The 67,432-nt window shown below is 46.4% G+C and overlaps 3 long non-coding RNA genes across 3 annotated transcripts; 1 reads left to right on the top strand and 2 right to left on the bottom strand.

The window, feature by feature from the left end:
* Window positions 1-7,197: 7,197 nt before the first annotated feature.
* Window positions 7,198-35,773, bottom strand: LOC143930253 (uncharacterized). Its single transcript, XR_013262740.1, has 3 exons — window positions 35,651-35,773; window positions 32,173-32,913; window positions 7,198-7,500 (listed from the first exon to the last, which is right to left on the bottom strand). It is a non-coding gene; the product is annotated as an uncharacterized LOC143930253 (long non-coding RNA).
* Window positions 8,332-15,606, bottom strand: LOC143930243 (uncharacterized). Its single transcript, XR_013262735.1, has 2 exons — window positions 15,057-15,606; window positions 8,332-8,587 (listed from the first exon to the last, which is right to left on the bottom strand). It is a non-coding gene; the product is annotated as an uncharacterized LOC143930243 (long non-coding RNA).
* Window positions 27,382-30,779, top strand: LOC143930249 (uncharacterized). The gene is made up of 3 exons (XR_013262739.1): window positions 27,382-27,405; window positions 28,950-29,102; window positions 30,442-30,779. It is a non-coding gene; the product is annotated as an uncharacterized LOC143930249 (long non-coding RNA).
* Window positions 35,774-67,432: the final 31,659 nt, after the last annotated feature.

Here is a 67,432-nt window from a genome sequence, read left to right as displayed (position 1 = left end):
CTTTTTTGAGGCTGAAAGTGCCCCCCTCGGCTTATACTCGAGTCATCGCTGTCTGCCCGCTCGATCAGCGTGTCGAGCAGACAGACAGCGGCCATTCTATAATTCAAAAGCCGCGCCTCCGGCTCCGCCTTCGCCTGTGATAGGCGGAACACTGAATTTCCCAGCAGCCTGTGTTCCGCCTATCACGGACATCGTATCATCCTCGTACTACGGACGAGGATGATACGATGTCCGTGATAGGCGGAACACAGGCTGCTGGGAAATTCAGTGTTCCGCCTATCACAGGCGAAGGCGGCGGCGCAGCTTTTGAATTTTACAATGGCCGCCGAGGCGCCGACGAAGAGGGCACGGGACGGAGGCAAGGCAAGGCACGGCACGGGACGGGACGGGACGGGACGGGACGGAGGCAAGGCACGGCGGCAAGGCACGGCACGGGACGGAGGCAAGGAGGCAAGGCACGGGACGGAGGCTCGGGACAAAGGCTCGGGACACAGGTAGGCTGGACACACACACACACACACACACACACACACACACACACACACACACACACGGATGGAGACACACACACACAGGGATGGATGGATGGATGGAGACACACACACACAGGGATGGATGGATGGAGACACACACACACAGGGATGGATGGATGGATGGATGGAGACACACACACACAGGGATGGATGGATGGATGGAGACACACACACACAGGGATGGATGGATGGATGGAGACACACACACACAGGGATGGATGGATGGATGGATGGAGACACACACACACAGGGATGGATGGATGGATGGACACACACACACACAGGGATGGATGGACGGACACACAGGGATGGACGGACACACAGGGATGGACGGACACACAGGGATGGACGGACACACACACAGGGATGGACAGGCATGTCTCACCCTCGGCTTATACACGAGTCAATAAGTTTGCCAGTTTTTTTGGGGTAAATTGGGGGCCTCGGCTTATATTCGGGTCGGCCTATACTCGAGTATATACGGTATTTTTCACACTATTGAAATTATTTATTTATTGTGGATGTTTTTTTCCACAGGTTTTGCATACAAATTCTAATATGATTATTGGGGTTGGAATGCTTTAGTTGTTTGAAGTTTTAGCAAGATAGGTTGTGTTTGGTGACACCGGTGCAGGAGTCAGGGGTCTGCTTAACAGGCACAAACTGTAGTGGTGCCACCACAGACATATCTATATATATTGTTTTTTCTTTTTTGATTTTGTCACCTACAAAAGTGGTGGTTTAGCTGGTAGTCATATCAGTGTATTTTATTTGCCCTTGGAAATAAGACACCATTGTAGCAAACAAAAGTTAGCGCAACCTTCATTATACGCATATAAGGACAGATGATGTGACCATCCCATATCCGCTGTACCTGGGGTTGAACTTTGTGCCTTTACAGGTGTAAATGACCGAATTCCAGATGTACCCGGTGGATGACTCGCAGAGCATGTAGGATTTGATGCCAAAACGTGCTCTTTTGGATGCAATAAACTTTATCCATCTTAGGCGTCCCTTGTAGGCCATCAAACTTTCATCCAAGCTGACGTCCCTTTCTGGCATGTAGGTCCGTTGGAAATTGGTCACGATAATTTGGCATACCTCCCGGATTTTTTTTTAGTTTGGGTGCAGGATACGTGGCCTCATCAAATCCTTCATTGTTCATGAAGTGGAAATACTTCATGATGAGGGAAAACCGGTATTCTGACATCACGGTGCCAAAAAACGGAGTGGCCAGTAATTTATTGGTGGTCCAGTACCATTTCTGGAGCGGTTTCCCCACCACCCCCTGAAGAATGAGGAGTTCCAGAAACTGCCAGATGCCCTCCTTGGTGACCGGTTCCCACTTTCTGCTTCTGGTAAACCTGACATGCAATGTAGCGAATTGCTGCTCTTGGTAGCCATTTGTCTCTGACAATTTTTTCAATGACCTCCTCAGTGAGGAATAATTGCAGGTATGTCAGATGGTTGTCACGCTCAACATCTACCTTCATCCCAGGTGATCCAGCGAAGGGGAATCTTGGGGATATCGCAGTCAATAGGGCACCAAGTGCGCACATCGCTGAGGTCAGGTGCAGGATCATCACCGTTTTCACTTGCCACATCAGTGTCAGTGTCAGATGACAAATCTCCCCACGACTCACTATCGCTCAGCTCTGCGAGCAACTCTGTGTCGCTGTCGCTGTCACTCAACTGGTCCAAAAGTGCTTTTGTAGTAAAGTGGCGCTTTTTTCAAGCCATGTTATGAATATTTTATGGGCAAAAATGACAGTAAAATGGCAGGCAAGGGGCACTGTACATTGATCAAGTGTCAGATCTGAGATGATACAGTGTAATCCTCTCAGATTACAATGTATCACCTCTTTTTATGTATGTGTCACTTTTGAATTTCCCGCCCAGTTCCGCTCCCATGAACTGCTGCTGCTGGCAGGGAACGGAACCAGGAGGTCAAATGACGGTCGGCGCTCTTGCCGCTGGCAGCTCTGCAATGTTACCCCGAGCGTGACTCGGGGTTACTGCTCCTGGCAGAGAAAATTAACCCTCACTCACGCTCAGGAATACAGCCAGGGGGGTTAAAATATTCCTTGGCGATCCTGCCATGAAGGTTCTTGCTCAGACCTGTCATAGGGTGATAACACAACCCAGTTGTGCTTCTGCGTTGGCACCCTGTCCTTTGGGCTTTCCATTTATTTTAGGTCTCACATTAACCTACACCCCCAAACTGTCTTGGCTCAATAGGCAAAGTCCATTCCCAGTTTGAACCTACCAGACCATGGCCAGCGCAAAGGCCAGAACGTTCAGTAACGTGTTTGAGACTCCTTGAAGCTGCAGAGAGTGCATGTTTGCCTCCTGACTTATTTCTACCTCAAACATCACATTCTACTCCATAAAGAAGATACATATCTACAGCACAAGAAAATATTCCCAGCTTGCTCCACTTCTTCCTTTACACAAGATACACCACAATGTTCAAAGTTCTCCGTACAACATTGTGGTATATGTCAGAGCTATATAAATGAATAGTAATAATAATAAGGTTCATTTACTAAGGCGAATATACTGTGCACTGCAAGTGCACTTGCTTTAGATCTGTGGGGAAGATCTGAAATTAGGGGAAGCTCTGCTGATTTCTATCATCCAATCATGTGCCAGCTAAAATGCTGTTTTTTATTCTCCCCCGCAGATCTGCAGCGACTGCACTTCCAGGTGCACTTGTAGTGCAAAGTGGATTTGCCTTTAGTAAATAAACCCCAATGTGTGACTGTGGGGGGACATTCAAATGTAAGCTCCTCTGGTGCAAAGACTGATGTGACTGGTTCAGTGTTCTCTGTACAGCACAATGGTATATGTCAGAGATATATACAGTATCACACAAACTCAAATTTTTGCTAATATTTTATTCTATCTTTTCATGTGATAACACTGAAGAAATTACACTACACTAAAATCCGACACAGAATCCGATGCATGCGCAGAACGATCGGGATTTTCGGGGACTCTACTGCGCATGCGCCGGGCCGGAATCCGACGCATGCGCAGAACAATCGGGATTTTCGGGGGCACTACTGTGCATGTGTCGGTCCGGAATCCGAAGCATGCACAGAAAGATTGGGATTTTCGGGGACTCTACTGCGCATGCGTCTTCCCGGAATCCGACGCATGCGCAGAACAATCGGGATTTTCGGGTACTCTACTGCGCATGCGTCGGCCTGGAATTCGACGCGTGCGCAGTTCGATCGAGATTTTCGTGGCTCCTACTGCGCATGCGTCGGCCCGGAATCTGATGCATGCGCAGAACAATCGGGATTTTTGGGGACACTACTGCGCATGCGTCGGCCCGGAATCCGACGCATGCACAGAACGATCGTGATTTTCGTGGCTCCTACTGCGCATGTGTCGGCCCGGAATCTGATGCATGCGCAGAACAATCGGGATGTTTGGGGACACTACTGCGCATTGTGTCGGCCCGGAATCTGACGCATGCGCAGAACGATCGGGATTTTCGTGGCTCCTACTGCGCATGTGTCGGCCCGGAAGCCGACACATGCGCAGTTCGAACGGGATTTTCGGGGACTCTACTACGCATGCGTAGGCCCGGAATCCGACGCATGCTTGAGAAGAACTTTAAAGGGGACAGGACTAAAGATAGCTGCCCTGGGGAAAAGTACTGGCAACCGCCACTGCTGAATATAGAAGAAGTTGTTTGCATTGTTGTTTACTAGTAAAGCCTTGAAAAGCCAAATGGATTTGCCTCGGATTTGTTGGCGGCCTTTCCTGAGACTGAAAACAGGGAAACGTGTTGTGTTAGGGTGCAGTATGTGTGACTTTTATACTCCCTCAGAGAGTGGGGACCCACACGAATGTAGGAACTGGGCAGAGGCCTGTTAGTGGTACCTAGGCATCCACCAACATTTTCTTGGCCATGCTTCCACACACATTACAAAATAGTGCATATTGATACTTTTGAATTGCTTAAAAAACATGCTGAAAGATAATGTTCTCCTATAAAAGACTTAATCCTAAAGAGCACTCTGCTTTCTGCCCTAGAGATGTGGTAAAGTCAGCGTTTATTTGTACAAAGTGGCATGGACCGATTCTTCTGCCAGTCTGTGACGTCACCCTTGGGAGTCGGGCAAGGCTCTCTCCCTTCCCGCTGTCTCGGCCGCCGTGCCCCGGTGTCCCCAGCCTGCTTCCATCACAGGAAAAAGAAAAGCTGTCTCTCCAGGTGACATAATGTAATAGTAATGACAGCACACGTGACATGTACGAAATGTCAGACCCAGTATTCTGATGCCAGTCATTTTTGGGATGTCCAAATCAAGAGGATTTTGATGTACAGTGGTGTGCGGCCATTTCTTTTCATTTCATTGCTTCCATCACAGACCCAGGAATTCTATCTGGATCTCTCGACCCACCAGGCTTCACTGTCCCTCCCCGGGACCTATTCCTTCACATCATGCCCTATAGTAGGTCATCCATGCGGCTCCAGCCTCCATGTAATTACATCACATTGTTGTGGTCCACAATGTCCACTGGACATGACTGCTGTATGCCTTCATTTCTAATTTTTATCTCCCATGGAATAAACACTTTTGCTTTTATTTACCCAAGGCTGGATTTGTATTAATTTACTGTGGCACAGCGCTTTTTTTCTCACTTTTTGTTAACGTCATGGATTGATTCTATTGCCTGCACAGATCCTGCCACCCTGAAACCTGTTACCACCCACAAGAAAGCCTGGACCTGGGAAATGGCAATTATACCAGAATTTATATCATTTTTAGGGAGCTGGGAACCTATGGGACAGGTTCATTTATCCTAAAGTGGTTATTATTTATTTATATATATAAAAAAAAAACAACAGGTTTATACTTCCCTGCTCTTTGCCATGGAATTGCACAAAGCAGCCCCAAACCTCCTTCTCTCCTGGCTCCTCCTGTAGGGTATGAAGGCTAATTCAAGAGGTGGTGAGGGGGAAGAATAGGATGTCTTAGTTTAGGTTCACATTAACCACTTAAGCCCCGGACCAATTTGCAGCTAAAGGACCAGGCCCCTTTTTGCGATTTGGCACTGCGTCGCTTTAACTGACAATTGCACGGTCGTGCGATGTTGCTCCCAAACAAAATTGGTGTCTTTTTTTCCCACAAATAGAGCTTTCTTTTGGTGGTATTTGATCACCTCTGCGTTTTTTATTTTTTATGCTATGAACAAAAATAGAGCAACAATTTTGAAAAAAATGTAATACTTTTTACTATAATAAATGTCCCCAAAAAAAATATATATAAAAAATGTTTTTCTTCAGTTTAGGCCAATAAGTATTCTACATATTTTTGGTAAAGAAAAATCGCAATTAGCAATTATTGATTGGTTTGCGCAAAAGTTATAACGCTTACAAAATAGGGGATAGTTTTATAGCATTTTTATTAATATATATATATATATATATATATATATATATATTTATTTATTTTTTTTTCTACTAGTAATGGCGGCGATCAGAGATTTTTATTGTGACTGCTACATTATGGCGGAAACATCAGACATTTTTGATACACTTTTGGGACCATTGTCATTTATACAGCAATCAGTGCTATTTAAATGCACTGATTCCTGTGTAAATGACACTGGCAGTGAAGGAGTTAACCACTAGGGGACAAGGAGGGGTTATGTGTGATGTTATGTGTTTTTTTTTATTGTAGGGGGGTGTGGCCTGACATGTGACGTCACTGATCGTCTTTCCCTAAAACAGGGAATCGGCGATCGGTGACAGCCACACTAGGAAGCACAGGGAGAGGTTTGTTTACACAGACCTCTCCTCGTTCTTCAGCTCTGTGACCCAATCGCGGGACACCAGCAGCGATCGGGACCACTGGTCCCGTGGCCACAGTCACGGAGCTCAGGACCGGTTCGGGAGCGCGCCGCCGGAGGCCCACACCTTGACACTTAAAGAGCAATGTACCGGTACGTGCTTGTGCCCAGCCATGCCATTCTGCCGACGTATATGTGCAGGAGGCGGTCCTTACGCAGTTAATGAGATGCAGGAAACGCAAGCGAATCCTGTGCAATTAACGCTACGCATTGCAATCGCACTGCGTCCGTGCGATTTGCTACGGATGTCAATGTTAGATTAGCACCACCTTGAAATAGTTCGCAAAATGCAATGCAATTGCCAGAATCGGATCACTTGGGTGTGATCACTCATGTGATGCAATTCAGGTGCGGGGGAAAAAGAAGGGTCCTGCACTATTTTGGTGTGAATGCGCTGCGATTTATATGGTTCAAATCGTACCGCACAGACAATTCATTTGATGTGCACAGGAATACAGTGCGATTCCTGTTAGAATCACACGCCGTGTCTCCGGCACCGCACAAGTGTAACCAGGGCTGAGTCTAAATAAGCAGTTTTCCCTTTAAATACCTACTCCACTCGCTTCCGTATGCCTATACAGGCTTCCAGGCCTTTTGAAATAACTGGCATCAAGGAGAAGTGAAAATGCGTTTTACAAATTTGTAAATCATGTGTCAATGACAAGATTGCATAGATAACTGAAAATACTTTTAGACAGCTGTGTCTACAGTTTACCTACCTCAACAAACAGTTAAACATTTCTGTTACAATATACTGAATACTCTAAAAGAAATGAAAAAAAAAAGCAGTAGATACTGTTTTGAATATTCATAGTTTTATTTAATCTGCCTTACAAGACCCAAATGGTCTATCAAAACAGACATAATTACAATTCTGAATGTATGAGAGTATAGCACAAATGTACCCCTTATGGATGATGGCATAAAAGATGGGATCATAGGGATTGTCATGTGGCGTGGCCTTGCAGGACGTCACAAATAACTGGACATTGGGCACAGATGAGGAAACTTGTATCTTCATATAAACCCCATCTTTCCTTGCACTGACAACATCACAGGAAGCAATCTCATTTTTGCGTGCAATGCTTTCCTCCGTTTCCTACAAAAGAACAAACACAAGATGAGGTTATGCTAAAGTACAAAAAGAAGTCACTTCCAAACTCTGACACAAACAGATACATAAATAAATAAACATTTTAACCAGTTAGTATTGCACCAAAATACTTTATTTGCCATTGATAACTTTGGAGGTATCTACAGTTACAACAAATGGTTTACCATGACCAGTTGGTTATGAGTAGATTATCCAACGATCTTAAAAGGAGAAACAGTCGCACATTGGCTCAGAGACAGAACTGAGAGATCTCATCAGGGGTCGACTGACAACTCATGGGGCTCCCAGGCAATAGGAGATTTTGGGGCCACACAGTATACAATCGCACAGTATACACAGACATGCTTCTATTGGCTGAGAAGGTAGTGGAGAGGTGGGGCAGCCATAATCTCAGGATTTTTAGACCAAAAGGATGTTGGTAAGGGACATTTCAGAGGCAGATGTAAAAAAAAAAACACAGATTTTTACATACTGTCCCTGGTTTTACTGAGGCTGGCAACCCTGATGGGGCCCCCTAGTGGCCCGGGGCCCTCGGGCAGTGCCCGAGTGGCCAAATGGTCAGTCCGCCCCTGGATCCCATGACCCTTGCTCAGTCACCACTCTTTGCTCCTCCAGTGCTTACCGCACTGTTAATCTGGCAGCCGGGTGAATCCCGACAATACTGTCAGCATCTTTCCAGAACCTGGAGCTGTTCTGCCCCATCAGCTGATAGGAAATGTTAGGTGTGACCTCAACAAGTCACCTATTTGTCAGGTTATGTTACCGTTTCCCAATTGTTAGTTAGAGTTCTTATCCAAGCAAAGAGACACAGAGATATTATTCAGTATTTCTGCTCAGAAGTCCGTCGTTAACTCTGACTGTCTCTGACTGACTGTGGCTCTGAGCTCTTTATTACTTCTCTTTTATAGACAGAAAAGAGCAAACATCAGCAAATGTAAAAAAAACAACATTTTCAAAGTAAAGACAATTCTCCGGGTGTTATCAGCTGATAAGACAATCTTCTGGGCGTAGACTGCTTTTTAGGGCTGATGCGGCCTCTTCTTGATGAGTACGTGACAATAGATGACGAATCCTTATTTTACAGAGAAGGATAGAAAAATACATGTATTTAGTATGACATACGGTCAGCCATTTTGTTTCAACATACCTCAATCCTTACATTTCCCCCTTTGACATCACCCCTCCCTCTTGCCCTGGGTCCACCTGAACAAGTTCTAGTCAGCCTATATCCAGAGTACTCTCCCTGACCGCGAGTTGTCAGAGGGGTATACACCCATCCCCCTGGACAGTACCAACATCTAAAATTCAGGAAGAGTGGCTTTTCTGACAGATGGGTGATGTCAAGAAACTAAATCCACCTATCTTCACAAAAGTTCCATCTTTTCCGCATCATTTACCTTGGCTTTCTTGCAAAAGCACATAAACAACTTAAAGCATGCATAAAAGAAAAATACGAATAAGAGCACCACTATAATCGTCATTGCTGCCTTCTTAACCCAAGAGAATAACCCTGAGAAACTAAAAGTTCCACCAAACGGATCCCAGTCGCGACCAATATTTCGGGCCTTCTCTTGTAAATTCTTTACTTCCGTACGGTGTTGTGCAATGATGTCATAATAGTCAGGTACCTCAATGCTGGTGTTATGTATCCAAGTACAGCACTCATAGTCCTCAGTAGTTTCACAGAGTCCTGTCAGTGCTGCACTCATACTTTCAATTGCTAATTCATGTAATTCTAATTGTTGTCTGATGGCTCTGGTCTCCAGATTTAACTTAGTAATGTCATCAGAGTTTTTCTCCAAAACATCATTAATAATTCCTGTATAGTTATTTAGTCTTTTCATTAAGTCTATACCCCATCCTGTCCAGGACGGGAACCAAGCCCATGCCATGTCCTTCTTCAGGAATATTTCTCTTTTACTACGATACCTGAGGGGATATCTAGGATGCATGCTAGCTTCTAATAGGTGATCACCTCGTTCATCACCTACTACTCCCATTACTGGTACTAAACTTGCGAGGTAGCACCATCCCTGAGCTCTTCTAGGTATCCAAGTATAACATTTATCCTCACAACAGATATATATATTATTTCCCAGTGCTACTGATCTTGAACTGATATCATTTCTATAACGAGAGGTGTATCCATAGAGGGATAAGTTGGATACTAACCACCTAACATTATTATCCACAATGTTAGTGAGGAAGTCAGATAATGTCTGGTGTGTGCTGGAATTACTGGGATAGAAGCTTCCATTTAATACGACAATGGACAAATTAAACTTGCTGTCTTGGCATTCTCCATTTCCTCCCGTTGTGTTCCCTAAGTTGAAACACCAATCAGGGGAAAAGGCGAGGCCATTTGACTTAAACATTACTGTCTCATTGGTATTTGTTTTAATTATGTTAATGCTACTGTTAGCAAGATCAGTATAGTTTATAGGAACTGCCATCAGTGGTATACTTGCTGTGCTGGGGTGTAATTTGCTACAAATCCAACATTTCTCATATCCTGACTTCTGGGCATAAGCATATTTAAACTTCAGTAATAACATTTTTTTTTAGAAAATCCTTCATCCTTGTGTATTTTATTCTGTGAGGTAACCAAACTATTAGCCAGAATTACTGAAACAATAAAAAGATACATGTTGTCATTTGCCAACTGGCTCCTTTTTACAATGAGAAGCGTGGATCCAGGTAGGTTTCCCTTCCAATTTCACTGAGGTTGCTGTAATCAATAGCACCTGGAAAGGACCTTCAAACCTTGGTTCCAGTGTCTTTCTGGTATGTTTCTTTACATACACATAGTCTCCTGGTTGTAGATCGTGTGTACCTGTGACAGAATTAGGGTCTGGAAGAGAAGAATACACACTCTTGTGGATTTTAGTCAGACGTTGTTGCAACTGTATTACATACGTAGTTAAACTATCACATTGTAATTGCATACTTTGAGGAAAATATAAACCTAATCTAGGTGCACTTCCAAACAGTATTTCATATGGGGATAACCCTGTTTTTCCTGTTGGGGTGTACCTAATAGAGAACAAAGCTAAGGGTAGGCACTCAGGCCATGGTTTATTTAACTCTTGCATAGCTTTTTGTATTTTCAGCTTGATTGTACCATTTACTCTTTCTACTGATCCTGAACTCTGTGGGTGGTAAGGAGTATGAAAACTTTGTTGAACCCCTAACATTGCCATCACATTTTGCATTATTTCTCCCGTGAAATGTGTCCCCCTATCTGATTCTATTGTTTCTGGGAGACCAAACCTAGGTATCAGCTCAGTAATCAGTTTCTTGGCGGTGGCTTTTGCCGTAGCTGATTTCACAGGATAACTTTCTGGCCAGCCTGAAAATAAGCAGATGCACATGAGAACAAATTCAAAGGGGCCGCTCTTAGGCATTTGTATGTAGTCAATCTGCAGTCTCTGAAAGGGATATTGGGCCCGGACCTGATGTTTACGTGGGGTTTTCACTCTCTGTCCTGGGTTATTAATCAGACAGATTTGGCATGCAGCACAGTAGTTCCTTGCAGTACTACTGAATCCAGGGGCTAGCCATCCTTGGCTTACAATCCTATACATAGAATTGGAGCTGACATGAGTGGGTAAGTGAACAGCCGCTGCCATTGCTGGGTATAGAGAACCGGGTATTTTGTCTCCTTCTCTCCATACATTGTCAAGGCCTGGTGCAGCTCCCTCCTTAACCCAACGGTCCTTCTCAATAGCCCCTGCTTGTTCCTGTAGTTCCATTAGCTGCTGCCATGTGGTTTCGGGCATACTCACCTGTACCGTGGCTAAGGTCTCAGGGCTTACTTCCCCTAGAGCTGCCTTCTTTGCAGTTAAATCTGCAAATGTGTTTCCTTTTGCCTCAGTTGTTTTTGCGCTCGTGTGTGCCGCTATCTTCATGATGGCTACTCTTATAACCTTTTGAAGATTGTTCAGGACTCTTTTGATTCCTTCACCATGTTTAACAGGTGTGCCTGCTGCTGTAAGGTAACCTCTAGCTTTCCATATGTGGCCATAATCATGTGCAACACCGTAGGCGTATGCGGAATCAGTGTAAATGTTCCCTTCTTGTCCCTCTAAGTGTTCTAGGGCTTTCTCTAGAGCGGTTAGTTCCGCTTCTTGTGCCGACATGTGTGCTGGTAGTGACTTTGCCTCAATTACCTGTGTGTCCGTTACCACAGCATAACCTGTGTGATATTTACTTTTGTCATCGGCAAATCTACTACCATCTATGTACAGTGTGTGTTTGCATTTGCAATGGGTATGTCTGTGACATGTGGGAACCCCGTGATCTCTTGTTCCATAAGTTGGAAACAATCGTGTTCATCAGATGTTATGTCATGAAATGAAAGTGTGTCAGAATCCTGAGTATCTTGTGCTGTGTCTACACCATTATCATCATTACTCCCCCCTGTCAAATCTGTCTGTAATGGTAAAAGCTGTGCTAAGTTAAAAGAAGTGCATCGCTGAAAGGTAACATTGGGGGGTAGGAGCAAAGTGCATTGTAGACGCAGCTGCCTTGCCATTGATATGTGTTTTGGTTGGACCTGTGATAAGATGGCGTGTATGTCATGTGTGGTATGTACCACTACAGGATTGTCTAAGACAATTTCTGAGGATTTGTCAATGATAAGTGACACTGCTGCAACTGCTCGTACACAGGACGGTGATCCTCTAGAGACAGGATCGAGAGCCGCCGAGAAGTATGCTACCGGCCTTTGTTTGATGTGTTGTTGTGTCAACACCCCTGTTGCGTGTCCCGTGATTTCAGCAATGTACAAATGAAATGTTTTGGTATAATCAGGGATCCCGATCGCAGGTGCCGAAATTAGTAACCTTTTTAAGGTGCTAAAAGATTCATGACCTGCTTCTGTGAGTACATAGGGTACTATTTTCAAGCAATCATATAATGGCTGCATCAGAGAACTGGCATGTGGTATCCATTGTCTACAATATGATACCATTCCCAGAAACATACGAAGTTGCTTAAAGTTGCGTGGGATATTCATTTGTCTTATGGGCTGGACTCGGTTTTCAGTGAGATGTCGAGTACCCTGGGATATACAGTGGCCCAAAAAGACAACCTTTTTCTGGCATACCTGTAACTTAGTTCTATTCACCTTGCACCCTTTTTCAGCCAGGAATTGTAACAATGAGAGAGTGGCTTTTAAACAAGTATCGTTATCCGGACAACATAACAATAGGTCATCTACATATTGCAACAATACACAAGTGTCAGGCGGTAGCCATTCCCCCTATTTTTACTTTTTAAGGTTTAGTCAGCGGGGCATCAGTCAGGAGTCCGTCATAACCACTTATGGGTATGGTGTCACGGGACGTCATGTGTGGAGGGACTACTGAATCAGACAACAGACTGCGTGACGCTCCTGTGTCAACCAAACAAGGAATATGTTTACCTTCCACCTTCATCAACATGTGGAGCATTTTTGTTCTCTGATTCAGCTAGGACTGGGGCAAGTCATGCGGTCGGATCGTCCCTATCATTGGTACGCCTCTGTCTGTAGTCCCTCGTGTCTCTGTCCGTGTTTCCTTCCTGTTCGTCTTTTATCCTTTTCCTACAGTCTCTTTTTATATGTCCCACCTTCTTGCAGTAATAACAGGTAAGAGGTTTACGGGAGGAATTCCCTCCTTCATTGACCCGGGCAACAGTGTTAACTCCCGGTGCCCTTCTGGGTTTAGTTTCTGCTAAATCAGCCTCTATGCCTTGTGCTTTCTGCAACAATGTTCCTCTGTCCCGTATGGCTCTCCATTCGGGAGTACATGCCTTCAGTTTGTCACCTATTTGGGGTACTAGTCCTTCCATAAACTGTCGATTGAAAGCCCTAATGGTGACGGGTAAGGCTAAATCTAGACCTTCGTCAGCCATCATGCTTTCCATGTTGAGGTAAAATTCTGTAACAGTCTGACCTGGGGCCTGTTTTATGGGCGCTGTCGAACCCCTTTCCTGCTGTTTCCCTTGGCAAAATTCTCGTAACTGAGCAATAAACAGGGGTCTAGAGTCTATATGACGAGGATGTATTCCTGGTGGATCTGCCGCTGGATCCCCTTGTGGTCTATGTGGAGCAATTTCATTCATAAATTGATTAAACATCGTTAGTGTCATTTTATGTCTACATATATCTTCCCCATCTTGCCAAGTTGCTTCATGTGTGTCTAGTAATTGTGTCACGAATCTACAGAATGCGGCAGGTTTTGCTACGGGATCAGGAGCATTCTGTATTAATGCCATAAGAGTGTCAGCCGACCAAGGTGTCCATGTCCTCAGAACGACTTGTCGGGTCACTGTAGGTGGCTGTCCTGCTTGACCCGCATTTGGATTATTTACTTGTATTACCCTAGTCCGACTATGGACTGGAGCTACGGGCTCTGGTCTTTGAGCGCCGCAATGCACACATTCCTGTGCCCAGTCTGTATTCTGGGTACCGCATACTCGGCATACCCATCCTCTTCCTCTTAAGGAAGGATAAAGTTTTGGTCTTTCATTACCTGGTGTGGTGATGTTATAAGGAGGTGGAGTATCTCCCGTATTTACCCTATCGCCGGGAGCAGAAGGAAGACTTTTGTGTCGGACCTTCATATCCCATCCACCCTTTTCCTGACAATACTCCCATCCCTCCTCTTTAGCCCTGTTGGAAACCTTAATTAAACATTGTATTTGTGATACCCATCTGTTCTGCAATATCTCTCCCTGTCTGTCTTTCTTTATTTCTTCCCAACCTTCTACACTTAATCCATTTTCTCCATCCATCCCCAATTTCTTGAGAATCCTATTTGTGCCCTGTGCCTTATCCTTCCCATACAACATTGTAATTATGTCTTTAACAGCATAACATTTCTGAGATTCCTCCTGGGGTTTACCATGTGTCTGGCCCATTTTGACAGTCCTGCCTAGGTGGCGTTTGGATCACTTACTAAGTGTCTCGTTGCCTTCTCCTCCTAGGGTGCCAAAATACTAAAAAACCTCTCCTGGATGAGATCGAATTACTTTATATGCTAGCCAACTGACAAATATTATGACCAGACTGACGGCTACAACATATACAAGCATTCCCTTTTGGTGGCCAAACACATATGACTAGATCTCCGGGCTTTGTGGAGACCTTATTTCCCTTCCCATTACCATGGAATCTCTCAGCATTCGTTTCTTATTCCTGCTTTATCGAGGCAGTCAGGACTTATACTTTCAACCCGTTTTTAGGCTCATGAATCAAAAAGCGTATATCAAACTTAAGTGTCGGACCCCCAAAGTACTCTTACGAGTTAAGGGCGCATTCCGTTACCCATTGGGATGATATATGTTTCAATTCACACCATACAAACAGGGCTTATCTCATTCACAACAGACAGATGACAAGTAGACAGACAAGAAACAACGGTAACATAAGCCAAAATATTAAGTTCAAGACCCACTTACTACAGAGGTTGGTGTTTACCTGAAGAACAATTCAGACAGATCAGGTGGGCACAAATCTAAGAAGCACAGAGTTTATAAGAAAATAAAGCTTTTCTTACCTGCGCAGGATTTGTCTGTGGTTCTTTGATGTGCCCGACCATTTCGTTCCGTCCTTATGTTCGTTCGCCTCTTGTAGTTTCTTCAGCGAGTCCCTATTCGCGGCGCCAGAAATGTTAGGTGTGACCTCAACAAGTCACCTATTTGTCAGGTTATGTTACCGTTTCCCAATTGTTAGTTAGAGTTCTTATCCAAGCAAAGAGACACAGAGATATTATTCAGTATTTCTGCTCAGAAGTCCGTCGTTAACTCTGACTGTCTCTGACTGACTGTGGCTCTGAGCTCTTTATTACTTCTCTTTTATAGACAGAAAAGAGCAAACATCAGCAAATGTAAAAAAAACAACATTTTCAAAGTAAAGACAATTCTCCGGGTGTTATCAGCTGATAAGACAATCTTCTGGGCGTAGACTGCTTTTTAGGGCTGATGCGGCCTCTTCTTGATGAGTACGTGACAATAGATGACGAATCCTTATTTTACAGAGAAGGATAGAAAAATACATGTATTTAGTATGACATACGGTCAGCCATTTTGTTTCAACATACCTCAATCCTTACAATAATAACCCGCTATTTGCCGACTCTGGGTCACAGGGGAACATAAGTGCACTCTTGTGACCTTAGATACCTTTGGCTATACTTTTTTTTTTTTTAAGAGATCCTGACATCAACATAAAAAGTTAAAAGAACAGAAACATCATACATATTAAATGATAACTTGCAGCATTTTTTTCTGTTCCATAATGATTTTGTATTCATCTGCAATCTGTGTCTTTGAAACTGCAAGACGACCTGACTATTATTGGAGCATCAATTTTCTAGAACATCTCCTCCCTCCTTGCATGGCATAGCTTACATCTCTTCTGGGAGTGCCAAATTACAGTTTGTGCTGCCCTAGCTCCTCTGCGCCTCCCCCCACCCCAACCCTTTATGAAGTAGATAGAAGAAGAGTAAAAGGGAATGTTATAGAATGTCACTTGAGTATGCTGGGGCTGCTGATATAAAATCCAAGATTCCATCAGAAGTCACAGGGCTTTTGGCAGGCTTTTACAGGTAAATAAAGTGCAAAAGATGCCGTACAAGATGTGGGCAGACGGTTGCACTGACCATCTACAGGAGTCCCGCATTGCACCCATGATCAGATTGCATGTACAAGCTCTAATGCTTTACAAGCTCCTAATAATAAAAAAAATGACTTTTTTTAAAACTCGTATAAGATGTGTATATATGTATGTATGTGTGTGTGTGTGTATGTATATGTGTATATATATATATGTATATGTATATATATATATATATATGTGTATATATATATATACCGTATATATATATATATATATATATATATAATTATTATTATTTTTCCCTCCCAAGGTGAGCTTGGTCTTTACATTTTGTATATGCATTTTTAATCTTCACCCTTCTCCTCCTTTTTTTTTTTTTGCATGGGTTTTATTTGTTTTACCAAAATGCACCTATTACACAGGTAGGAGGAGCATTCCCTGGGGTCTTTGCCTGGCTTCAGGAGGAGCACCATGTAAGTTTCCATCACTGAGGCCGGCAAGGCTCCCTGTTCCTGACAATGCATATATAGCAGGTTTAATCTACGAGCTAATTGCGACATATATACTTTGTAAAAATCTGCAGGAAAACCATCTGGGGCCTGGGGTTTCTGATGGGGAAATACAAGTATGGCTGCTTCAATTTCTAAAACTGAGATATTTTCATCTAATGAAACCCTATCTGTATTGGTCAGTTGTGGTATTGAATGTAGGGGTGCACCGAATGGGTTTTATGGTGCCAAAACCGATACCGAAAATGAAAAATACACTAGGCCCGAAAACCGATACCGAAACAGCACCGATACCGAAACATATTAAAAAATATATATTTTTATACATGGTATATGGTCAGAGACTGGGGACATGGTACAGGAGACAGTCAAAGACTGGGGACATGGTACAGGAGACTGTCAAAGACTGAGGACATGGTACAAGAGACGGTCAGAGAGTGGGAACATGGTACAGGAGACTGTCAGAGACTGCACATATGATGCAAGAGATCAAAGCAGTCTCACCAGTGCCCGTTAGATGCAGCCAGCCAGTGTCCCCCATTGCAGCCAGAGTGTCCCCCATTGCAGCCAGAGTGTCCCCACATTGCAGCCAGAGTGTCCCCCATTGCAGCCAGAGTGTCCCCCACTGCAGCCAGAGTGCCCCCCACTGCAGCCAGTGTGTCCCCAACTGAAGCTAGTGTGTCCCCTATTGCAGCCTGTGAAGGGAAGAGAGAGGAGAGCCACCTCCGCCGCCTGTTTGATTACAGTGTCGGGAACCCGGCCACATGCCGTCACATAGAGCCCCTCCCCCTTGTCCGGGCACTTTGATAGACATATAGCGGCGGCTCCTGAAGAGCATGCGCTATGCGTTTGCAAAGTTAAAAGGTTTGCCTAAACTGCAGTTTGGTTTGGGTACACTTGTTTAAATTAGACTTCAGCGTCAGTCTGACTGGACCGTGAGATGTTCAGCCTGGCCACAGGGGGCACTGTCTCTTCTGGCAGGCATGGAGCTATGGTCTGGTTAGGTGCTTAAGTTACTCTCTCTCGGAGCCTGCCCAGTGGGAGTGACGCTCTCGCTGTGCTTCCTGGGAGAGGGTATTTAAGATGCGGAAGTCACATGGTTCGGGGGTTCCGGTCCAGAATGATGTACTGACTTCATGGTCCTGGTCCTCCTGACCAGCCCCCAGGAAGGTTATGGCCTGGGGTGCAGATCCACCCGACTTTAATGTCTCGGGGCTGGCTAGCCTGAGGCAAGGAAACTAGTGGAAGGATTCTGAGGTGGTTGGGTACCGTCTCCGGTTCGGGAGAGACCCAGTGACTTCAAGCATTCCAGGGGAGGGCTCTTCAGAAGAACACAACGTACAGGTTGGTTTTCTTAGCAAGAGCCTGGAAGGGCTGAAGTAACCAAGAGAATCCGGTCTTGTGGATATCGCCAAGCAGGCTGAAAGATCCAGGTATCCTACAAGTGGTTTCAAGCTTAGTTTCCCTATGAGTTCTACAACAGCGTCTGTGGCAAAGACTTGTTCCTGAGTAAGCACCTTGTTGGCTGCTAGGCCTTGTGAGAGAGGGACTGTCCAACCTGAGTGATCATCCAGTTGCAAATGGCTATTCTCTGGATGCAGTCAAAGTAAGCGAGTTCTTCAACATTTTGACTTTGACACTTAGCCCTTGTACACGCGGTCGGAGAATCCGTCGGAATGTGTCCTATCGGACCGTGTCGTCGGAAAATCCGACTGTGTGTGGTATGCATCAGACTGATTCCGTCCGAATATCCGTCGGACCCAATTTTCCAACATGGAAATATTTCCGGACCAACTGGGCCGGTCGGACATACTCCGATCATGTGTAGCGAATTTTGATCAGACCAAGTGCCACGCATGCTCAGATCAAATTCCTACATCAAAGCTATTGGTTACTAGCCTGAAAGTAGTCCCATCGTAACGAAATTACGTCATCACATTCTGAAAGATCGGATTTTTCGACAACTTAGTCCGACCGTGTGTATGCAACAGTTTCGGACAAGATCCGACAGACAAAATCCGACGGAGAAAATCCGACGGATTTGGTTGTCAAAATCTCCGACCGTGTGTACAAGGGCTAAGAGTACCTGAACTGCCTTTCCAACCCTCTGATCCCAATTTAAGAGATTGTTCATTGTCTAAGTTTTGCAAATAAAATCCATTCAAGTTGATCTATTGTCAGTTTCAAGTTACTGGGCCATCTACCACAGGACATCCCCTAGACAGGCAACGAGAAAAACAGAAGGTAACGGTAAGCCCAAATCTAACCAGCAGCTCCTTCAGGGGTTAGTGCTACAGACAGATCACCCGTCCAATCCTGGGACGGTTGATCTGTCTATCAAAGTTCCCCAGACAAGGGGGAGGGGCTGTATGTGATTTTCATTGAAATGAAAGCTGTGATGTTCCCGGTGCTGTAATCAAACAGGCGCTATAGGACACCCCCATGATGGGCAGCGCCAGGGGCGGGGGGGGAGCCTCGTCCAGGTCACGCCCCATTTTCGGCTCCATTATCGGCCGTTTTTCAGCCGATATGTTTCGGTCGCCGAAATTACGGTGCATCCCTAATTGAAAGGCTTTGTAGCAGCTCCTCCAAATCTGTTTGATTGTAGGGTGCAATCGGTGAATACAATGATACCTTCCGGATCCGTGACTAATATGCCATTCCTACTTCTGATTGCTGGCACAGTTGCAAAAAAAAAGTATGTGAACCCTTTTGGAATGATATGGATTTATGCACAAATTGGTGATAAAATGTGATCTGATCTTCATCTAAGTCACAACAATAGACAATCACACTCTGCTTAAACTAATAACACGCAAAAATTTATTGAACACACCATGTAAACATTCACAGTGCAGGTGGAAAAGTATGTGAACCCTTGGATTTAATAACTGGTTGAACCTCCTTTGGCAGCAATAACTTCAACCAAATGTTTCCTGTAGTTGCCGATCAGACGTGCACAATGGTCGGGAGTAATTCTTGACCATTCCTCTTTACAGAACTGTTTCAGTTCAGCAATATTCTTGGAATGTCTGGTGTGAATCGCTTGAGGTCATGCCACAGCATCTCAATTAGGGTTGAAGTCAGGACTCTGACTGGGCCACTCCAGAAGGCATATTTTCTTCTGTTTAAGCCATTCTGTTGTTGATTTACTTCTATGCTTTGGGTCGTTGTCCTGTTGCAACACCCATCATATGTTGAGCTTCAGCTGGTGGACAGATGGCCTTAAGTTCTCCTGCAAAATGTCTTGATAAACAACGGACTTTTGATTCGCAAAAGTCTGACGGACTTTAGAAAATGGAACATGCTTCAAATTTTTCCGACGGAACTCCGCCGGACCCAGTTCCGATGTAGAATTCCGCTCGTCTGTATGCTGTTCCGACAGACCAAAAACGACGCATGCTCTGAAGCAAGTACGAGACGGAAGTGCTCGGTCTTGTAAAACTCCAGTTCGTATTGGAAGTAGCACATTCGTCATGCTGCAAATTCTGTGCTCGTTTAAAGCGGGAGTCCACCGGGACTCCGCGTTTTTTTTTTTTTTTTAAAAGCCAGCAGCTACAAATACTGCAGCTGCTGACTTTTAAATAGTGACACTTACCTGTCCAGCGCGCCCGCGATGTCGGCACCCGAAGCCGATCGCTCGCTCGTCTGACGGGTCCTGCCGCCATCTTGGGTATGGGAATCAGGAAATGGAGCCTTTCGGCTTCATTTCCCGGTTCCCTACTGCGCATGCGTGAGCCGCGCGGCGCAATCCGGACGGTCCCCGCTGCCTCTGGGAGCTGTGTGTTTCCCAGCAGGCAGCGGGGCACTTGCTGAAGGGGGCGGGCGCTTGCGGAAAGGGGCGTAACGTACGCCCCTTTCCGCAGAGAGCTAGCCCGGAAGTGGGTGCAGTTACCTGGATTATCCAGGTAACTGCACCCCCCTCCCCCCTGAAAGGTGCCGATCGTGGCACCGGAGGGGGGGGATTCCGATGAGCGGAGGTCCATTTTAGGGTGGACCTCCGCTTTAAATGCAGTGCATCTTCTTTATAATGCTAGAAGAACGAAGTTGCTTTGCTGCTCATATTCACTCACAGAGTTCTCACAAAACACATTTCTGGCTTATTTCTCCTCATCTCATGAATGATCTTGTTTTTAGTTTAAAGCCCCATCTCAGTAATAATGTTTTTTATTTTTTTTTGGTAGTCGTCTTTTTTTTATTTTTTCATCCATATTTTTCGTATAATTCTTTATCAATTATTTTCTTGTGATCTCCATATTTAATTATTCTGTCAAGTTAACACCAAAAACTTTTTTTTTTTTTCATGACCACAATAACCTTTTTATTTTGTGTGTGTCATTACCACAATAACCTTTTTATTTTGTGTGTGTCATTACCACAATAACCTTTTTATTTTGTGTGTGTCATTACCACAATAACCTTTTTATTTTTATTCTGGTGACAAGTTACCACAATAACATTTTTTTATTTTTTTTGGAACCTCAAGGAGGTTGGTGTCCCTTGTTAATTTCACATTGTCTTTTAGAAATGTCTTTGACCAAAAAACACATAGGCAATTATATTTTCCCAAAAAAATATCCATTTATTCTGGTTCAACAAAAAAAAAATGAAGGCAACACTGGAGAAACTTGTGACATTTGTGTAGCCTTTTGGCCCCAGGGCAAACATTAAACTCTGTGGAAAAGAAAATTCACATATTGAGAAGTATAATATGGTCCCTGAATCCCAGACATCAAGAGCAGCAGCAGATGGTATATATGTCCCCAGGCTGTGGTACAACAGGCTGCGTCTTTGGTCAGACCAGACTGAAGCCAGGTCAGCACCTTCTTCTCTTCGCTCCACCCTTCACTGCACCCTTCCCTGCAGACTTCTCAGCAGCCTTCCTGGGAGGCTGTGTCTCCGGTGGTGTACTTGTGGCAGGAGGAGGAGGAGGAGGAGGAACAGCAGGAACTTGATCCACAATTTCGCTGGTGGCAGTTAATTCGCCACTCAGCCCCTTCTGCAAGGCCGAGAAAATTATTCTCTCACAATGGAGGCGTTGGCCCATCTCCAATTGCTGCAACCGGCTGGCTATATAGCAGCCATAGGCCTCTTCAGCTTCAGGGGGGCTCCTTAACACATTTGTAGCCTCTCGATTGAGGCGCAGGGATTCCTCCTGTGTGACCGTCATCTTCTTTTGCCTTTTTGCCGGAAGACGGAGGGGAGGCACCTGCGATTGTGTGAGTCTTCTACTGGGCCCGGCCACCTCCTGGCTGACAGTGGGCCCGGCCACCTCCTGGCTGACAGTGGGCCCGGCCACCTCCTGGCTGACAGTGGGCCCGGCCACCTCCTGGCTGACAGTGGGCCCGGCCACCTCCTGCCTGCCACTTTCCACACCTTCCTCCTGGCTGAGCTAATCCTGTGCATAAAAAAGGGACATCGTTTTAGTTTTTTGTTCATCAATCATAAACATTTTTCAGCTCCTGACTTCAAAATTCTGTTAATACATATAAAAGAGTATCATTTTGACACCAGTATTTCTTGTTTCTGCTGGTGACAAACATTTGTGTTTACATTATTATTATATACATTAGATATGATGCTTGGAACTAGTATAGGTCTGATATACTTACAGCAGTTTATTTGATCCCTTTGACAAATAATGTCACTTTAAGGGAAAAAAAACATGCAATATCCAAGGGTCAAACTGTATTCTGATCACGTAGAAAATTTTATAAAAGTATTGGGGTAGGGGCAGTACGTCCTGTTTTGGGGAATGGCTGCATGCAAGAATGTAGTGCAAACAGAAAAATCAGTGCTACTATCAATACAACACATAGATAGCAAACCTCCCGGGTGCTCGATCCAGTCGCTGGCTAAGTAATGTAGGAAAGACGATCCGCACTCCGGTTGTAAACGCAGATAAAATCAGTTGCATTTCAGCCTATATGGCCTTAGTAATAACCAACCAATATGACTAAGCTAAGGCCTTATAGGACCATCTTTCCTACATGCAAGGATGTAGTTCTCAACAGGAATGCGCAAGTAGAGGAGACTCTTCTGGGGACTCCACCGATCCAAGCAGACACAGGGAACACCTATGTACCTTGGGCCGCGACTTTGAGGAGGATGCTGAGAGGATAAAAATGATAAAAACAACATGAGCATGTAAGTTATGCTATTAGCATAGAATAAAAATTGAAAAAAAATCTTCCCGCTGACTGTACAAATGTGCAGCCTCACGGACATAGATCCTCTTCCTCTTCAGGGAACACATGTGTTCCTGTGTTTGTGCTAGAAGTGTGCTACACAGAGATCAGGCTCTCATCAAGAGCCCTGAATTCTGTACAGTATGTGCAATAGTCTACAGTGCCATCTTGTGGTTATATTGAGGATTACATCGTCTGACAACATAAAAAGTCAAAAAAAAGAAAAAAAAAGAAGAGGGCGTGGGACTTTAAATGAAGCACCTCAAGGTGCTTCCATCCCGGAAATGTATACAAACTGGAAGGAAATTTGGGACTTTAGATGAAGCCATTGGATAGTGGAGGTGAGTTATAAATGCATAATATTCAATTGATGACATAAATCATAAAAAATATTTATTGATTTGGTATGTAGTACATGTAGAAAGCATAAACATGATGAACAGATTAGTACAAACATGGTACCATAAGATCAGGGTAATAGACAATATTTATATGGGTAGATACCCTGGCAGATGAATACCATGGCAACCCGCCCAAAACTGGCACATGTGCCCACATGGTGTATATATATATCTTTTAAAAAATGTTAAAAGAAGTCTTTCCCAAATGTTGTACAATGTGGAAACAAGTTGCTAAATAGAGATCAATATCAATCCATATGGAGTTTTTAACTGTAGCATCAAATGTAGCTCGACGCGTTTCGTGGATTTTTCCACTTGTCAGGAGCAGATGCATCGATAATTCCTATGGAAAATATATAATAATAAAGGTATAATATGTCATTATTTAAAAAACATATAAAGTATCTATAGACGGCTCACCAAACGCACTCACCAACCCAAACAGCAACCGCAATGCCAGGTAGATGGCCAAGGGCAAGCCGCGGATATATATCCCACCGCGGGAGCTGAGGCAGCATAATATAAAATTGAAACATCCGGTAGTCACAAAGTAGGTGGAATGTGACCAGGAAAACTTCCTATAATGAAAACTGATGGTGTCTAATGAATAAAACCGAGATGTCTGAAAACAACACGTATTGAATTAAGTGTGTGTGTGAACATGTGATTGAAATGTGTGTGTAGGTAAGTGGTTGGATCAAATAGTGAGCCAAAAAAAATAAATAAAGAAAAGAGAGAGAAAGGATTGTATATAATTTGTAATACAGTATAATATGCAAAGTAAAGAATGTCCAAAAAATCTGAAAATAAGGGCATGTGCTATATGGTGGTAGTGCAAAAACGTGGATGTGTGTAAATGTAAAAATGCAAAAAATAAATAAGAATAAATAAAAAGTAAAAACGTGAGGCTGAACAACAAAACTGCAAAAACAAAAAGAAGGGAAATCATACCATGGTGTCACAACAAAGCGCTACCAACGAATGGATGTGCATTCACCCCCAGAGGGAGACTGGCCATGTAAACAGCCAGCTCCAAATGGGGGATGTTTAAATATGCCGCCAACGCCACACAGTGAACCAATTGGGAAGGTGGAGCCGCACCTGAGCTGAGTGAACAGCTGTGTGTGTGAACATGTGATTGAAATGTGTGTGTAAGTAAGTGGTTGGATCAAATAGTGAGCCAAAAAAAAAAAAAAAGAAAAAAAGAGAAAGGATTATATATAATTTGTAATACAATATAATATGCAAAGTAGAGAATGTCCAAAAAAAATCGGAAAGTAAGGGCATGTCACAGTGAGGACTTTGTGGTGATTTTTTTATTTTATTTTTTATTTTTTATGTAGTATATTTATTTTCTGATCTGATGTTTCTTATTTAAATTAGTAAAATTCTCTGTACATTTTCCAAGCTGGTCTATGGACTCCAGTCACCATCCAACAACATTCTTCCCTATTGCCTTTCTCTAATGCAATTAGAAAAATTTGATCCAAACTCTGAAAATTCAGGTCAAACATCAACTTGAATTTAATCCCCATAACTAGTGAAATGAAAGAGATTTTCACAGGGACAAGAAATTCCAAACCATGATCTATAAGGCCGGGTTCACATCCATGCAGGTTGTAGTTGATGTGTTTTCCAGCATGCTTTGCATTTTTAAACATGTCTTGGTTGATGCGTTATTGCATTTGTATTATTTTTTTTTTACTAATAGGAAAGTTGCATCAAAGTAGTGCAGGATACTGTGCCCAAAGTCACATGTTAGGGTTTGGGTGAACTAGAGATACTGTTGTACGAGGAGGATTTGGATTTTGTGGGAATTTCAGAGACTTTGTTCAACAGCTCTCATGATTGTCTGGCAACCATTCAAGGTTATTTCCTTAATCACAGGGTTAGAGAGGGTAAACAAAGGGGGGAGGGGTATGTCTATATATCAAGAATAATGTACAAGTGAATGTGAGAGATAAAATAAGGGTGCTAGGGAGGAGGTGGGATCCTTATGGGTAGAGCTCCAAAGGGATGAAGCTAAGGGGAAAATAATACTGGGAGTATGCTATAGACCCCCTAACCTGAGGGAGGACCTCCTATCACAATTTAGATTAGCCGCAAGGATGGGAAGTGTTATCATAATGGTGGATTTTAATTATCCAGACATAGACTGGGCGGAGGAAACCACGCATTTGTCTAAGGCTCGCAGGTTCCTAAATGTCTTGCAGGACAATTTCATGGATAGATGCATGGTAGACGCACCAATTAGAAATAAAGAGTTACTAGATCTACTGATTACCAACAATACAGACCTGATCACGAATGTGGAAATATGAGGTAATTTAGGAAACAGGGATTACAGGTCAATTGGCTTCAGTATAAATCACACAAATAGGAAACATATGGGGAATACAAAGACACTGAATTTCAAAAGAGCCAAATTCCCTAAACTACGAACCTTGCTAGAAGGCATGAATTGGGATAAAATCTTAGGAACAAAGAACATGGAGGAGAGATGGGTTCGCTTTAAGAGCATACTAAAAAGGGTACAGGACTCTGGTCCAGCCGCACCTAGAGTATTCTGTCCAGTTCTGGGCACCAGTCCTCAGGAAGGATGTACTGGAAATGAAGTGAGTACAAAGAAGGGCAACAAAGCTAATAAAGGGTCTGGAGGATATTGGTTATGAAGAAAGGTTGCGAGCAGTGAACTTATTGTCTCTGGAGAAGAGACGCTTGAGAGGGGATATAATTTCAATTTACAAATACCATACTGGTGACCCCACAATAGGGATAAAACTTTTTTGCGAAAGGGAGTTTAATAAGACTTGTGGACACTCCTTAAAATTAGAAGAAAAGAGGTTTAACCATAAACTATGTGGAGGGTTCTTTACAGTAAGAGCGGCAAGGATATGGAATTCCCTTACACAGGCGGTGGTCTCAGCGGGGGGATCATGGTTTTCAAAAAACGATTAGATAAGCACCTGAACGACCAAAACCTACAGGGATATACAATGTAATACTGACATATAATCACACACATAGGTTGGACTTGTGTCTTTTTTCAACATCACCTACTATGTAACTATATGTAACTATGGCTTAAGGACTAGGTTTATGGTGAGCGGTAATCATAAGGGTTAGCTTTCTAACAGTAAAAATTATCTCTAACATTTAAAGTGTTACTAAACTCAGGACCCTGCATTCACTATATCTGGTCTCCCACAGTATGCAGAACATGGAAATGCAATTATTTTAGTAAATATAAACCGCTAAATACCTTTTCTCATCAGCAGTATATAGCAGTCCTGTGACTTCTATCAGTGTCTGGTTAAAGCTTGTACGTGGAGTTTTCATTCTCCTCTGACTGTCCTATGAAGCTGCATGACCTCTGACACAACAGTGCTGATTGGCCCAGTGCTGATCACATGCACCCTTCCAAAAAAAAAAAAAAACTCCCTAGCAATACACACCAAGCTGAGCATATGCAGAGTGCCTCCAAGACTATGTTCTATCAGCTGATGGATTGGGGACAGTAAAAGCAGGGGAGGATCGGAGAGGACAGGATCAAACAGCCTTTTTACACAATGCAGAGGACTAACCCCTTAGGTTCCACAGTGAGTCTAACCAGCATGCTTTACTGCATATACAGATCGATTTTACTGTTGTGGGTTTAGTAACACTTTAACCCTAGCCCTTAACCCTAACATGCAAGTTTGGACACATGAAGGTTCCTGCACTACTTTGATGCTACTTGCCAGAGATTGTAAAGTCGCATCAAAAGCGTACTCCATGAACAGAACTGTCATACTTTCCTGCCACACCACTTGCATTTTGTTGTGGGTCCATTGAAGTCTATTACACGCAAAACGCAATCTGCTGCCGGAAAAAAACATTCCCTACCCTTTCCAAAAAAAACTGTACTGGCTCAAAACTCACAGATGTGAACTAGATCCATAGGAAACCATGGTAAATAGACTGTAGTGCATTTCTGCACTAAACACATGGGTGTAAACCAAGAATAAATCTAATTCATAGGAGGATTGGGATGTCCCAATTATGAGTGTACTTGGGGTCAGAGGTCTGTACAATAACCATGATATTCCTCATCAATGTTTTTTGAAATAATTAATGATTAATTGTCCTCTTCTTTTCTAGCCTGGGGGTGGTGATGTATGAAATCACTACAGGAAAACCGCCCTTTCACGGTGAGTCTATGACCCGACTTTCCTGCTCTAGTATACAAAACCGAGCCAACCTAATAATACAGAACTATGCAAAGGTTTTAGGCAATTGTGAAAAAGTACTCCACAGCTGGAACGCTATAAAAATAAGTTCCATGAATAGTTTTTAAAGAGGAAGTAAACCCTGATGGATAGTAATACATAACCTAAGACAGATATTTTTGTTGACTATCTAAAGTTCTTGTGCCCAGTACTGTATGGGGGCAGATTGTGATCTTCATGTATGTCCCTGTGATTTATTTTTCCCAGATTTGTAACCACAGGGGCCTTGTTTGGCTCCCCTGTACACCTAGATAGGAGGGGCAGCAGGGGTGGCATATAGAGGAACCGACGCCCTCCATCTTTCTTCTGCAGCTGCTTAAAGCTTGCTTCCCCTCCCTTCTGCAGGCATTCAGCAGCTGTAGGGGGGAAATAGAGGGCATTGGTTCCCCTATGTGCCACCTTATCCCTAAACAGCTGCTGCGGGGGATGCGTCAGGATAAGGGAAAGGGATCAAACTGGTCAATTTGTAATTTACCGGCCCCTTCCTTTTCTGAATGGACAGAGGCAGTAATTGATACTGATCACTAACTCTGTCCAATCATAACGTAAGCATAGTAAACTGTGTTTACTGTGGTTCTGTTTGTGACTGAATGGGAAGCTCTGCACAGAGCTATTCCTGTCTGTTTATTCTGTGCTGTTGAGGCTGCAGAGATGGAGATTGAGAGCTGTTTCCTCAATCTTCTTTCTCTGTCTTATTAAAGGTGAAACTTTGGAGGTCTGTTTAGACCCCTGATATCTCACCAAATCCCCCTAACGGGGTCCTAAAACTAAAATAATCGCAAAAAATAATTTAAAAAAATTGTAAAAAAGAATGATTAAAAAAAACTGCTGACACCAGTGGTGGAACTACCAGGATCAAACTTGCAACTGGCGCCCAGCATTCCACCATTGGGTTCGGATGGAAGGACCCCTGATATCTCACCAAAGCACCCTAACAGGGGTCCTAAAACTAAAATAATTGCAAAAAATAATTTAAAAACATTGTAAAAAAGAATAATTTAAAAAAAAAACTGCTGACACCAGTGGTGGAACTACCAGGATCTCAGTTGCAACTGGTCCCTGGCATTCCACCACTGGGTGCAGAGGGAAGGGCCCCAGCCAGGGGTCAGAGGGCTTTTCATGGTTTCTTGGACCAGGGCCCTCAAGGTTCTAGTTGTGTCTCTGGGTGTTGTGTTCTTCCTAAATCCTAAAATAAGCTCCTTGCTTGAGTAGCTGTAGGGGGTATCTGTGTATAAACTCCTCTGTGAATGGATAGAAATCCCGTTAATATATCTCATACACACCTTAGATTGTAAAGTCCTTGAGGGTAGGGACCAATGGGAATTTTTTAATGTATATGTAAAGCGCTGCGTAAATTGACAGTGCTATACAAGTACCTTAAATAATAATAATATTAATACACACATTACTTGTCATTCAAGAGAAGAGCCTTCCTTTTAATAACTATTGTTTCATGATCTCCTCAGGTCTGGAGGTGACAGCAGACAATCTGGGGGAGATGCAGGAGAAGTGGTGGGCCTCCCTAGACAATGACTTTCCATCTTCATGCCCTGATATGTTCCGTGATCTCATCAAACACCTCTTACAGAGGAATCCCAAGGATCGCCCATCTGCTGGAGGTAACTAGACTTATAAATGTATTCACTCAGATTACATAAATGTTGATGGCTGGAAACAGTGAGGCTGAAACCAGACTACCCATCAGGATTGAAAACAAACCAAATTTCAAATTATTTATTTAATTTTAGTCCAAAAGGAATGGGTCATGGGTCAATAGAGGGATTTGGGCAAATAAAGAACCAGCTTATGTTCTTCTAGGAACTGGCTGGGGTCTCAGCTTCACAGGCCCACAAATTTGGCCATACCTATGTGGGCCTCCCTCCAAATGAAGGAGTTCAAGTGCTTTCACTGAAAGGTTAGGCTATGGTAATATTGGGTTATACAAAGAAACTGTAGACAATTTTTATTTTCCACCCTTGGAGTAATAGTTTGGGCAAGACCCTTTTTTTTCTTACAGTATGACTGTGCCCATGTACAAAGCTAGCTCCGTATAGACATGGTTCGACTGGTTTAGTGTTGAGGAACTCAAGTGGCCTTCACAGAGCCATGACCTCAACCCTACTGAACACCTTTTAGGATTGAAATCGGAACACTGGAGCATATGGTCACTTGCCTAATCAGTCTGGTCCCTTGAATCTCACACCTCCTCTAGTCAAACACTGTATTTTGCAAAACCAGTTTCAACACTCCATTCCTAGCCTTCTGCCTGGAGGGCCAGGGTATCACTCTATCTGGCTCATCAACCAGTAGAGGCATGATTGTGAGCCCTCTCCCTATTAACATTGCTTTCAGAAGATCTTTCACTATAGAGCAGCCTTTCTCAATCTTTTCAACACAGAGAAACCCTTGAAATAGTTCTCCAGTCTTGAGGAACCCCTGCTAAAAATTAGAAATCTACAACTCATGATACATTAGTGCAGTGTTTCTCAAATCCAGTCCTCAGGCCCCCCCAACAGGTCATGTTTTCAGGATTTCCCTCAGATGAAACGACTGTGGTAATTGCTAAGGCAGAGAAACTGATCAAATCACCTGTGAAAAATAATGGAAAACCTGAAAACATGACCTGTTGGGGGGGGGGGGGGGGCCTGAGGACTGGATTTGAGAAACACTGCATTAGTGTGATGGTCAGTGGTAAGAATGCTCCTTACACTTGTGGTCATTGGGAAGAATGACCCCCTTACAGATAGCTAAAAAGATCAATGGTGTCAGTGGGAACTTATCGGAGAGGCAGAAATGGGTCAATGCTGAAGGAACCCCTAGCAACCTCTGGGGGAACCCCAGGGTTCCACATAACCCTGGTTGAGAATCACTGCTATAGATACATTCTCCCAGAAACCTCATTGAACTAATAGGGGATGGGGTTTGGCTGATCCTAAGTATTTTTTTCTGTCATTTCAGTAACTGTGGATCTACTCATTGTGAGTTTGAATCAGCAAAGGCGAGAAGGATGTCATCAGGATGCCACGGCATAGAGCAGGCCAGCATGTGACTATTTCTAAACTTTGTACACCTATCACAAGCATCATGTGCACTGGCTGGTCATCAATGCTTCATCTTCATCAGACGATATAATGGACGCTATTGTTTTTCAGCTACCCATGGCGGATTGATATAGGAATTATTACTACTGCATGATTTAGTGCATTGCTTTCCGTATTTATTTCTGGAATCTGTGAAGGAAGAACAAATTTAGTTTTATAAACGGATTGCTCATTGCTGGTCACTCTTCACTGTAATCAGATGAATAATCCTTTCAAGGTGGGGCTAGAAAAAACTAAATAGTTATCTGCAGTTCAAGTGGCTAAAAAGACAAAATGCACACCATACTTGGAATAATAAGATGATTAATCCTTCCAAAAAAAAAAGGGAATATTAGCAACCCGCAGCTTGTTGAGTCCTCCGAATCCGGAGAGGAGCACGGCTCTCATCTCCCGGCCATCCGCCGCTCCCACCGCCTCCTCCTCGGCCGCCTCCTTCACGGCTTCCTTCTCTATCATCTGCTCGGTCTCCTCGGCTTTCTCCGGCCGCTCCTTGGCCATGGCTGCGGGCACGGCTCCCCGCTCTTCACTGGGATGCTCGGCTGCTGCTGCGGCTCCGGGCGATGCTCCTCTCTGCTACCGTAATGCGCAGTGTACGGGCGCCATGCCCAGCTCTGGGCCAATGCCAAGCGGCCTGCTGCACTCCTACTCCACACACACAGCGCAGCAGCCTGCAAGGGTTGCTGGATGTAAATATTAGGTCTATAGGCTGAGTGGGCTCATCTCTATCTGTCCTCATCTCCATCATCCTCACCATCTCCATCTGTCCTCATCTCCATCATCCTCACCATCTCCATCGGTCCTCATCTCCATCATCCTCACCATCCTAATCTGTCCTGATCTCCATCATCCTCACCATCCCCATCTGTCCTCATCTCCATCATCCTCACCATCTCCATCTGTCCTCATCTCCATCATCCTCACCATCTCCATCTGTCCTCATCTCCATCTGCCCTCATCTCAATCTGTCCTCATCTCCATCATCCTCACCATCCCCATCTGTCCTCATCTCCATCATCCTCACCATCCCCATCTGTCCTCATCTCCATCATCCTCACCATCTCCATCTGTCCTCATCTCCATCCTCCTCACCATCTCCATCTGTCCTCATCTTCATCATCCTCACCATCCCCATCTGTCCTCATCTCCATCTGCCCTCATCTCCATCATCCCATCAACTGTCCTCATCTCCATCGTCCTCATCTCCATCTGTCCTCATCTCCATCATCCCAACATCTCCATCTGTCCTCATCTCCATCTGTCCTCATCTCCATCCTCCCATCAACTGTCCTCATCTCCATCTGTCCTCATCTCCATCATCCCAACATCTCCATCTGTCCTCATCTCCATCTGTCCTCATCTCCATCTGTCCTCATCTCCATCATCCCACCATCTCCATCTGTCCTCACCTCCATCATCCCAACATCTCCATCTGTCCTCATCTCCATCTGTCAGTGAGCACAACAAGATGGTGCTGGTGCCAGCCCAATCTTGGGTGCATTATAAATTATCAATACAACATAGTTGGAAAGATAAGTGGGGCTTCATTACCTTGAAATTGGGGGGGGGGGGGGCAAAGAGGAGTACTTACAACTCTTGTAGCTAGAAGCAGAATTCTCTGTAGCTCTCTTTTTCGATATTGAGTGACGAATGGATTGCCAAACAGCTTCTCGAGTCATGTATTCACGCTTCTTGGCTAGGGAGAACTGGTTAGCTAAGGAAGGATGACAGCTGACCGACTTGCGACCCACAATGCTTGTGACGCACTGAGCGTCCGTCTGACTTAGAGCCTGTAGGTGTTGTGCTGTGACTTGACAATTCTAATGACAGCGTTTTAGCGGCTTCTTCAACACGCTGGGGCGTTTCACTTGTCAAGTCTATAATTTCTTTATAAGCAACCTTAGGCGTGAAGCTGTCTGCAATCTTTAACTTAGCTGTGTGTGGCCATTGTTTTCAGGGGTGATAGAATCAAGGGGTTGTGTGATGGTCACTGAAGGAGGAGACTGGCACAGTTGGGACAATAGTTTCTGGATTCTCTTTTTTCACTAAGCCCAGCGCAATCATCTCTTCACATCGCTGTTCTGCACTACGGCGTTCTACAGCACAGATCTTCACCTGCAAGATGCGATCATTGGATGCATTAGCAAGATCTTGCAGTGGTTTCTCCAATACTGGCATGCATGCTGTGCTGGCTTGTTTCCATTGCCGGGTCATTCTCTTGGGCTGGTCAGCATCTTCCTGAATAGATTCATTAAGTGGTTTATTAATTTGATTGGTGGAGAGCCTGCACATAGATGAGCTCCAGCTGCCATTGCCTAGTCTCCTGCATATCCTGCAAAAAACAACTATTGCTTTGATCTGTGCATGCGATACAAATATTCAATCATAATAAAACATTTTTAGATATGTCCGATTTAAAAAAAAAAATGCAATAAGCACGTCCTAGTCTACGGGAGATGGTTCCTCAGTGCTTTGTCCTACCAATGCTCATCCCAGGTCAGCAAGCACTTTTACCATTATGTCAAAATAAATGAAGACATTACGCCACCCATCATTTGCACAGAAAGACTTTGGAAAACCAGCAGTGGAGGCTTTTTCTTCCTGAACTAAAAGCCAAAGCCCTGCATTAAAGCGATTCTAAAAAGGTTGCGATAAAAAAAAAAAAAAAAGAAAAAGAAAAGCAGGGAGCAGATATCTGTCAAATTCAGGAATTTGCTCCCACTTCCGGGCATAAATTGCTGCACTTTCTGCTGCAAACTGCGCCATGTCCTGCCCTTTCCCACCCCCCACCACTGTCTTCTGGGAGACACAGGTCCCAGAAAACAGCAGGGACCATTTAGAACGTGCAACGCGACTCGAGCACGCGCAGTAGGGAGCCAGGAGTGAAGCCGCCAACTTATTTTTTTTACCTAGGTGGAACTCCGCTTTAAGCATAGTACAGAGCATCTCTATAAAAACTGAGCTTCACTAAGACACTATTTTCTGAGCTGGGTATAGAGCTTTAAAAGTGAATTTACCAGGTGACCGCATTTCTAGTGCCAAAATAAAGAAACCCAGGGATAACTGTACAAGCTTGTAAACCCTTACCTATGCTAAAGAACTAAATTCTTGCTGCTGTAAGGGAGACTGAATATCACCTTCACTAAGCAAAGTATGCCAAGGCATCCCAGCCCTTGCCTCTTCTTGCTACAACACAACTACATCACACGAATGTGTCAATAATGCTCGCATAACTGAAGATTTAAAGTGGTTGTAAACCCTTACAACACACTTTGACCTACAGGTAAGCCTAGATTAAGGCTTACCTGTAGGTCCAAGAAATATCTCCTAAACCTACACGGTTTAGGATATATTTGCCGAAAGACGGGCACCACTGTCTACGGTGCATGTGCCATAGACAGCGGTGCGCAGGCGCACTGAGCGCGGCGTCCGCCAAAGGCGATATGCAGCGTGTGGAGGCTCCCGTGCGCATTCGCGGGAGTGACGTCACGCAGCTTCACTGAATGACAGCGGCGGAGCGCCGAGACCCACCGAGAAGATGGATGCTCCGGACTACAGGGGACAGCGGTGACTTCACTGGCTCCTGTGTCAGGTAAGTGACACATAATGGACTACTATGCGATGCATAGTAGTCCATTATGCTTTACCTTTGCAGGGAATGAAAGAGGAAGTAAACTCATCAGGGTTTACTTCCTCTTTAAGTGAGCAAGTGGCACACACTGCTTAGTCATAAGGTACTTTTTTCTGCTCCTGGGCAACCCTCCGATTCCAGGCCCACACCTTACATAAGTTCTTGAGTTTTGTCTGTAGTGATTGATGAGCTCCGTCCACCTCAGATATAATCTCTCTGCTGTTCAAATATCCAATATAAGCACCTTGACTATAAAGGCTTCCACATGTAGGCTGGCGAGACCGGGCTTATTATTAGCACCAGGCTGTAGGTATAGCCTGGGATTTAGGCACTTCCAAGGCTCTAAGAAAACTAGTTGAAGTGAAATCTAAGTGCCATCTCCACAAGGTGCCCGCATATGTGTCAGTATTATTAGTTAGAAGGACCTAAAGTGTTCACTATATCATTGTAAAGCAAAGCTGTTGTGGCACTTTAGAGCTGGTTATAAGTAGCACAGTGAGGCAAAGATAAACAGAAAGAGTTGTGTATAAATGATCCAATAGTATTATCACTGCTGCAGCAGTTCCCTGCGCCCACTCGGGTCCCTATTTTCATCTGGCACAATAGAGATTCCTTTCTTTCTGTGTCTCTTCTGAGACGGTGACTTTGGCATCAGTTGTGGCTCAGCAGGGAAGTGACTGTTGGCAAAGTAGACAGCTGGAAATATTATGCAGACAATAAAGCCACTGATTGCAACAACCTGCACAAATCAGGAAAATCGAGACACAAAAATCACGTTTATTGAACGGACATGTGGAAAAGGGACGGGACTGTTGCTGTACAGAAGAGAAGTGCGTTTTGCAGGACATTTCCATCAGTGTTTGAATTACAATGAAGATGGAGACAACTTGGCCATAATAAAAACATTTGCAGCTTGAGAGGTTATGTGATAAGTTGCTGATCTGCTATACTCACTTGCTGAACATCTTCCTGGCTGCCTCCTCTCTCTCCATCACACATACCATGTGCTTGCTGTCCAGATGTCACACAAAATCTTCTGTTTTGTGGGCACATACTGGCAGAAGACGTCACACAACTGCGCAATTGTAACTTATAGTAACGCAGAGCCGTATCGCAAAAAATGGCCTGGTCATGGGGGGTAAATCTCCTGGAGCTGAAGAGGTTAATCTTGGTTTCATGTTCTGTTCTATGACTGAGGATCATTTTTAATGACATTCTTGTAATGATAAGGTATAGATCTACATGGATGGGAGAAGCTTTATTCTGGAGAAAGACAGACAGTGCAGAGCATAGAATTCGTCTCTTATCACACAGAACAATCTAGTAGTGTGACCTCCATGTGTTATAATGAACCCTGAGAGAGGAGAGAGGGGGGCTGTGTGAGGAGCACAGAGGGAAGGTCTGTGGTAAGTTGTCCCCTCTCCCTCCTTCTACGTACCCACTGAGAAATATATTCTTCTTCCTCCCTCCAGTCATGTGACAAGGGCATAGAATGAGTGAGAACGGGCACAGCCTTCCCTCACTGCACAGCGGCGCTCTCTATTTCCACCTGCAGGCTGGAGGGAGAAGAAAGCCGAATTCTCTCTCCAGCTATCTGTCTTCTGTCAGTACATTGGGGCTGAGCGGTGCACACAGCCCGCGCATGCCCTGTGCGGCGGGGGGGCTGGTTTACTCTGATTGGCGGAGGGGGCGGGGACGCGCTTACGCTGATTGGCGGAGGGGACAGTGGGATAACGATTATACCAGGCAATCGCCAGCCGACCGGCGCCATTTTCTTCTGTGTTTCCAAGGCTCTGGTCACAGAAGAGGAACAGCGCCATACAGCGGAATTTTTGGAGAATACAAGCACAGCTTTTTCATCGGAGTTATAGTAAGTGTCATTTACCAGTGATGTCACCTTAGTAGTGAGATCGGGTCCAGTGTCGGGATGTGTGGGGGGGGCGGGGACAATAGAGAAGGGGAGCGGCTTGTACTGTAATGATCGGTCAGTGTTTTCTCTCCTCCTTTCTCCTGCCAATAGAGATCACAGGAGCCCCAACACTCCACGGACAGGGGCCCCAACACTCCACGGACAGGGGCCCCAACACCCCGCCGACAGGTGCCCCAACACTCCACGGACAGGGGCCCCCAACACCCCACCTGACAGGGACTTGAACACCTGACGCCACTGACAGGGGCCCCGAACACCCCACTGACAAGGGCCCCCAACACCGCACCTGACAGGGGCCTGAACACCTGACCCCACCGACAGGGGCGCCCAACACCCCACCCGACAGGGGCCCCCAACACCCCACCTGATAGGGGCCCCAAACACCTGACCCCACTGAGAGGGGCCCATGAACACCCCACCTGACAGGGGCCCAGAACACCCTACTGACAGGGGACCCAAACACCACCTGATAGGGGCTCGAACACCTTACCCGTCAGGGGCCCCGAACACCCTACTGACAGGGGACTCCAACACTCCACCTGACAGGGGCCCCCAACACCCTGCCGACAGGGGCCCCCAAACGCACGGCCGACAGGGGCCCCCAAACGCACGGCCGACAGGGGCCCCCAAACGCACCGCCGACAATAGCCCTGAACACCCCACTTGACAGGGGCCCCCTCCTCCTCCTTCTAATCTTCCCCAAAATTCCTATAGAAAAGGGATGGCATCCCCCATGCAGTGTTTGTGTAGCTCCCCCCCCCATGTAGGGTTGCCACCCGTCCGGGATTCACCCGGACAGTACGGGTTTTGAAACCTGTGTCCGGGGATCAGTCCGCCTGAGCCCCGGACACAGTGCTGAGGAGACTCCTATTATTACTGTGTAATGGGGTTCCCCGTGCAGGTGTCTCCCTGCCTGCACTGCCCGGCGCTCTGGCCGAGTCTCCGGCGCTGTGTAACTTAAGTTGTGACACATTGCACGGAGTGGGCACTGGCGCGTCTCTCCCCCCTCACAGCCGCCCTGCAGACACACAGCCTCGGCTCTTCCCCTCTGCCAGCCGATCATGTGACCTGTCCAGAAAACGAGAGGAACACATACAGAGAGCCTGCCGAGCGAGCTAAGGGGACACAGACAGACCGCTGGATGAGTGCAGAGCTGAGGGTCTTCACTTTCCTGCAGTTCAGTCCACAAGCTCTCCAGTGTGGGACTGTCCTGCTGGTCTTTCCAGGGACATTCCAGGGCTGCTGGTTGAAGATTGCAGTCTAGTTCTCCCTGCAGTACCATCTCATCCTGGCATAATTACTTCATTGTGCAGTGCCCACTCAGTAGCCTTTATCTAATATCTTTTCTTCTCTATTTGTGCATATCTTTGATTTTTTTTTTGGTAATTAAAAATCCACTGCCCCACTGACACCGCACTCTGCCCCACTGACACCGCACTCTGCCCCACTGACACCGCACTCTGCCCCACTGACACCGCACTCTGCCCCACTGACACCGCACTCTGCTCCACTGACACCGCACTCTGCTCCATTGACACCGCACTCTGCCCCACTGACACCGCACTCTGCCCCACTGACACCGCACTCTGCCCCACTGACACCGCACTCTGCCCCACTGACACCTCACTCTGCCCCACTGACACCTCACTCTGCCCCACTGACACCGCACTCTGCCCCACTGACACCGCACTCTGCCCCACTGACACCGCACTCTGCCCCACTGACACCTCACTCTGCCCCACTGACACCGCACTCTGCTCCACTGACACCGCACTCTGCTCCACTGACACCGCACTCTGCTCCACTGACACCGCACTCTGCTCCACTGACACCGCACTCTGCTCCACTGACACCGGACTCTGCCCCACTGACACCGCACTCTGCCCCACTGACACCGCACTCTGCCCCACTGACACCGCACTCTGCTCCACTGACACCACACTCTGCCCCACTGACACCGTCCACTGACACCACACTTTGCCCCACTGACACCGCACATTTGCCCCACTGACACCGTCCACTGACACCGCACTTTGCCCAACTGACACCATCCACTGACGCCGCACTCTGCCCCACTGACACCGTCCACTGACACCGCACTCTGCCCCACTGACACCGCACTCTGCCCCACTGACAGCGTCCACTGACACTGCACTCTGCCCCACTGACAGCGTCCACTGACACTGCACTCTGCCCCACTGACACCGTCCACTGACACTGCACTCTGCCCCACTGACACTGCACTCTGCCCCACTGACACTGCACTCTGCCCCACTGACACCGTCCACTGACACCGCACTCTGCCCCACTGACACCGTCCACTGACACCGCACTCTGCCCCACTGACACCGTCCACTGACACCGCACTCTGCCCCACTGACACCGTCCACTGACACCGCACTTTGCCCAACTGACACCATCCACTGACACCGCACTCTGGCCCACTGACACAGCACTCTGCCCACTGACACCGTCCACTGACACCGCACTGTGCCCCACTGACACCGTCCACTGACACCGCACTGTGCCCCACTGACACCGCACTGTGCCCCACTGACACCATCCACTGCCACTGCACTCTGCCCCACTAACACCATCCAGTGACACCGCACTCTGCCCCACTGACACCGCACTCTGCCCCACTGACACCGCACTCTGCCCCACTGACACCGCACTCTGCCCCACTGACACCGCACTTTGCCCCACTGACACCGTCCACTGACACCGCACTTTGCCCCACAGACACCGTCCACTGACACCGCACTTTGCCCCACAAACACCGTCCACGGACACCGCACTCTGCCCCACGGACACCGCACTCTGCCCCACGGACACCGCATTCTGCCCCACGGACACCGCACTCTGCCCCACGGACACCGCACTCTGCCCCACTGACACCGCACTCTGCCCCACTGACACCGCACTCTGCCCCACTGACACCGCACTCTGCCCCACTGACACCGCACTCTGCCCCACTGACACCGTCCACTGACACCGCACTCTGCCCCACTGACACCGCACTCTGCCCCACTGACACCGCACTCTGCCCCACTGACACAGCACTCTGCCCCACTGACACAGCACTCTGCCCCACTGACACCGTCTACTGACACAGCACTCTGCCCCACTGACACCGTCCACTGACACAGCACTCTGCCCCACTGACACCGTCCACTGACACCGCACTCTGCCCCACTGACACCGCACTCTGCCCCACTGACAGCGTCCACTGACACCGCACTCTGCCCCACTGACACCGTCCACTGACACCGCACTTTGCCCAACTGACACCATCCACTGACACCGCACTCTGCTCCACTGACACCGCACTCTGCTCCACTGACACCGCACTCTGCTCCACTGACACCGCACTCTGCTCCACTGACACCGCACTCTGCCCACTGATACCGTCCACTGACACCGCACTTTGCCCCACTGACACTGTCCACTGACACCGCACTGTGCCTCACTGACACCGCACTGTGCCCCACTGACACCATCCACTGCCACTGCACTCTGCCCCTCTAACACCATCCAGTGACACCGCACTCTGCCCCACTGACACCACACTCTGCCCCACTGACACCGCACTCTGCCCCACTGACACCGCACTCTGCCCCACTGACACCGTCCACTGCCACTGCACTCTGCCCCACTGACACCATCCAGTGACACCGCACTCTGCCCACTGATACCGTCCACTGACACTGCACTCTGCCCCACTGACACCATCCTCTGCCCCACTGACTGGCAGTGTCCACTTTTAAGGTAGGCTAGGTTCATATTTTAACTGTGACATCTCTTTTATTAATCTAATCATGTTTTATGGTCACACAAATGAGTTTGTTTTATTTAACCATACCCATTTAAGTCCACCCCCCTCTCCACTGTTAACACAATTTGGCCACAGCCACTGTTCGCTGCAGCTATGCGCGCCTCCTTACTGCACCTTACTACTCTCCTAGGGTAACTCAAAGGTATCCCAAGTCTCCTACAATCCTATAGCGTGCACTACAAAACAAATTGCAGTGCACAGCTAAAGTGTTCGGGTTTGGCTTGGCGAAAAGGTGGCAACCCTACCCCCATGCCTGCTGTCTGCAGAGATCTGCCTGGGCTGCATCCAAGCAATGTGTACAGTGCTGCCTGTGAGACAGAATATCACATTACATTACAATACATGACAGAATATCACATTACATCACAATACATGACAGTGTCACACTCTGAGTGGTTGGGCAAGGAGGTGACAGGAGGAACTGGTAGTGTCTAGTGGTGGCAGAAAGAGGTGGTGATGGTGGCAGGAGGTGGTGAGGGGGCAGGAGGTGATGATGAATAAAATCTGATGTGGCAGGAGGAGCTGGTGATGGTGGCAAGGGCTGGAGGGGGCAGGAGGAGCTTGTGGAGGCAGCTGGTGGGGTCAGGAGGAGCTGGCGGTGGCAAGAGCAGCTTATGGCAGGAGCTGGTGATGGTGGCAGGAGCTGGTGATGGTGGCAGGAGCTGCTGGGGGCAGGTGGTGACAGGAGGAGCTGGTGGTGGCAGAAGGAGGTGGCGAGGGGGCAGGATGAGATGGTGAACAAAATCTGATGGACTATTTTAACCACTTCGCGCCCGCCCTATAGCCGAAAGACGGCTACAAAGCGAACGCTAACTGCCGGGAGGCCGTCCCTGGACGTCCTCCTGTTTACTTCCCCTCTGCACGCTGCCGCGGGCGTGCATCAGGGAAGTTATGTGCTGGCCGTGTCCCTCGGACACAGCCAGTCACAGATCGCTGTAAACGACCAATCACAGCGGCCGTTTACAGTGCGATTGGCGTGTCCAATGGGAGATGATCTCATATGTAAACATATGAGATCATCTCTCAGCGCTGCTCTCCCTCCTCACACAGACAGCGCGTGAGAAGGGAGAGATCAACGGCTGCAGCGGCCGTAAGTTTAAAAAAAAAAGAAAGGAAAACAGGAAAAAAAGTGCCATCCTCGCCCAGTGCCATCCTCCCCAGAGCCACCTGCCCCCAGTGCACCTGTTAATGCTATCTGTCCACAGTGCCACCTGTTAGTGCCACCTGTCCCCATTGCCATCTGTCATCAGTGCCATCTGTCATCAGTGCCATCTGTCATCAGTGTCACGTGTCATCAGTGCCACCTGTCAGTGTCACATGCCATCTGTTGTCAGTGTCACGTGTTATCAGTGCCATCTGTCATCAGTGCCATCTGTCATCGGTGACACGTATTAATGCCATCTGTCATCGGTGCCACGTATTAGTGCCATCTGTCATCAGTGCCACGTATTAGTGCCACATGTCAGTGCCATCTGTCATCAGTGCCACGTATCAGTGCCATCTGTCATCAGTGTCACGTGTCATTGTCCTGGTGCTCCAGGGCCTTCAAAAGTGTAATAGGTAGTCAACCAGTTAGATGTGTAATTTATGCTCCTAGAACATGTGACGGCGCTCCCTGCATGTTCGGCCTCTCTATGTGGCCAGGCTGTGAAAAAGTCCCACACATGTAGTATTGTAATACTCAGGAGGAGTATCAGAATTTTTTTGGGGGTGTCATTTGTGGTATACACATGCCATGTGAGAGAAATAACCTATTACAATTACTATTGGGGGTATTTGTACTTTCCTGACTTGTTCGGGTCGCAAGAAGTGAGATAGGCCACCAGTACATCAGATGTGATCAATTTTGTACGATTCGCACCACAGCTTGTAGACTCTCTAACTTTCACAAAGACCAAATAATATCCACTAATTTGGGTTATTTTTACCAAAGATATGTAGCAGTATAAATTGTGGCCAAAATTTATGAAGAAAAATTAATAATTTGCATAATTTTGTCACAGAAACAAAGAAATATGCGTTTTTTTTCATTTATAGCGCAAAAAATAAAAACCCCAGAGGTGATCAAATACCACCAAAAGAAATCTCTATTTGTGGGAAAAAAAAGGACAAAATATTCATTTGGGTACAGTGTTGCACGACTGAGTAATTGTCATTCCAAGTGTGAGAGCACCGAAAGCTGAAAATTGGTCTGGGCAGGAAGGGTGTTTAAGTGCCCAGTAGGCAAGTGGTTAATATTGAACCTTAAAGCGGGAGTCCGCCGAGAGTCCGTTTTTTTTAAAAGCCAGCAGGTACAAATACTGCAGCTGCTAACTTTTAAAATAATGACACTTACCCGCCCAGCGCGCCCGCGATGTCGGCACCCAAAGCCGATCTCTCGATCGTCTCTCGGGTGCTGCCGCCGCCATCTTGGGTATGGGAATCAGGAAGTGGAGCCTTTCGGCTTCATTTCCCAGGTCCCTACTGCGCAAGGATGGTCCCCGCTGTCTCTGGGATCCGTGTGTTTCCCAGCAGGCAGCGGGGGACCTTCGGAAAGGGGCGTAGATTCTGCGGAAAGGGGCGTACCTTCTGCAGAATCTACGCCGGAAGTGGGTGCAGATACCTGTACTGTACAGGTACCTGCACCCCCCTCCCCCCTGAAAGGTGCCAATTGTGGCGCCGGAGGGGGGGAGGGTTCCAATGAGCGGAAGGTCCACTTTAGGGTGGACCTCCGCTTTAAATTGCATTGCTATTCAGATAGTGTACTTGTTTGTAGCCTAAATACTGAAATTTGCACTTAAAACTGTAATTTTGTAACTTTTTTAAAATGCCAGTAAAAATTTGGCTTTGCCAGTAAACTTTGGGTGTCGTGCCAGTAAATTTCTGGTAGGTTGGCAACACTGGCACACACTGCCCAATGGGGCACAGGGATCCCTGCTAGGGGGCACAGGTATCCTTACCTGGGGGCACACACACTACCAAGTGGGAGCACAGAGATCCACACCTGGGGGAACACACACTACCAAGTGGGGGCACAGAAATCCCTGATGGGGGCACACACTACCCAGTAGGGGCACAGAGATCCCCCACCAGGGGGCGCACACTACCCAATGGGGGCACAGAGATCCCTGCCAGGAGGGCACATACTACCCATTGGGAGCACAGTTCCCCCTTTACATGTGAATCCACAGAGTTCCCTTACACTGTAAGGGGGACTCTGCAGACTCTGATGTAAGGGAGAACCCTGGGGACTCTAACATAAGGGATGCTCTGAGAACCCTGATTTAAGGGGGAACACTCAGTACTCTGATGCACGGTGAGGACTCTGATGTAAGGGGGAACACTGTGGCCTCTGGTGTAAAGGGGAACTGTGATATAGAGGGTGCTCTGAGAACCCTGATTTACCTCAGTGTACTCACTCAGCCGCTTGATCGTTCTTATGGGTGGTGAGAGGGGACTCCTCCCCCCCCTCCTGCCACCCTCCGGTGCTTCTACTGACTTACCGCTGAGGAAAACAGATCCGGATCCAGGTCCAGACAGGCCCGGACCTTTACCATAGAGATTTCTATGATTGTTTAGAGGGGGGCGCGATGTTATGACATCATGCCCGGCCTCTGCATTCAAACAGCGCCACCTCGGCTGGGAGATTGTTGTTTTATTTCAGCTGTCCCAGCCTAGAGGTGAGATGTGGGGTCTTATTGACCCCATATCTCATTGTAAAGAGGACCGATCATGCCATATTCCTATTAAAAGGGATGTTTACATTCCTTGTAATATGAATAAAAGTGATCAAAAATGTTTTTTTTTTTTTTTTAAAGTGTCAAACTAAAAAATGTAAAGTAAAATTAACAAAATAGAAAAAAGTTAAAGTGCCCCTGTCCCCGTTTGCTCGCACGCAGAAGTGAATGCATACGCAAGTCCCGCCCACATATGAAAACGGTGTTAAAACCACCCATGTGAGGTGTCGCCGCGAACGCTAGAGTGAGAGCAATAATTCTAGCCCTCCTTTGTAAACAAAACATATCAAAACATATAACCAGTAAAAAAATGTAAAGCGTCGCCTATGGGAATTTTAAAGTACCAAGGTTTGGCAGCATTCCACGAGCGTGTGCAATTTTGAAGCATGACATGTTAGTTATCTATTTACTCAGCGTAACTTCATCTTTCACATTATGCAAAACAAAATGGGCTAACTTTAATGTTTTGCTTTTTTAAAGCATGAAACTATTTTTTTTTTCAAAAAAAGCGCGTTTGATAAATACTGTGTAAGATAAAAAGTTGCAAAAGTTGCAATGACCACCATTGTATTCTCTATGATCTCTGCTAAAAAAACATCTATAATGTTTGGGGATTCTATGTAATTTTCTAGAAAAAAAATGATGACTTTTACATTTAGGAGAGAAATGTCATAATTGGCCTGGGTGTCAAGGGGTTAAAGGGGAAGTACAGCCAAAGCTCGTTTTGCACTCCTGTGACACGTCACAGAAGTCGATCCAGGAACAGGGGCGTAACTATAGGGGGTGCACCAGTCGCGACCGCAACTGGGCCCTGTGCTGCAGGGGGCCCATGCAGCCCCCTCTACATATGGCCGGCAGCAGCATAGGCAGCTAGGGGTACCAGTGCACCATGCACACGGGTGGCTAGAGGTGGAGGGTGACTAGCAGAGCTCCATGCTCAACTTTCGCACTGGCTGCTCTTTAGTTGTGCATTCCCCGCATGACCTGTGTCCTCGGCCGGCTCCTCAGAGTACCCCTCTCCTGCTCCATGCACTGCCGCTCAGTCCGATGTCTGTTCTCCCCAGCCAGAGTCCCGCCCCCCACCAAGTCCGGTCCACACTGCACTGCATACTTCTCCCGGGTAAATAAACTTTAAGCACCCAGATGCAGTGCAGCCCTATGAGAGCCCCCTGGAGGACACTGCAGGCTTGTCTGCCAGCCCCCCTCCTCCCCCGTCATACACAGATGATGAAAAGTCTTTCTGGGAGATATGCTGATCACCCGTCCAGCACAATGGATGGATCCCAGGCCAACATGGATGAGTGCGCAGCCTGCAGCTTGGTCATGGTGAGTGAGAGGACCCCATCCCCCACACACCATTACATACCCCCTCCATCTCCCCCTGGGGACAGGGACCCCCATCTCTCCTGGGGACAGGGGCCCCTTCTCACCTGGGGGCAGTAACTTCATCTGCCCTGGAGAAAAGGACCTCATCTCTTCTGGTGACGGGGACCCCATCCTGCCTAGGGACAGTCCCCCAATGGGGCACCTAAAAATAAAAAAAAATAATAAAAAAAAAACTGCTGATGCCAGTGGTGGAACTACAGGGCTCACAAAGGTCATACCTGTGACCACGCCCTGGAGTTCCACCGCAGGACTCGGAGGGAAGGGCCCTAGCTTGGGTTCAGGGGGGCCCTTCATGGTTTCTTGCATCGGGGCCCTGAAGGTTCTAGTTACGCCACTGTCCAGGAACCTGTGTCATCACAACAATGGAAGTTGGGATCCACCAGGTCCCTGGACCAACACCCGGATCAGCCTCTCAGTGAGCCGCTGAGAGCCTGAGCCGACCACTCCACCCCCTCCACAGCCCAGCGCCCCAGAGAGTGAGGAGGGGGCAGAGTAGAGAGCAGTGACTGACAGTCTGCAGCTCTCTGCTCATGGAGCTGTCAGAACCAAGGGATCGACAGTTTTCAATCGCTCAGTTCTCCATGTAGAGGGGCCGGGGGGCAGATGCAGCATCCACCTAGATAAGTATGATACTGGGAAAAACTCCCAGCATAAGGGACAAGAGAAGTGGTACTGTGCAGGGTCCACACAAACAGAATAAGAACAGATACTGAGAATTATGCCCAGCATACCCAGCCATTAGAATGACCATAGTACAGTTTAATTATATGTAAAATCTATGAAATGATATAAAATATATTTGGCTACAGTGTTACATGGCCGAGGTATTCCCAGTCAAAGTTTTCATACTAGAAAAGTGGCAGTTGGTATGAGGTGTGTGATGTCACAGTGGGCTGCAAACCGGTTCAAACCGGACTGCAGTTGTTTCAAAACATTCCTGCACTGGGAGCTGACCGAGTCACATCGTCAGATTGTGTCTCCTGGGATTATTAGCTTTTTTATTCAAATATATTGCTATCGTACTATTATTGTATATATTAGTACTATTAGTATTTAACATTTTTAGTTTTTTCCAGATACACCGGCATCAGTCACCACCACCATGCCACGAGCTTCACGCCGTCTGTCCCGTGGAAGGCGATCCCGTCAGGAGGGAGGAGAGTCTCCAGTTGCTCACCGGACAAGAGGACAACTTCGGAGGAGACGGGAGGAGGCAGAAAACAACCGAAGCCGTTCTCCCAGAGACAGAGCTGCAGAACACCACCCAGCACCACCGAGACCACCGGCAGTGGGGCAGCCTACCTGTTCCATTTGCCTCTGTGAGTGTAATGCAGGGACCACCAGAACATTACCATGTTCTCACACTTTCCATTCTTCTTGTATTTACAGATGGCTTCTACAAATGCCAACTTGTCCTCTGTGCCGAGCATTGACTTCACCATACCAAGCCCCTGCCTTCCAGATTCATCATTGGGCGAGGCTTCGCCGAAATCTGGGCATCCGAATGTTTATCCACTAATGTACAACCTTTCTCTTATTACAGGCCTCAAAAACAGCATGGGGTAACGTAGAGTATACCAATATGTATGTTTTTTTAATATTTCCTGCATATGAATGTGGTGAAATAATGGACCAGCAGGTAACATCAACAATATAGTAGATTGTGTAATACAATGAAAACTATAAAATGCAGCACTGTGAAAAGAAAATTTTAGTGAAACCGATGGGAGACTGGCACCAAAAATGCCGACAGGTAGATGTCCCTACATGGGAAGGCGATCACCAGCTGGAATTGTCTGCTGTACTTACAGTAGCATCCAGTCGGAGTTTAAAATCATGAAAAAACAATAAAAGAAAAGGGCCTCCACATAGTACATGAATCCAAGTGAAAAAAGATTTTTGTTTTATTTAAAAAAAAAAAAAAAAAAAATATATAAAAAAAAAAAAATAAAAAAATGTACAATCACCAATCATGATGGGTACATAAAGTGATCACATAAAAAATGGCGTGGTAACGAGAGCACAATAGGCCAGGAACCTGAAAAAAAAAATAAATAAATAAATAAAAGGGCATATGCCCCAGTAGATGGACTATTGTCTGAAATACGTCAGGTTGCTGGCCTATTGTACGCCATTTTTTTATGTGATCACTTTATGTACCCATCATGATTGGTGATTGTACATTTTTATTAATTTTTTCAAAATCTTTTTTTCATTTGGATTCTTGCATCTGGAGGCCCTTTTTCTTTTATTGTTTTTTCATGATTCCCATGTAGGGATGTCTACCTATCGGGATTTTTGGTGCCAGTCTCCCACCGGTGGATGGCTTAAAGGCTCGTTTAACCCACCGCTGTACGGCATGTGTTCCCACCACCTGTGGTAAGTAAGGATAAGCTCAGGCGTCTTCGCATGCTCCACGTGCAGAGCCCGCCAGGAAGTCGGCGCAGTGCTGTGCTAATCACAGGCAGTGAGACATTGTCCCGATGTGCGGCTGCAGAAATCGGGCAATGTCTCACTGCCTGTGATTAGCGCTGCGCCGACTTCCTGGCGGACTCTGCACGTGGAGCTTGCGAACACGCCTGCTGCTATTCACTAGTTTAACACCCATCCCAAGAGGTGACTCCGGGGATTTCCACCAATATCTTTTACTTTCATCCATGGGGGTGACTCCTGAGATCTTCACTAAAAGATTTCTTTTCACAGCGCTTCATGTTATATATTAGATAATGGCTGGAAAAAGAATATACTAAAGACAATTAACAATGAAAAGGAGACCCTTCACCCTGACGTGGCCTTGAGCTTGCGGGTGGAGGCTTCAAGACAAATAAAAACCGAAAAGGAGTCCCTTCACTCTGACGTGGCCTTGAGCTCGCGGGTGGAGGCTTCAAGACAAATAAAAACCGAAAAGGAGTCCCTTCACTCTGACGTGGCCTTGAGCTCGCTGGTGGAGGCTTCAGGCTACTACTACCGAAAAGGAGTCCCTTCACCCCGACATGGCCTCTAGATCGCGGGTGGAGGCGCCAAGACGAATAACTAAAAAGGAGTCCTTTCACCCAATGAGGCCTCTAGATCACGGGTGGAGGCTCCAGGCTACTACTACCAAAAAGGAGTCACTTCACTCTGACGTGGCCTTGAGCTCGCGGGTGGAGGCTTCAAGGCAAATAAAAACCGAAAAGGAGTCCCTTCACTCTGACGTGGCCTTGAGCTCGCGGGTGGAGGCTTCAAGGCAAATAACAACCGAAAAGGAGTCCATTCACTCTGACGTGGCCTTGAGCTCGCTGGTGGAGGCTTCAGGCTACTACTACCGAAAAGGAGTCCCTTCACCCCGACATGGCCTCTAGATCGCGGGTGGAGGCGCCAAGACGAATAACTAAAAAGGAGTCCTTTCACCCAATGAGGCCTCTAGATCACGGGTGGAGGCTTCAGGCTACTACTACCAAAAAGGAGTCACTTCACTCTGACGTGGCCTTGAGCTCGCGGGTGGAGGCTCCAGGCTACTACTACCAAAAAGGAGTCCCTTCACTCTGACGTGGCCTTGAGCTCGCGTGTGGAGGCTTCAAGGCAAACAACAACCGAAAAGGAGTCCCTTCACTCTGACGTGGCCTTGAGCTCGCTGGTGGAGGCTTCAGGCTACTACTACCGAAAAGGAGTCCCTTCACCCCGACGCAGCCTCTAGATCGCAGGTGGAGGCGCCAAGATGAATAACTGAAAAGGAGTCCTTTCACCCAATGAGGCCTCTAGATCACGGGTGGAGGCTCCAGGCTACTACTACCAAAAAGGAGTCACTTCACTCATACGTGGCCTTGAGCTCGCGGGTGGAGGCTTCAAGGCAAATAACAACCGAAAAGGAGTCCCTTCACTCTGACGTGGCCTTGAGCTCGCTGGTGGAGGCTTCAGGCTACTACTACCGAAAAGGAGTCCCTTCACCCCGACATGGCCTCTAGATCGCGGGTGGAGGCGCCAAGACGAATAACTAAAAAGGAGTCCTTTCACCCAATGAGGCCTCTAGATCACGGGTGGAGGCTCCATGCTACTACTACCAAAAAGGAGTCACTTCACTCTGACGTGGCCTTGAGCTCGCGGGTGGAGGCTTCAAGGCAAATAAAAACCGAAAAGGAGTCCCTTCACTCTGACGTGGCCTTGAGCTCGCGGGTGGAGGCTTCAAGGCAAATAACAACCGAAAAGGAGTCCCTTCACTCTGACGTGGCCTTGAGCTCGCTGGTGGAGGCTTCAGGCTACTACTACCGAAAAGGAGTCCCTTCACCCCGACATGGCCTCTAGATCGCGGGTGGAGGCGCCAAGACGAATAACTAAAAAGGAGTCCTTTCACCCAATGAGGCCTCTAGATCACGGGTGGAGGCTTCAGGCTACTACTACCAAAAAGGAGTCACTTCACTCTGACGTGGCCTTGAGCTCGCGGGTGGAGGCTCCAGGCTACTACTACCAAAAAGGAGTCCCTTCACTCTGACGTGGCCTTGAGCTCGCGTGTGGAGGCTTCAAGGCAAACAACAACCGAAAAGGAGTCCCTTCACTCTGACGTGGCCTTGAGCTCGCTGGTGGAGGCTTCAGGCTACTACTACCGAAAAGGAGTCCCTTCACCCCGACGCAGCCTCTAGATCGCAGGTGGAGGCGCCAAGATGAATAACTGAAAAGGAGTCCTTTCACCCAATGAGGCCTCTAGATCACGGGTGGAGGCTCCAGGCTACTACTACCAAAAAGGAGTCACTTCACTCATACGTGGCCTTGAGCTCGCGGGTGGAGGCTTCAAGGCAAATAACAACCGAAAAGGAGTCCCTTCACTCTGACGTGGCCTTGAGCTCGCTGGTGGAGGCTTCAGGCTACTACTACCGAAAAGGAGTCCCTTCACCCCGACATGGCCTCTAGATCGCGGGTGGAGGCGCCAAGACGAATAACTAAAAAGGAGTCCTTTCACCCAATGAGGCCTCTAGATCACGGGTGGAGGCTCCAGGCTACTACTACCAAAAAGGAGTCACTTCACTCTGACGTGGCCTTGAGCTCGCGGGTGGAGGCTTCAAGACAAATAAAAACCGAAAAGGAGTCCCTTCACTCTGACGTGGCCTTGAGCTCGCGGGTGGAGGCTTCAAGGCAAATAACAACCGAAAAGGAGTCCCTTCACTCTGACGTGGCCTTGAGCTCGCTGGTGGAGGCTTCAGGCTACTACTACCGAAAAGGAGTGCCTTCACCCCGACATGGCCTCTAGATCGCGGGTGGAGGCGGCAAGACGAATAACTAAAAAGGAGTCCTTTCACCCAATGAGGCCTCTAGATCACGGGTGGAGGCTTCAGGCTACTACTACCAAAAAGGAGTCACTTCACTCTGACGTGGCCTTGAGCTCGCGGGTGGAGGCTCCAGGCTACTACTACCGAAAATAGCCTTCACCCCGACACGGCTTCTAGATCGCGGGTGGAGGCTCCAAGACCAATAACAACCGAAAAGGAGTCCCTTCACTCTGACCTACATAAAGCCGTGACTCCAGCACTGTCGGAGGTGATTTCACCACCACAGTTAAAAAAGAGCATATATCCCGAAGCATGGGGGCATAAGGGGTGGAGGAGCAATTTGCTCCTACCTTTTGCGGGAGGATGCCCCCATGCTTCGGCATATATAAATGGTGCATGTATGCCCACCATTAGAAGTGGGTGGATGAAGGGAGGTATTCTAATGGTGGGCATACCCACCGATCAATATTTTTTTTTCGTTCAGCCCACAGGCTGCATGAAAAAAAAATTACATTATATATGCCCAACCAGTTCCAGCAACATACTGGTAGGGGGAAGTGCCGTAGATACCAGTGAGTGTCGTGGGTATCCATGCCCAGAAGTGGGAGCAAAATACTTGTATTAGACAGGTATCTGCTTCCCTCCCCCTCCCCCCGAAAGGTGCCAAATGTGACACCGGAAGGGGGGAGGATTCCGAAAAGTGGAAGTTCCATTTTTGGAATTTTGGAAACTACACTTTAACCACTTGACCACTGGGCACTTAAACCTCCTTAATAACCAGACCAATTTTCAGCTTTCAGTGCTCTCACATTTTGAATGACAATTACTCAGTCATAAAAGAAAAAAAAAGATCAAAAATTCTGTAAAATAATGAATTTTTCTTCGTTTCTGTTATAAAATTTAGCAGATTAGTAATTTTTCTTCATAGATTTTGGCCAAAATTTATACTACTACATATCTTTGGTAACAATACGTACAAATTGGTGCATATTATTTGGTCTTTGTGAAAGTTATAGAGTCCACAGGCTATGGTGCCAATATCTGAAAATTGATCACACCTGAAGTACTGGCGTCTCATTTCTTGAGACCCTAACATGCCAGAAAAGTACAAATTCCCCCCAAATGACCCCTTTTTGTAAAGAAGACATTCCATGGTATTTAGTAAGAGGCATGACTTTTTTACTTTTTTGAAGTTGACATTTTTTCCCACAATTCTTTGCAACGTCAAGATTTTTTTTTCCTTTTTTTTCTCAGAAAATTGTCATATTATCAGGTTATTTCTCACACAGAGCATATGCATACCACAAATTACACCCCAAAACACATTCTGCTATTACTCCTGAATATGGCGATACCATATGTGTGAGACTTTTACACAGCGTGGTCACATACAGAGGCCCAACATGCAGGGAGCACCATCAGGCGTTCTGGAGCACCCAGGCCAATTCTGACATGATAAAAATCATCATTTATTTGCTAGAAAATTACATAGAACCCCAAAACAATATATATGTTTTCTTAAGCAAAGACCCTAGAGAATACAATGGTGGTCATTGCAACTTTTTATCTTGCACAGTATTTGTGCAGCAATTTTTCAAACGTGTTTTTTTTTTTTGGCCGTGACTCCAGCACTGTCGGAGGTGATTTCACCACCACAGTTAAAAAAGAGCATATATGCCGAAGCATGGGGGCATAAGGGGCGGAGGAGCAATTTGCTCCTAACTTTTGCGGGAGGATGCCCCCATGCTTCGGCATATATAAATGGTGCATGTATGCCCACCATTAGAAGTGGGTGGATGAAGGGAGGTATCTAATGGTGGGCATACCCACCGATCAATATTTTTTTTTCGTTCAGCCCACAGGCTGCATGAAAAAAAAATTACAATATATGCCCAACCAGTTCCAGCAACATACTGGTATGTTGCTGGACTTTGAGTGCTTATACCAGAATGATGCCTGCAGGTTTAGGTATCATCTTGGTATCATTATTTTCAGCCAGCGGTCGGCTTTTATGTAAAAGCAATCCTAGCGGCTAATTAGCCTCTAGACTACTTTTACAAGCAGTGGGAGGGAATGTTCCCCCCCCCCCCGCACCATCTTCAATGGTTTTCTCAGGCTCTCCTGTCCCAACAGGGATCCTGTGAATGCAGCCGGTGGTTCCGCCAGCTGACCATAGAGCTGATCAGAGACCACAATGGCTCCAATCATCTCTATGGCCTAAGAAACCGGAAGCTACGAGTATTTCATGACTTAGATTTTGCGGGATGTTAACAGCAAATTGGGAAAGCATTTTATCACACCGATCTTGGTGTGGTCAGATGCTTTGAAGACAGAGGAGAGATCTAGGGTCTGATAACAATAAAAATGATTTAAAAAAAATACATCAATGAAAGGAACAGTTTAAAAATAAAATAAAAAAGCAAAATAAATAAAAAACAAAACAAAAACAAAAACACCCCTGTCCCCCCTGGTAAGGCGCAACATCGAACGCAAGCGTTGGTCTGGTGTCATATGTAAACAGCAATTGCACCATGCATGTGAGGTATCACCGCGAAGGTCAGATCGAGGGTACTAATTTTAGCAGTAGACCTCCTCCGTAAATCTAAAGTGGTCACTTGTAAAGGCATTTAAAGGCTTTTAAAAATGTTTTCAAATGTTTTTTTTTTTTTTGGAAAAAACTGTTTTGTGCTTTAACCACTTTCAGACCGGACCATTTTGCTTGCTTAAGACCAGACCACTTTTTGCGATTCGGCACTGCGTCGCTTTAACTGAAAATTCGTGCGACGTGGCTCCCAAACAAAATTAACGTCCCCATTAAATTTTTCCCACAAATAGAGCTTTCTTTTGGTGGTATTTGATCACCCCTGCGGTTTTTATTTTTTGCACTATAAACAAAAATAGAGTGACAATTTTGAAAAAAACACATTATTTTTTACTTTCTATTATAATAAATATCCCCCAAAAATATATAAATAATTTTTTTTTCCCTCAGTTTAGGCCGATATGTATTCTTCTACATATTTTTGGTAAAAAAAAAATAAGTTATAGCATTTACAAAATAGGGGATAGTTTTATGGCATTTTTATTAATATTTTTTTTTTACTAGTAATGGCAGCGATCAGCAATTTTTATTGTGACTACGACATTATGGCGGACACATCGGACATTTTTGACACATTTTTGGGACCATTGTCATTTATACAGCAATCACTGCTATACAAATGCAGTGATTCCTGTGTAAATTACACTGGCAGTGAAGGGGTTAACCAGGGGGTGGCAGTTTAGGGGTTAAGTGTTCCTAGGGGCGTGTTACTAACTGTGGGGGGCTGGGCTTTGTTTTAGTGAACACCGATCTCTGCTCCAATCACATGGAGCAGAGATCAGCGTCACTTGTTGCTAGGCAGAACGGGGAGATGCTGTTTACAATGGTATCTCCTCATTCAGCCGCCCTGTGAGACGATCGCAGGTATGCCCACGGCGATCAAAATTGCACACGCTCGTGGAATGGCACCAAACGTCGCTACTTAAAAATCCCCATAGGCGACGCTTTAATTTTTTTTACTAGTTACATGTTTTGAGTTACAGAGGAGGTCTAGGGCCAAAATTATTTCTCTCGCTCTAACATTCGCAGCGATATCTCACATGTGTGGTTTGAACACCGTTTTCATATGTGATCAGGACTTACGTATGCGTATGCGTCCGCTTCTGCATGCGAGCACATGGGGACAGGAGCGCTTTAAAAAAACAAATTTGTTTTATTATTCATTTTACTTTATTTGACACTTTTTTTCCCCAAAAATAAATTTTTTGATCACTTTTATTCCTATTACAAGGAATGTAAACATCCCTTGTAATAGGAATATGGCATGACAGGTCCTCTTTACAGTGGTCATTTATTTAATAGGAAAGCAGGGGGACTGGCAGGAACACCAGGGATTTCACAAAAAGGAGGCAATACAAAAAGAACAGGAGACTTTCTCATACAAGTAGATGGTACAGCGGGCACATATCAGGAATATGAAGTGCTGAGGTAACAAACGCTTTAACAACACATACCTGAACAGAACATTTCTTTTTTGTAAACCAGAGTTTAGTGTCACTTTTTGCAATAAAGGAGCGTGATTTGGCCGGCTATAAAGCGAGGAAGAGGCCGGATTCATTTTATTTTATTTATTTTTCATCGTCTTGCAAAAAAGAGTGTGATTGTCCAACTATAATTAGGAAGAGGAAGCCGGATATTTTATTTTGATTATTGGGGGTCTGTTCACACTGCCCACACATCAAACTGGAGCGGTTTAATGTGCAGGCAGCTGTCCATTCCGGTCGATGTGAGCCAGCGGTAGGAGGCGGAGCGATGCACATTCTACCGCATCACACGGCTCTTTTTTTTCTCTTTTTTTGTGTGAACTTTATGTGAAGCGCACAAAGGGAGAAGTCATTGATGTCACCATAGAGCAGTGCAGTGTGATGAGCTTCTGTACAGTAACATCATAGTTGCCAACGGTCCCGAATTTCCCGGGACATTCCCGGGATTAGGACATTTGTCCTGAATTTATTTTGTCCCGGGAAATTTGGTTTGTCCCTGGAAATTCAAATTTCCAGTTTTTCGCCGCTGGCCGCAAGAGGTCCGCGGCCGGCCGCCATTTTAAAGAAGACCAGAAGCTGGTATTCAATAGAGATGCTGTGGCGCCACCCACCCCCACTGCCAGTGTGTGTTTGAAGTGCAGTGGGCGGCGCCGCAGTTCAAAGTCTCTGCGTGGCAACGACGGGATGTCGGGGGCCAGTGAGTCTGTGTATGTCGGGGGCCAGTCTGTGGATGTCGGGGGCCAGTATGTCGGAGGCCAGTCTGTGGATGTCGGGGGGCCAGTCTGTGGATGTTGGGGGGCCAATCTGTGTATGTCGGGGGCCAGTGAGTCTGGATGTCGGGGGCCAGTGAGTCTGGATGTCGGGGCGCCAATGAGTCTGGATGTCGGGGGCGCCAGTGAGTCTGGATGTCGGGGGAGCCAGTGAGTCTGGATGTCGGGGGCGCCAGTGAGTCTGGATGTCGGGGGCGCCAGTGAGTCTGGATGTCGGGGGAGCCAGTGAGTCTGGATGTCGGGGGCGCCAGTGAGTCTGGATGTCGGGGGCGCCAGTGAGTCTGGATGTCGGGGGCGCCAGTGAGTCTGGATGTCGGGGGCGCCAGTGAGTCTGGATGTCGGGGGAGCCAGTGAGTCTGGATGTCGGGGGAGCCAGTGAGTCTGGATGTCAGAAGGGCCAGTCAGAGTCTGGATGTCAGAGGGCGCAGTCAGAGTCAAAGGGGCACCAGATGTTAGGAGGACTGATGGGGACACCAGATGTAAGGAAGGCTGCTCTGATGGGGCACCTGATGTAAGGAGGAACTCTGCTGGGGGCACCTGATGGCATCTGGTAGCAGGCAACGTGGCTAGTGACGTGCTCATGGCTCCCACTGATTCTGCATTATGGTGAGTTGAATGATTTAATTTCATATTACAATGTAATAATAGAAATAATGCGCTTCAGTCATCCTGACACCATAACAATCATGGCGCCGGGATGATTGAAGCGCTAACACCAGGTATTTGGAGTATCTTTATCTGCTGATTGTCAAACTCTGGAAAACACATTGCTATTGTGGTGTAGGATCGGGGGCTGCTGTCCCTCCATCCCTCCGCCCCCCCCTTTCCCTTTCCCTCTCCGTCCCGCATTCATCTCTGACACTAACCACACCCCTTTGAGCCACGCCCCATGTAAGCCACGCCCACGATTTTACGTAAACCACGCCCATATTTTGCCACGTGAGCTGCACGCGCCACATTTTCACCTTTTCCTGTGCCACACCTATAACCACATGCCTCGCCCCCTAATTATAATACAACTCTGCCAACTGCCAAAAAAGTGTCCCGAATTTTTTTTTTTTTACAATGTTGGCAACTATGTAACATGTAGTGCCTTCCTGTGCCGTACCATACAGTGCAGCATGTCTGCATTTTACAGCGGCTCCAGGCTGCAGAGCACCCGGGGCACATAGATAGCAACTGTGTGACTGGTGTTCTAGTGCAGAAAATGCCAGTCACCATATTATGTGTGAACAGGCACAGAGCTTCTTCACACCGTGTCCGTTTACTGCAGGGATATCTTTAATATTGATTGGACCCTGGGTAAAAATTTTCTTGGGCCCCCCCTACCCCCCTGCAATTTCACTCTCCACCTGCTCTGAGACATACAATAAATAGCAGCTAGACTTAAAGTCCGTTTACCGTATCAGATCAGGCAGCAATTTTGATTGTTGCCAGTAGTTACAGCATATCATTACTGCTTAATGACTGGTTGCTAGAGGTTACAGCACACATTACGGCTCACTGATTAGTTGCTAGAGGTTACAACAAATGATTTCTGCTTGTTAATTGGTTGCTAGAGATTACTGTACAGTAATACTGCTCACTGAATGGTTGCTAGAGGTTACAGCACATCATCTCCTCACTGCAGGGGAGCATGATATACATATGACTGACACCTTTATTTACATATCAATGCCGCTAGCCACAGCTATTTACTTAGTAATGCCACCACTTTTACATGTAAACACAGGGTCTGCAGGTGAGTCATCTGTACACAACAATAGGGCAAAGCTGGGCAGCATTAGTACCAGCGCTTCGCACTGAGATATCGGGACACAACACAGGACTAAAACTTCAGGGGACGTTTTAAACTGAGAAAAGGAATTTGTACTGAGATATTTGGCAAGTATGAGGCAGCTGCTTTGGGCCCCACAACAATGACAGGACCCAGGACAGGACCCTGCCCCTTTTGCCCTGCCTTAAAGACGGCCCTCGTTTACTGCACAACAACACACATGCATGGTGTGAACATAGAATACAATAGTTTCCTATGGATCCTGCTGTATTATACATGTGTGGAGGTGTGCAGCAAAATGCAGATCAATGGACATGATGTGAATAAGCTCTTCTTTAGTATTACAGAAATGGACGGTGCTCATGGGATACCCCTTCAGTACAATGGAAGGACTTCTCACTGCCACTGCTGGAAGAATGAAGATATGCAACTTTCTTAAGTGGGGAAACAGGAAAATGTGTGGAAAGAACACGGCTTTGTGATTTTTTTTTAATGAAAATAAAACTATTTAAAGTAATACTAAAGTCTAATTTTTTTGTTATACTTACCTGTTCTGTGGAATGGTTTTGCACACAGCAGCCCCATCCTCCTCTTCTCTGGTCCCCCACAGGCTCTCCTGGCCCCTCCTTCCTGCTGAGTGTCCCCACCGCAAGCAGCTTTCTATGGGGGCACCCGAGCTGCTGCTCTGTGTGTCCATTCAGACACGTTGCCGCTATTCAGCCCCGCACAATCTCCTCATTGACTTTGATTGACAGCAGTGGGAGCCAATGGCGCCACGCTGCTGTCTCAGCCAATGAGGAGGGAGAGTCCGATAATCCGACAGTGTGTGGGCTCCATCGGACTCCATCGGAGTGTCCGACGGACCAAGTTTTCCAGCTGGGCTATAACATTTTCTGACAACATGATCCGATCGGACTTTGTACAATCATGTGTAGAGAATTCTGATCGGACAAAGTGCCATGTATGCTCTGATCAAATTCCTAGACAAAAGCTATTGGCTACTAGTCTGAACGTAGTCCCGTCCTAACGAAATAACGTCATCACGTTAAGTACGATTGGATTTTCTGACAACTTTGTCTGACGGATTTGGTTGTCGGAATGTCCGACCATGTGTACAAGGGCTAAGCCTGATTTGTTTATATGCAATGGTCAGCAGTGATAGATTCCTCCATCTGCACTGCTAACAAGGTGAGATTTATAGACCATGTAAAGTGATTGTAAACCTCAGATATGAAATATGAATAAAGCACATCCGTCTATAGTGTGTACTTGTCTCAGTTAATCAACATAATCAATCAACATTATTTTTAATCCTCATGCTGCTAGTCTTAGTAAATAGATAGAAAAGTATACCATATTTACTTGTTTTAAACTTTTTATTTTTTTACCATTTCTTCAGTTACTTCCTGGTTTCTTGCCTAGGCAAATAATGTCGGAGTCTTCAGGAGGGGAGGAGGGTTTTTCTCAACTAAGCACACACTCCTGCATGCAGGCCTGAGCTAAAGGCAGATGGAATCCAGGAAGTAAATGTTACATGAATCATTCCCCATGGTCAAGATGGTGACGGGCAGAAATGCTAGGGGGATATTTTTCAAAGTGATTTCTCAACAAAATAAAGCATAGATAGAGACATGGATGGATGGATGGATGGGGGAGTTTGTTTTGAATATTAATAATGAATTAAATAGTCTTTTTGGTTTAGTGCAAAAATTGGTACAGCGCTCCCCTAAATGATAAATAAACTTTATATACCTTATGTGTGAACCTTCTGTGATGGGCAGCAATACAATAAATCAATCAACATAATAAAGAAAGTAATGACAAAAATTAAAAAGAATATTAAAAATGCAAATCATTTAATCACTTTAAGACCGGGCCTCTTTTTTATGCCCCGTACACACGGTGGGAAATTCAGACGGGAAAAGTCAGACGGATTATGTTGTCGGCAAATCCGATCGTGTGTGGGCTCTAGCAGGCTTTTTCAGTTGGAACTTCCAACGGAAAAAATTTGAGAGCAGGACCTAAAATTTTCAGACAACAAAATCCGATCTGACTTTTTCCGATCATGTGTATAGAATTCCGATGCACAAAGTGCCACGCATGCTCAGAATAAATTTGGGGATGAAAGCTATTGGGTACTGGCCTCTACGTAGACCCATCGTACATGTTGTACGTCACCTCGTTCAGAACGATCGGATTTTCCTACAACTTTGTGTGGCCGTGTGTATGCAAGACTAGATTCGTCCAAAATCTGTCTGAAAAAATCTGATAGATTTTTTTGGTCGAAAAAATGTCTGACCGTGTGTACAGGGCATTAGATGTGGTGTTTACAAGTTAAAAGCACTTTTTATTTGCTAGAAAATTACTTAGAACCCCCAAACATTATACATTTTTTGTAACATCCTAGAGAATAAAATGGCGGTCGTTGCAATACTTTGTCACACTGTATTTGTGCAGCGGTCTTACAAGCGCACTTTTTTTGGATAAAAAAATACACTTTTTTGAATTAAAACATAAGACAACAGTAAAGTTAGCCCAATTTTTTTTGTATTGTGAAAGATAAGTTACACTGAATAAATTGATACCCAACATGTCACGCTTTAAAATTGCGCCCGCTCGTGGAGTGGCAAACTTTTACCCTTAAAAATCTCCATAGGCAACATTATAAAAATGCTACCGGTTGTATGTTTTGCTTTACAGAGGGGTTCTAGGGCTAGAATTATTGCTCTCACTCTACCGATCGTGGCAAAACCTGACATATGTGGTTTGAACACCGTTTTCATATGCGGGAACTACTCACGTATGCGTTTGTTTCGTCGGAATGGGGCGCGTTAAAAAAAAAATCTTATTTATTTTACCAAATAAAAAATGTGTCACTTTTATTCCTATTACTAGAAATGTAAACATCCCTTGTAATAGAAAAAAGCATGACAGGACCTCTTAAATATGAAATCTGGGGTCAAAAAGACCTCAGATCTCATATTTACACTAAAATGCAAGTTATGTTATGATGTCACTTCCGCTCCCTGCAGTGTCATGGAGATGGGTGGGGTGGCCATCTTCCTCTCACTCGTCTCCATGTCAGCCCAGGGGACAGGCGTGATCGCCTCTGCCACTCCCGACGGCTCCTGTAAGCGGCGGAGGGCACCGAATCATGATGGGAGGGGGGAGTTCCCTCTCCCACCATAGATAAAAGTAATCTTGCAGCGAATCCGCCACAGAGACTTTTATCTTGTACCGGTTCACCGGCCGAACACAGGGATACCGGGGTAATGGCGGCTAGATGTTGCCATAACAACTATATCTGTCCCCAAAGTAGGGACGTACATCAGCATGCAGCGGTCCAGAAGTGGTTAAGTGAAGTCACTCAAACTGTCACTTTGAATAAAAAATACTCCTAATAACATTACAATAGAACACCACTGTGATGATAGAGGCCACAACCCATATAAAGCAGACATCTCAAGTCTCCCGCGAGCCGCAGTAGCCTCCCGCATTTGGCTGTGGATACCCGTGAGTGCAGGGCAATCTCCCGGCTATGCCTGTCACTCAGCCACAGACAGGCTGAGTGACAGGTGGATGTAAGGTGCTGTGAGCTGAGGCAGGGGGGGGACAGCCCATACTGCTGTCCCCAGTCTGCTTTGACTGCTGCATGGGCACGGGTACATTTTTCATTCGGTCAATTCAGCAGGGAAGGAGGGGGTGGGCGGAGGCAGTGGCGTTCTTATGAAGGGGCGGGGGGTGTGGGCTGCATCCAGGTAACACCTGTGGGCAGCGGCATTGCACGATCCGCACCCCCCACTGATCTGTGTCCTCCCCCCCTGAAACGTTTCCCCTGGCTCTCGGCTCAGATCGGTACACCGCCCCTCCAGCCTTCTGCACTGCAGCTCCTCCCACACTACTGTACACAGGATGGGTGAGGGAGTCCGTGGAGGGACACGCCGCTGTGCATATCCCGAGGTCTGAACAGTGTATTGTATTTGTACATGGAAAAATGCTGGGGGTGCTATGGGAGGGGGGACTACTAGCACAAGTGGAGGGGGGTCTGCACTGAGGGGGTTTATACTGATGGAGGGGGGAGTATACACTTAGAGGGTCTATGCTGAGGGAGGGAGGTCTGCACTGGGGGGTCTATACTGATGGAGGGGGGTGTATATGCTGAGGGTAGCCTATGCTGCTAGAAGGGGGGTCTGCACTTAGGGGGGGTCTATACTGATGGAGGGGGTCTGCACTTAGGGGGTCTATGCTGATGGAGGGGGGTCTGCACTTAGGGGGATCTATGCTGATGGAGGGGGTGTCTGCACTTAGGGGGGTCTATGCTGATGGAGGGGGTGTCTGCACTTAGGGGGGTCTATGTTAAGGTGGCCAGATTTTCAAAATGAAATCGGGGGACATATATATATATATATATATATATATATATATATATATTATTTTTTTGGCAAATAGTAAACTATTTTATAAGTATCAAGCATTTCCTAAAATTATATATAAATGATATATGAAGTGTATGTGGTATGTGTTTATAGAATGATTTTACTGCCCATCAGTGCCACCTATTAGTGCCACCGCATGATTGTCTATCAGTGCCACTTATCATTGCTGCCACCTGTCAGTGCCATCTGTCAGTGCCATTGCATAAGTGCACATCCATGCCACCTATCAGTGCCATTGTCTGTCAGTGCCACCTATCAGAGCCACTGCCTTTCAGTGCCCATCAGTGCCACTGCATGAGTGCCCATCAGCGCCAACTATCAGCACCACTGCCTGTCAGTTCCGCCTATCAGTGACACTGCCTGTTAGTGCCAATAAGTGCCGTCTGTCAGTGCCACCTATCATTGCCACTGCCTGTCAGTGTCCATCATTGGCACCTATCAGTGCCCACCAGTGAAGGAGAAAAATGATTTATTAAAATGTTATAACAGAAACTCACCTCCTTCTTGTGCTTGTGGCCATTACACTCTGTAGCTCCAGGCAATCCTGCCCCTCTGGACTACAACTCCCATAATTCTTTTCAGTACAGGAGGGAGGGGGAGGAATGCTGTGCTCTGTTCTCTCCCCTATATGTATTGCCACTGCCGGGAGAGTAATTGGAGGAGGCAGCAAAGTTAGGAGGAGATGGGTGGGATGCTGGGAGAGGGGGCGGTCATGTGTCTCTGGGATCAAGGCTGCTGTCCTATCACATTGTTTCCCCCATCGGATAGTGTCCGATGTGTACTGCGCATGCGCAGTACACGGGACTCACGGATTCCGAAAATAGCCGAAGATGAACGGTGCCTGCGCCATGAGTCCAGGTTCTAGCCTCACCATCCAAGTGGACATAGAGTTGGAATAAAAAGAGTTGAGCGCAGTGAGGCCGTGCCCGAAGCATGGCGAGCGAAGCGAGCCCACGAGGGGCCCTCTAATATTTGCAGCCCTATGTCCACTTGGATGGTGGGGCTAGCACCTCCACTCACAGCGAAGGGACCGTTCATCTTCGGAGATTTTCCGAATCTCCTTCTGCTCCGGGGCGGACACTATCCGATGGACGGATGCTATATGGCAGAACACCGGTTATTCTAGCTGACAAATGGGGAGGAGGAGTGGCGAGGCAACATCTGAAGAAGAAGAAGAAGAGAAGAACGGAAGGCGGCGGCGACAGCGGCGCGACAGAAGACCGGGCCACCGCCTGTAAAAGAGCTAGAAGAAGGTGCGGTGGCCCGGCAGAAGAACCGAAGAGGGGGACAAGACCCCCGAAGTCGGAAGAAGAGGGCAGCGGCGAGGAAGAAAGCCGGGCTCCTCCGCTAGTAAAAGAGCTAGAAGAAGATAGCGGAGGAGTCCGGCGAGAAGACCCCCGAAGACAGAAGACCCCCGGAGCTGTGCAATAAACTATTTTATCTTGTGTGTTGTGTTTTTTTTGTACTTTATTTTACAGGTGAATGGGTAGGGGTACATTGTACCCCATACTCATTCACATAGGGTGGGGGGCCGGTATCCGGGGCCCCCTTATTAAAGGGGGCTCCCGGATTCCGATAAGCCCCCCGCCCGCAGACCCCGACAACCAACGGCCAGGGTTGTCGGGAAGAGGCCCTTGTCCTCATCAACATGGGGACAAGGTTCTTTGGGGTGGGGGGGCCGCGCGGCCCCCCCTTCCCCAAGGCACCCCCCATGTTGAGGGCACGCGGCCTGGTGCAGCTCAGTCCCCCCCTTTCCTGGCCGGCCAGGTAGTGTGCTCGGACAAGGGTCTGTTGTGGACTTTGGGGGGACCCCCACGCCGATTTTTTTCAGCGTTGGGGTTCCCCATTAAGTCCATACCAGGCGGCTGGGCCAGCGACGTCTCCTTCGCGGGCCCCGCCTACCTGGAGATGCGCTCAAAATGAGCGGGCTTTCCTCCGCATGTGTGGGCGAGTCCGTTCATTTCAAAAGTAGGGCGGATAGTACGGCGGACTTAGTACGCCGTATTAGTCCGCTGAAAAAGTGTCGTGTGTGGGCAAGTAGCCCGTTCGGAAAGTCCGATGGACAGTCTGCCGGGAAGTCCGCCAGACTAAGTACGTCGGACAGACGGCTACGTGTGTACGCGGCTATACACACGCGCACCCACACACACCAGAAAAAAGTTAATCAAAGTACACCAGGTGAATCTAGCATGCCCTGTCCTCCTCCCTCCCCCCCCCCCCCTCTGTTCCCCCTGCCGCATTCATTGGCTATTCCTGCCTGTCAAAATGTTGCACTAGCCACTGCTGAAAAAAGGGGCATTTCTTTGTAAACACAGTACAGACCTGGAATTCAAAGACATAAAGTAGCATTATTTTTACTACTTTACTCCATTCATCTGCAAATCAAAGGGATGACCTTCAATCGTCAGGTAACAAATAAAAAAAAAAATCTTCTAAATAAATGTGTTCCTATTTACACCACAAACAACTCCTTCTTCCCCTTCTCCCCCTATCTATTATGTCACTGCTGATTTGTTTTGGTATTTTTCTACTTTTAACCATTAATAATAAAATGTAAGTTTTAATAATTATTTTTAATTAAAAATAATTATTGAAAATAAAATGTAATTTGTAAATAACTTTAAAAATGGCACTAAAATTTTGTTCTGATAAATGATATGATAAATTACCTACAGTATTTTTTTTTTTTTAATTAACACTTATCAAGAGTAAAAAAAGTGTGCTTTTCATCACGTGTCTATGGATTGGATAAATAAAATTAATTTTTGTAAGATACCAGCAGAAGAAATCTAGACCAGTTGGTAGCCCGCTTAGACCAAAGTATGGTCACCACATTCAACTACCTGGGATACCTAGGCTGGATTCTCAACCTAGAGAAATCTTCCTTAAAACCATTAAAGAGGTTAAGGGTCTGTTCATAGATACACCCAGAAAAGGGTATTCTTGCCCCAGGCAAAGATCAGCGCCATAAAGGAACTGATTAAGATAGTTGAAGCAAGATGAATCCTTCTATTCAGCTTGCATGAGGAAAAGATGGTGGCTTCATTCAAGGCCGTACCTAAGGCCCCTTTCACACTGGGGCGGTGCGGGCGTATATTTTTAGTGGCGCTTTACCGTCGTTTTAGCGGCGGTCTGCGGGCGCTAGCAGGGTGGTTTTAACCCCCGCTAGCGGCCGAAAAAGGGTTAAAACCGCCCGCAGGCGGTATTGCTGCGCTGTCCCATTGATTTCAATGGGTAGGAGCGGTGAATTCACCGCTCCAAAGATGCGGCTAGCAGGACTTTTTTTATTGTCCTGCTAGCGCACCGCTCCAGTGTGAAAGCCCTCTGGCTTTCACACTGGAGTGAAAGGGGCCGTTTTTTTTCAGGCGCTACACAAGCGCTATTTTTAGCACTGTAACGCCTGAAAACCGCCCCAGTGTGAAAGGGGCCTTATGCTCAGGTTCATTCAAGACTGCTGCAAAATAGTATCTTATCAACTTGGAACAAGAGGGTTCAAGCTCTAGTTTTTCCAATGTGTCTGACTCCAAAGGTGCGCCGGAGCCTCAGTTTATGGTTAATAACCAAAAATCTGCAAAAAGGAAAATCCTTCCTACAGTTACCTGGGAAGTGGTAACAACATAGGCCAACCTTTTTTAGGTTGGGGAGCAGTCCCGGAAGAGGAAACTGTCCAAGAGAAGTGGTCCAGATCAGAAATGACCTTGCACATTAACATTCTACAGATCGGGCAGAGCGCTTGGTCCTGAGGGTGTGGACGTTTAATTTACAGCGCTATCCTGTCAGGATCTAATCCAACAATGCCACAGCAGTGGCCTATATCAATCACCAAGGGGGCACAAGAAGTTGTGCGGCCCAGAGAAAGGCGAATCATATCCTATCTTGGGCAGAAAACAATGCACCTTGCCTATCGTCAGTTTTTCATTCTAGGGTAGTAAATTGGCAGGTGGTCTATTTTGAGTCACCAGCAGTTGTTCCCAGGAGAATGGTTCCTTACCCCGATATCTTTCTCACAATAGGTCAAAGATGGAGGATCCCAGATGTAGATCTGTTTGCATCCAGGTTCAACAGAGACTTTGACATCTTTATGTTAAGAACAAAGGATCTGCTAGCATGCGGAACAGGTGCCTTGGTGTTCCCATGGAATCAGATTTACTGATTTATGCATTCCCTCCTTTTCTGCATGCGTCCAGGACTTCTTCGCAGGATCAAGCAGGAAGGGAAGTTGGTGATTCTTGTGACCCTGGTGAGGTCCAAAAGATCTTGGTATGCAGAGACCATAAGGATGGCAGTAGGGGTCCAATGGACCATACCACCACGTCCAGACCTTCTCTTGCAAAGGTCCGGTATTCCATCTTACCTTACAAATGCTAAATTTAATGGTTTGGCTATTGAGGCCCACACTCTGAAGAAGCAAAGCATGGGCATGTCAGGTTCAGTGGTATCTACCGTGGTAAAATGCTAGGAAGCCGGCCTCCATAATCATAATATGGAGTCTGGGAAGCATATGTCTCCTGGTGTGAAACCAGGGGTTGGCACCCCAGGAAATAGGTCATAGGTAGAATCCTTGACTTTCTGCAGATGGGGTAAGATATAAAGCTGGCCTTGAGTACTTTCTAAGGACAGGTCTCGGCCTTATCGGTATTATTATAACGACCAATTCGCATTCTTTGGTTTGTAACTTTATTCAGGGGGTAACGCGGCTTAATCTCCGGTTAGGTCACACCTGAACCCTTGGGACTTGAATTTAGTTTTGTCGGCATTACAGCCTTTTTTCCTACACCATTCCCTTGAAATTTCATTCATTTTGTAATGCTTTGTTTCAAATTTATACATTTAATTTTAACATATAATTAGTTACAAACCAACTACTTACTGCATGTGCAAATCTCTGTATCAAATCTCACCAACGCAGAATAAAAACATGAAAGAAAACCAGTCTGAAACTTTATGATTTGGAATCTTGAATAGACTGCATAACACATCTAATGTAATATAAACCATGCGATTACAGAATGTTTCACACCACACTTTGATAGCTGTCAGTAGCTGTAGCCTACACCATTGGATGAGCCATTGTACAAACTTGATCCAAAAAAAGTTACAATAAATTGTGAGGTTTTGGAGCAGCTCAAGGTTTCTTCCTTAATGTCATTTAGCATGCAGGGCCATCTTTAAGGCAGGGCAAAAGGGGCAGCTGCCCTGGGCCCTGCCATTGTTGTGGGGCCCAAAGCAGCTGCTTCATACTTACCAACTATCCCAGTTTAAATTTCCTTGTCCTCTGAAGTTTTAGTGCTGTGCTGTGTCCCGAAATCTCAGTGTGAAGTGCTGCTACTAATGTTGCCCAGATCTGCCGTTTGTTGTGTATAGATGACTCACCTGCAGACCCTGTGTTTACATGGAAATATCCAGCATTCATATGTAAATAGAAGCAACATTCACAAGTAAATAGTTGCGGCCGGTGTCCTATCATATATGGTCAGTGTCCGCTGTGTACTGCGCATGCAGCCGAGCCGGGGATAGCCGAGGATGAACGGCGCCTGCGCCGTGAGTCCAGGTTCTATCCCCACCATCCAAGTGGACATAGAGTAGGAATATAAAAGAGCCGAGCGCAGCCAGGCTGAGCCCGAAGCGTGGCGAGCGAAGCTCGCCCGCGAGGCGCCCTCTAATTTTCACAACCCTATGTCCGCTTGGATGGTGTGGCTACCACCTACACTCACGGTGCAGGCGTCATTCAGCTTCAGAGATTTTCCGAAGCTTCTTCTGGCCCGTACTGCGCACGCGCAGTACGGGGGGGACACTATATGATGGCAGGACACTATCTGCCAGAACACCGGCGGCATTGATATGTAAATAAAGCCATCATTCATATGTATATCATGCCCCCCCTGCAGTGAGGAGATGATGTGCTGTAACCTCTAGCAACCAGTCAGTGAGCAGTATTTTTTTACAGTAATCTCTAGCAACCAATAAACAAGCAGAAATCATTTGCTGTAACTTCTAGCAACTAATCAGTGAGCCGTGATGTGTGCTGTAAACCTCTAGCAACC

This window comes from Lithobates pipiens, unplaced genomic scaffold, assembly GCF_037356315.1.
Source record: "Lithobates pipiens isolate NorthernLeopardFrog02 unplaced genomic scaffold, aLitPip1_a1.2 Scaffold_10, whole genome shotgun sequence".
Taxonomy (NCBI): domain Eukaryota; kingdom Metazoa; phylum Chordata; class Amphibia; order Anura; family Ranidae; genus Lithobates; species Lithobates pipiens.
Note: the sequence above shows the minus strand (reverse complement) of the source record. Positions and strands in the feature narration are given on the sequence as shown.